The 72,089-nt window shown below is 35.4% G+C and overlaps 2 protein-coding genes across 2 annotated transcripts in view; one reads left to right on the top strand and one right to left on the bottom strand.

Moving 5' to 3' along the window:
* Nucleotides 1–3,240, bottom strand: part of tafa3a (TAFA chemokine like family member 3a) — a 200,797-nt gene extending 197,557 nt beyond the window's left edge. Inside the window, exon 1 of the mRNA XM_087258000.1 lies at nucleotides 2,792–3,240. The gene's annotated coding sequence lies outside the window, so the exon portion shown is untranslated. The remainder of the gene's footprint in view (nucleotides 1–2,791) is intronic.
* A 15,574-nt stretch (nucleotides 3,241–18,814) lies between these two features.
* Nucleotides 18,815–69,181, top strand: ppm1j (protein phosphatase, Mg2+/Mn2+ dependent, 1J). The gene is made up of 10 exons (XM_087257960.1): nucleotides 18,815–19,373; nucleotides 39,562–39,679; nucleotides 50,889–51,218; nucleotides 52,929–53,041; nucleotides 54,571–54,655; nucleotides 55,163–55,281; nucleotides 56,898–56,961; nucleotides 57,298–57,405; nucleotides 59,603–59,754; nucleotides 64,713–69,181. Exons 1-10 carry the CDS (start codon nucleotides 19,117–19,119, stop codon nucleotides 64,858–64,860), a joined length of 1,494 nt encoding a protein of 497 aa, XP_087114086.1. The 5' UTR covers nucleotides 18,815–19,116; the 3' UTR covers nucleotides 64,861–69,181.
* Nucleotides 69,182–72,089: the final 2,908 nt, after the last annotated feature.

The raw sequence follows: 72,089 nt of genomic DNA, 5'->3' as shown, positions 1-72,089 counted from the left end.
ATTAAAGGAAACACACACTATCTCCTATCTATGACTATTTATTAAACATCAACGTTGAACTGAAATTAAAACACATTGCCTCAAACAAACAGTCATGTTTTATTATTAAAAAAAGTGAAAATAAATAACTTCCACTTTTGGGAACTAATAATCAAAAATAGTTTTTTGTGCTTTTCATATTAAAAGTAGACAATAAGCAACATCTTTTCTAAATAAATTAGTTAATGCACATCCTGTAAATAATATTTTAAACTGGGCATTTCTTGCATCTTTTGTAAACAAATATTTTAATGTAAATAATAATTTTAATGTAATGGAAAATATGCATTTCTGACGCAGCTTCCAATCATCAAAAATGTAGTGCAAAGTAAGGCTCAAGAATGGGTCCAACGTCCTACTTGAACAGAGATCAGATGTGACTGCAAAGTGTGGCTAACAGAGCGGGGTCACGTGACCCCACACATGGTTGGGAAAGTAATTGAAAAAAATCAACCTGGAAAATAGATTGATTATAGGTTCTGAATGTCGATTTCGATTACTCTTCAATTAATCGCCCAGCCCTGGTAAATCGGGACTAAAAAGAATGGTGAGGGACTTTAATTGCAAATGTTATTTGGCTTTTTTTGGGTGTATTGCTACTAATGAATAATGTCTGGTAAGAATATTCATAGAGAAAAAAAACAGGGGAGAGACTTTATTTTGGACACTTTTTTTGGAATTTACTGTATTGTGAGTTTCTTAGAGAGAGGCGTTAAAGAATCTTTTATGGAATAAGGAAATATGGTAGATTCTGATCTATTCTGATCTGATATAGACATTCATCAAGAGGGAGGGGATTGTAGGGACTTCATTCATTTATTCATTTTCCTTCGGCTTAGTATCTATTTCAGAGGTCACCACAGCAAAATGAACCACCAACTGTTCCCCTATTCCATGTGTTTTACGCAGCGGATGCCCTTCCAGCCTCAACTCAGTAGTGGGAAACTCTTATTCACTCACATTCACACATTTACACTACAGCGCTTTTTTGTTTACCTAATTCACCTATACCGCATCTCTTTGGACTGTGGGGGAAAGGGGAGCACCAAGAGGATATCCATGCCAACAAGAGGAGAACATGCAAACTCCACACAGAAATGCCAACTGGTCCAGCTGGGACTTGAACCAGCAACCTTCTTGCTGTGAGGCGAAAGTGCTAACCACTGGGTGTTCGTATTGAGGCACGTACTTTTGGGAATTTATTGTAATGTAAAAAGTTATATCTTTTTGGTTATTAGATGGAGGAGTTAAGGAATGTCAATCAAAACATCAAAGACTTCCAACATGTAATAAATTCTTATATACAGATGCTACCTGATTATTATTCGTAGAGCGAAAAAAATGTATGGGAGGGAAATAATTTTGGGAATTGGGTATTGATTGAATTGATTGAAACATACGTCTATTTGGTTTCTATGGATGGAAGTAAGGAATGTCAATGGAAAATCAAGATTTCCAACATAAATTACAACAAACTGCTTGAAACTGATTTTCATTTTAAAAAATGTGTAAGGAGGGAATACATTTTGGGAATAGGGAACTGATTGGATTGAGGAAGTTATGTGGATTTTAGGAGGAAGGGTTAAGGCATGCCAGCCAAAAATTTGCCCAAATATTAGATCTCTAACATGGAATTTAAAAAAAAAGTAGACAAAGGAATTAATTTTGGGAATTCAGAATTGAATGGACTGCAAAATGTTACATCCAGAAGTTAAGGAATATCATTCAAAATATTATGCAAGCCTTGCATTCAGACATACATTCCTAGGGTATATGTATTTGCTAGATATTTATCAAGAAACAATAGAGAAAAGGATGGAAATCCATTTTGGGAACTGACTGGGTTTAGTTACAGTCAGCTGGTTTTAGGGGAAGAAGTTAAGGAATGGCCTGGAAATTTTGGAAAATGTGAGATAATAAGAAAAACAAAAGGAAGGGCCTAATTTGGAGAATAGGGAATTGATTGGACTGTGTAAAGTTAAGGGGGAGGAGTTAAAAAATGATAATCAAATGAACAAATGCCAATCAAAATTTAACCAAGCATTGTATTCCAACATGCATTGCATTTATGGATATTCATTGAGAAATAAGGTGTAGTGAGGGAATACAATTTTGGAATTAGGAAATGATTTGATTCTGAATGTCAAATGTCAATCAAAACTCTGCACGCACTCCAGTCCAAAAAGCATTCTCCCTAACAAATACTGTGAAAGAAGGCAGCATTTTAAAGATTTCTAGACACAATCTATTTGTAAAGGCTCACCAGAACTGTGGCCTGACAAATGCTGACTGACTATAATAATACATGTCTGGTAATTATAGGTAATCTGACATTGATCTGCAACCCCAACAACAATCACCAGTGATTCAGATCCAAACAAGATGATTTACCTGTCAGCACAGAGGATTTCACATTTCACGGCAATGTCCAACTTTAGTGATCACAATCATCTTTATAACCATCAGCAGTAGCAGCTTTTATATAAGCCCAATACCAACACCACCTTCATCTGCATAATACAAGCTCGATATCGCCCTTTTAAATACATTTTAGCCACAACTCAGATATGAATAACCAGTATATCTAGCCCCAGCACGCTTTAAATCAATATGAAACAAAAAGTCCTATTTGGAAATATAGGATGTGTCTAATTAAAATCCAATTTAAAATCGATGCTTTTATTTTTGCCCTTTTTCTTTACTTTATTCATTTACCAAGGCTATTTATTTGAAATGAAGCAATCCACCTTACCTGTCGTTGAGCTGTCAATAAAGGTGAAGTGATACTGCTCTCATTTGCTCTTCATTGTCAGAAGTAAAACCCCGGCAGTGGCAAAGCCTGATAATTTCCCTTCGCGCAAACACGATCCCAGGAAAAGCATCACCTACAGACTCAAACAAACGAGAATGCAAATGGTATTAAAGCGATTCCTGCTTCAGTTCAGAAAAGTCTCGATTGAGTCCTCTGAACTCCAGCTCTCCAAAGTTCCTTCAGATGCGTCTGAACTTTGCGCGCCGGAACGGATCTGAATACGCACGTAAAGACGAGACCCTTAATTGCGGGTATTATAACGAAGGTTTCAAATCGGCAATATCCCCTTATCCATGATGGACCGGTGGTGTTTTTGGCTGCTGTAGTATTGTGTTCAGGCTGCGTGGAGACTGAGAGCGGCGTTGAGGAGCTCGACTCGCCCCTCAAGTGTTCAGCACTTGAAGCGTCCGCGCGGAGCCCTTGGGAGATCCGTGTGAGCGCGCGCCGCTGCGGGAGACTGGCGCCCCCTGCTGGATGATAGTCAGATGTGCGTGAGCAATGACAACGTCGGTGTGATTACATTACGAGATGTCATACCTGTTTGATTAAAGCAGGGGTGCCCAAACTTTTTCTTGTGATTGCCGAAAACCAAACTTGATTGAAGTCTGTGGGTCGAAGGTAAATATACCAAACTGTATTACATTAAAATTGCCATGAGTAAATAATAATATTGAAAATGAACTAGAAAACACTGTTTTATATTAACTAATGCAGTATTTTATAACAAATTTATAACAGTAAAAACAAAAACAATCGCATCTTTAACAGAAAGGAGTTCAATTTTTGTTTTTGCCTTGATTTGCTGTCTCACTGATGTCTTCAGCATTGTTCTCAGTCCATAGGTTAACAGTATTTACAGTATATTCAAAAATCGGATTTATAACATTTAATTGAAACATTTCATTGTAGTTTGCATTTTTGCATAGCTCAGCAATAAAACAACAAAAAGCATATGTTGTATTAGATATGACAATATTAGTTAATGGCAGTTACCCCACTCTTCTCTGATTGGATGGTGTGCCAAATTAAACATTACCATGGGCCAACTTTGGCCTGCATGCCCTAGTTTGGGCATCTATGGTTTAGAGGTTCTGACTGTATTTTATAATCACCTATTGCAAATTTTCAAATTCCACATAATTTAGTATTACATATATCGAAGTAAACATACACTGTAAAAATGCTTCCACACAAAGTTCCACACTGTTCATTCATGATGTCATAACACAATTCGATTAGGTTTTTTTATTTTTTTTATTTTAACTACCTTCTGTTCTGCAGGTTGCAATGTCCTGAATTTTGGTTGCCAATCTTAAGCCAATTGTTACAGATTGTTTTGGTTCAATTGCAGAGCCCGGGGGACCAAAGTGAGTACTCCAACTTGGCCCCACAGCTGGTCCACAAATCGATTAAGTTAACTTAACAACTTAAATTGAATTGACATTAAAATAATTAGGTTAATAATTAAGTCCCAAAAAAATTTTAATTAAATCCACCCAAAAATTTGTGTCAGCTTATTTAAAGTAGTTTAAACAAGGAGCAAGTAAGTTTGTGTAAGCATAAAAAGAATGATAATTAAATATTATTATTATTATTAACGTTATACAAATCAAATAAAAACATACTTAATTATAAATATTTAATGTTTATATCTTAAAACAATTCAGGTTATTATCTTTGAGCTTCAATTAGAATAGTCCTACTGAAAAACATAAATATTCATTATTATTACTATCATTATTATAATTTTTTATTATTATTGTTGTTGTTGTTGTTATTATTATTAAATATTTAAAAATGAAAACATGCATTTTCAGTATATATACACACACACAGACAAACACATATTAGCTAGAATTTCTTTTGTGTGCATAATAACTTAATTAATAATAAATAATAATAAAAAACTAGTAAATCATTCAAAATTAAAGTAAGGATTGGTATGCATATTTAATATTTATATTTTGATATTTAATTTAAAAAATGCCTTTCTATCCTTCGGGCTACAATTTGGTTTGTCTTATGAAAAAAAATCATATAATATTTAAAGCTATTAAAACTATAACTTGAGGGAAACTTCAGATATCAACTAAAAGCCACACATTCACAATTCAAGCATTTCAAGTAATAAGTCATATTCATTTCAGTGCTGAGGAATTAAAATCCTCACAAAAAAAGTTTCACATCTGAAATGATTTGATTTGTTTGCTTTTGGACATAAAGCAATGACATTAAGACATGAGTTTAACATTTAAAATACATACTGAAATCCAGCGTAATTTAAAACACATTTGTTAATGAACTCTGAATTGCACAGAATTATGCATCGCTAATCATTCCTAATTCCGTTTGTTCAGTCAATTCCAACATGATTTGCTTTGAGAAGCTTTATTGCGACTCACTTTAACATTGCATGGATGAATCTGCTTTCCTCATCATCCTCAAAGAGAAACGCACATCTTTGCGCATGCATTTTTTGTTGCTGTTGTTGTTTGTTAAGAACATGGCCTCTACTGTTAATCTCTATTCATTTTTTCACTCATAAAGTGCTTCCATATGGTAATTCCAGTACTATGACTCCATCAGATTGCTCTGGTTTCCCACTTCCATAAGGAGCAGATGGGAAGAATAATCAATGAGGTCAGTGATTGCTTTGGCTCAGGGATGAAGTGCAGTACATTAGTGCTCACCTTTAATGACCAGACACACTCCAGCAGCATCATAAACAAACCCAGCTCTGATGGCACAAACAGATCAATGCTTTCTACTACTGACTGTACTGTCGGTCCATTTTAGGAATTTTTACCAATATAATTTTTTAATAGATAATTTATACAGATCATCTAACATCAACAGCATATAAACGAGCAATCTAATACATTTTTTTATCACTTTAATATGTTTTTTTTTTTTTTTTTTTTGCCGTACAGTAATGAGAATTGGTTATGAGATATGATTTATATTGAAATATAACCAAAGACATAATTTTTTTGTTTTGTTTTTGAGAGCACAATATCTATATAAAACTTAAATTAGCATGATATATTTTCAGTGAATAACATTATGGTTAAATTATATCCTTATATTGGCATTACAGGTAAAATACTGAAATGTTTAGATACTTCAATGCATGCAAGTACATATACTAGGGCTGCAAAATATAGCATTTCACATGCAATGTGCACATATACAATAGTCCCATTGCCAGGGGAAGGAAAGAAAGAAAGAAAGAAAGAGGAAAGGAAAGAAAGAAAGAAGAAAGGAAAGAAAGAAGAAAGGAAAGAAACAAAGAACGAATGAACAAAAAAAAGAAAGAAAGAAAGAAAGAAAGAAACGAATGGAAGGAAGGAAGGAATGAACGAAAGAAAGAAAGATGGAAGGAAGGAAGGAAGGAAAGAAAGAAAGAAAGAGGGAAGAAAAGAAAGAAGGAATGAAAGGAAGGAAGGAAGGAAGGAAGGAAGGAAGAACGGAAAGAAAGAAAGAAAGAAAGAAAGAAAGAAAGAAAGAGGAAAGGAAAGAAAGAAAGAAGAAAGGAAAGAAAGAGGAAAGGAAAGAAACAAAGAACGAATGAACAAAAACAAGAAAGAAAGAAAGAAAGAAAGAAAGAAAGAAAGAAAGAAAGAAAGAAAGAAAGAAACGGAAGGAACGAACGAACAAACGAAAGAAAGAAAGAAAGAAAGAAAGAAAGAAAGAAAGAAAGAAAGAAAGAAAGAAAGAAAGAAAGAAAGAAAGAAAGAAAATAGAAACGAATGGAAGGAAGGAAGGAATGAACGAAAGAAAGAAAGATGGAAGGAAGGAAAGAAAGAAAGAAAGAAAGAAAGAGGGAAGAAAAGAAAGAAGGAATGAAAGGAAGGAAGGAAGGAAGGAAGGAAGAACGGAAAGAAAGAAAGAAAGAAAGAAAGAAAGAAAGAAAGAAAGAAAGAAAGAAAGAAAGAAAGAAAGAAAGAAACGAACGAAGGGAACGAACGAACGATAGATAGATAGATAGATAGATAGATAGATAGATAGATAGATAGATAGATAGATAGATAGATAGATAGATAGATAGATAGATAGATAGATAGATAGATAGATAGATAGATAGATAGATAGAAGGAAGGAAGGAATGAAAAAAGAAAGAAAGAAAGAAAGAAAGAAAGAAAGAAAGAAAGAAAGAAAGAAAGAAAGAAAGAAAGAAAGAAAGAAAGAAAGAAAGAAAGAAAGAAAGAAAGGGAAGCAAGGAACGAACAAACGAAAGAAAGAAAGAAAGAAAGAAAGAAAGAAAGAAAGAAAGAAAGAAAGAAAGAAAGAAAGAAAGAAAGAAAGAAAGAAAGAAAGAAAGAAAGAAAGAAAGAAAGAAAGAAAGAAAGAAAGAAAATAGAAACGAATGGAAGGAAGGAAGGAATGAACGAAAGAAAGAGGGAAAGATGGAAGGAAGGAAGGAAGGAAGGAAGGAAAGAAAGAAAGAGGGAAGGAAAGAAAGAAGGAACGGAAGGAAGGAAGGAAGAACGGAAAGAAAGAAAGAAAGAAAGAAAGAATATTTTAGGTTTACATGCAGGTAATGTTCTTTTTTTACTGTTATGCAAAATGAGAATATATGGATGTGACACAGGTGTAACATAATGCACAAATCATAAACCTAAATATGCTCATATGCTTATATTTTCAAGTAAAACAACCAGGACAAGTTGAAGTTTTGCTACTGTTATATAGCGGTAATGACAATTCTTTTCATTGCGGTAATGAGTCCAGCAGCCCTCAATGCCCAGATGTACTGTACCTTCCCTATGTACAGTATGTGCAAAAGAAAATGAACAGACAAAAACAATCTGAGACTAAAAAGAACCAGAAAGCTTTCCCCAATATAGTGCTCCTCAGCTGTGCTGTTGTGGAAGATGAACAGCGTGAAGCAATAATCCGTCCTCATTACCAGTGATGGATGTGTGTCTGTGGACTGCCTTATATAACCTTTACACTGAAGGTGCTTCATCTTCACCGGCCCTCTAATATTACCAAACAATTGATGGCGGTGCATCAAAACAAAATTGAAGCAAGATGCTGCTATATTCAACAGATGTGAACGTATGCTATGCGATGGCGTGCATTGGGGTCATTTGCACATTCAGAGTTCAAAACGAGTTTGTAAATTGTTAGTGAAGGGCACATGAACACGAAAGTGACAAGCGGTGACTAAAGAAGCACATCTGTGTTATGGTGAGGATAAAGACTGCTCACATTTGTTCTTATTTATTTATTTAGAGACAAAGCTTCTGGTGCATATCTCGTTTACTCATCCGCTAAAGGGTGAAGCTTCAGTCTGTGAGATAAAATGTGATGTGTTTGCTGAGTTATTGTAGTTTCAGGGCCAGAGAGTCAATCTCACTGCCGCTGCTTTCTTAAAGGTTAAGACACACTTGGGTTTGGAGCAATTGTTCAGTGGATGCAATGGAGTTTTGAGTGTGCGGAAGTACATAGAGTGTATTTTAGGAAAAGGTTTGTTTTATATAGGAGCCTGTGTAAGCTTTACATGTACTGTATATACTTACAGATACATAGAACATTTTTGGCCATCTCTGGAGTGAGAAATGATTTATATTTTATTATTGAATAGAAAATGTGTATACTGTAGCAAGAAAATATCATTATTGTGCAGGAAAATCTATACATGTATACATTAAATACAATATTATTAATAATAATAATAATAATAACAACAATAACTATATATGTATATATCTCGGTCACTTTATTAGGTACACCTGTCCAACTGCTCGATAATGCAAATCTCTAATCAGGCATGGCAGCAACTCGTTTAAGCATGTAGACATGGTCAAGACGATCTGCTGCAGTTCAAACTGAGCAGAATGGGGAAGAAGGGTGATTTAAGTGACTTTGAACGTAGCATGGTTGTTGGTGCCAGATGGGCTGGTCTGAGTATTTCAGAAACTGTTTTTTTTTCATGCACAACCATCTCTAGGGTTTACAGAGAATAGTCAGAAAAAGAGAAAATATCCAGTGAGTTGCAGTTCTGTGGGTGCAAATACCTTGTTGATGTCAGAGGTCAGAGGAGAATGGCCAGACTGGTTCGAGCTGATAGAAAGGCAACAGTAATCCAGAGTTCAGACTGCATGATTTTAGCCCCACTTTTGACTTGCTGACAGGTTTGAGAAATCGCCAACAAATACCTTAAACTACAGGCAAATCAGTGCTCCTTCGTGTGAGAAACAATCACACAGTGTGAACTATCACAGACGCAATCTGAGAGAATCGCAGATGAGTCACTGACACCTGTGAGATATTTGGCATACTAAATATCTGGAGCTGTCTGCGATTCAAATCATGCTGTGTGAAATGAGTTTTGATTGAAAATAACATCGGAGATTACCTGCAGCCAATGAGAGAGCAGCATCCACTAGTATGAGTACCTGCAGGCCAGCAGGAGATTGGGAGAGTAGTTAAAAGTGCTACTTCTCAGTCTATTTTGGACCCAAGAAATAAAGGAAAAACTAGTGTAAATTTGGCAGGAGCACCAGTGTCATCTGAGCAATAAATTAATTAAATAAAATTAAAATAAATAAAAATTACTGCATGTAGTTTATTATATATATGCTATGATTTCTGGAGTGCATACATTGTGCTTGTCTCTTATTTAATGTATTTATGTGACTAACAAATATGCATATTAGCTGAAATTAAATTGAATTTACTTTGTCAAAATCATCCAGAACAATGAGATGACAATGCTATACACTGCCAAATGTAATCAGCTTTATTCTTATATTCCGGTACAAATATCTAAACATTCTTCTGTCCAGATAAATTTAATTGTAAATCTAAAATTTCCTGACAATAAAGTCTTTAAATAAAGCTAGTTAAAATAAGACTAAATATATGTATTTGTGTAAGAAAATATACTAATTAATTAATAATATTATTAATAATTAATAATAATATTAATACAAACCCACATATATTAGGCCATTTTGCTTTTAAATGTATCTTTTTTAAAAAGTGTGATATGTCTAGTGGTAAAAAAGAAAAGAAAAAACAAGACGAAAAGCAAGGAAATCTGTGTACAGTGTTCATATAATATTTATTTTTGACCTTCTGCGGCATGTGGTGAAGCACATTATCTTGAACATGCGGTTATGTTTAAGATAATTTGTTTCACCACATGCCTCAGAAGGTCGAAAATAAATATTATATATGCTTATATATTATATATCCTTGTACATTTCTCAGCATATACGAGTACACCCCTCACAAATCTTTAATTTAAATTAATATTTTCTATAGGAAGCTTTACAATATTATATTTGTGTATATACATTATTTGTCAGTACTGAAACCAAATCTGGAGCTAATCTAACAAAATATCTTACTATAATGGTCCAAAAACTAGTAATAATAATAATAATAATAATACCTTTTATTTATAGGCGCCTTTGAGAGCACTCAAGAACACCTTACAGTATGTCACAGGCACATAATAAAAAAAAGACAGAAGAGAAACATAATATTAATCTAGAAAGTCATTAAAAGCAAACCTGAACAGAAAGGTTTTAACTTGGGATTTAAAATTGGAGATAGAGTCCACCTGACGAATATCTAGTGGCAGGGAATTCTATAACTATGCAGCTAAAAGCCCTGCCACCAAATGATTTCATCCTAAAATTTGGAACTTCTGCGGCTGAACTGTAATCAGATCTCAGTGAGTACCGAGGAGTGTACCAGTGAAGAAAATCAGAGAGGTAATTGGGTGCCAGGTTGTTAGGAGCATTGTAAGTTAATAAAAGAATTTTATATTGTACATGATAAAGAACAGGACAATAATACACCCAAATTTATGTCATTAAAAATTAAATGCAAATTTAAAAAAGGGGGGAAAATCAAAAGAAGCAAAAAATATATAAAAAATTTGTTGAAATTTTGTAAGTTGTAATTTTTTCTCCAATATTTTGCTTGAATTTATTTATATTATCTTTCAATTTCTAGATATGTTTGGTGACTAAAATATTATTTTAATAAATATATCTGTTTAATTAATCTGTTTTGTTTAAATGCACCAAAATACATTGCCTATATTCACTGAGAAATGTATAAAAATATTCATTTTCAAAATGGCGTGTACTCAATTATGCTGCACTGTATGCTATAATAATGAAAATAATATCCTCGCTAATTTCATTTAGCACTCACCCCATTCTAGGAAAATGCTTTTAGAACCGGAAGAAAGTAAACAAATGAAAAAATAACCACTGAAGCCTTGTATCCAGGCAGACTGAAGTGTGATCTAGAGGAGTAGGGTACAACTACTGTATATTCAATGAGTCTAAAAGAAGACGACTCGAACAAAACCACAGTGTCCTTTGTTTGAACTCTGGACTGTAAATGTGATGAGAAGAGGCTGTCGTGTGCTTTTAAAAAACTGAAGTGAATGTGGAAGAGCGAGAGAGTATGGATGTAATGGTTTTGGAGGAAAGCAACAGTGAATCAATAATTCAGTGCGAGCTGTTATTGCCAACATAATAATGCAACAGGTTCATACACACAAGCTCTAAGACCATACGTACACAATACTATGTGCTTGTTTACACTATAATCAATACGTTCTCTCAATATAACCTCTTACCTGGAGCCGGACAGAGTTGATTCACTGCCTTGCCTTTGAAAATCCAAAGAGAAATAGGTTTCATAAGTTTTTTAACAGAACAGAAAAGACAAAATAATGTGTGATTATCAGTATAAGGCGTAAATCATTTAATGGCAATGGTTTACCTTTTAATTAAGGAAAGGTGCTGGATTATGGGTGGTAAGGTTTTTTGGAGTGTAGTTGCAATTTCCCCTTGAAGCCAGTAGATGTCCGCCTTTAGCTTGAAATGAGTCCTCAGTCGGTAGAAAATGATGGTATTTAGTTTACTTTTCTCCTTAAAGCCCATGCTTGCGTTTAAATATTCAGGATGAAGTTCGTATTTTTAAAAAAATGAAGTTTAAAATAGAGTGAAGTTATTGTTGTTTTTGTACTCCCTGACCAACATCTGTCACAAACATACTATGATGGGGTAAGCTCAGTGAAGGGCCGGTGTCCTGCAATGTTTGGTTCCAACTCCAATCAGACACACCTGGGCTAGCTAATCAAGTTCTTACTAGGCTTTCTAGAAACATCCGTGCAGGTGTGTTGAGGAAAGTTGGAGCTAAAATCTGCAGGACACCGGCCCTCCAGGACCGAGTTTGGAGACCCCTTATGCATTTGCATCTCAAAAAGGTGGTTATGGTGCGAAAAAACAACACGTTTTTTGTAAATAGATTAAGAATAGGTTTTTCTAGTCATGAGGCCTTTCGAAAATTAACTTGTAGTAAATTATGATTGTAATTGACAATAATAATAAAAATATATAAAAATGTAAAATAAAAAACAAGGTTAATTGGTTTCACTTAAATAAAAAATAGTGATTAATTTACATAAGAGTCCCTAAATGAGTTTCCTGATGAATGATCAAATGTTTCTCTACTGAAAAAAAACTGCTTAAACCAGCATAGGCTGGTTGGTTGGTTTTAGCTGGTCGATCAGGCTGGTTTTAGAGGGGTTTTGGCCATTTTCAGGCTGGTTTCCAGCCATTTCCAGCCTGGTCTTATCTGGTCAGGCTGGGAGATGACCAGCTAAGACCAGCTTGACCAGCCTAGCCTGGCTGGGAGCCCAGCCAAAACCAGCTATGTCCAGCTTAAACCAGGCTGGTAAAGCTGGTTTTAGCTAGATTTAGCTGTTCATTTTCCAGCCTGACCAGCTAAGACCAGGATGGAAATGGTCGGAAACCAGCCTGGAAATAGCCAAAACCCCTCTAAAACCAGGCTGGTGTAAGCTGGATTTTTCAGCAGGGTTATCACTTATTTTCTGCTCTTTTTATTAAAGTTTACACGTTATAGTTCAATGAAACTAGAACAATACAAAGAACTGTCTAGGTTAGGCATATAGTAAAGTCAAACACAATGTAAATCATGGTCACTACAAATTAACTATATAGCCACACTGCAGTAAAGCTATGATATTAGTAGTAAAACTGAATATAAAAATGGAAATAAAACTGTAGGTGCGGCACAGTGGGTAGCGCTGACGCTGCAGAGCAAGAAGGTCGCTGGTTCGAGCCTCAGTTGGGTCCGTTGGCATTTCTGTGTGGAGTCATGCTCTCCACGTCTTCGCGTGGGTTTTTTCTGGGCGCTCCAGTTTTCCCCAAAGTTCAATGACATGCCCTAAATGTGAATTGAGTAAGCTAAATTGTTTGTAGTGTATGGGTGTTTCTCAGTAATGGGTTGCAGCTGGAAGGGCATCCACTGTGTAAAACATAAACTGGATAAGTTGGTGGTTCATTCCCTTATAGCAGGGATGCCTAAACTTGGTCCTGGAGGGCCGGTGTTCTGCAAAATTTAGTTCAAACCCAATCAGACACACCTGGGCTAGCCAATCAAGCTCTTTCTATGCTTTCACATCCGTGCATGAATGTTGTGGCAAGTTGAAGCTAAAATATGCATGACACCGGTGCTCCAGGACCGAGTTTAGACACTCCTGAAAATGAATGAATGAAATCTGTCGAAAACCCTTAGTTTATAGTTTAGAATAAAAACTATTGTTCATTTTTGTAAGGGGACATTAGTTTCACAATGATGTGATTTTAAAATATTTGACTCTGAAACAAAATGCTTTCTACAGAATTATGTGCTTGCACGAACAAAAGCAAATTCAAAATCAAAGATGCATGAAATAGGTTGCTGATTAAATTGAAACCTGCAGGGTTTATTTACACCACATGACCTGGAAAGTGAGCTAGTCTTGTAAAACTCCCAAAAGGTTAACAACACAATAAAAACACCATAAAAGCAGTGTAATGTGTGCACGAATGAGAGGCTTGAATTGTAATTTAAAACTTCTGAAGTTTTTTAATGAAGAATATTATGTTAGCATTGTGTGAGGAACATTACTTGTTGTTCAGTTATTAGGGGCTGGCTTATCAAATATGTCTAGAACAGGGGTTCCTAAACTTTTTTTATTTGAAGGCCCAAAAACCTAATATCATCAATAGCCGTGGGTTACTTGGATAAATATTTCAAATCATTTTACATTAAAGTTGCCATGGGTAATTTCCTGATTTATTTGATAATATTAAAAAATAAATGTTATATTAACAACATAACTTGAACTGTATGAACTAATGCAGTATAATTAAAAAAAAACGTATTGCTGGTGATGCAGTGGCGCAGTAGGTAGTGCTGTCGCCTCAAAGCAAGAGGGTCACTGGTTCGAGCCTCAGCTGGGTCAGTTGACGTTTCTGTGTGGAGTTTGCATGTTCTCCCTACGTTCATGTGGGTTTCCACCCAGTGCTCCGGTTTCCCCCACAGTCCAAAGACATGTGGTACAGGAGAATTGGGTAGGCTAAATTGTCCATAGTGTATGAATGTGAATGAGTGTGTATGGATGTTGCAGCTGGAAGGGCATCCGCTGCGTAAAACATACTCTGGATAAGTTGGCAGTTCATTTGTTGCTGTGGCAACCCCAGATTAATAAAGGGACTAAGCCGAAAAGAAAATTAATGAATGAATGAATGATAATCCCTTGACCATTCTCAGATGGGATGACGGGTCAAATCAAAAGTTATCATGTGGTCCAAAGGGTACCTTGGGCTCTAATTTAGGCATCTCTGTGTACAATCTACCATCCATGAGGAAACAACACATTTCAGATGGAGAGATTTGTTTATTTAAAAAAATTACTAAGTAAAAAAAAAGAAAATCATTTGCCCATCTGATTCAATAGGTGTATTCAGTGTATTTACACTTCCAGATTTCATTTTAGCACCTTGATCTCAACTGTGACAAACTACTGTGACAAAAATAAAATTAAACAAAATGACCACGGTGGGCCATGTTAAATAAACTAGTTATTTTTAAATGGATATCATCATATGTTTTTTTTTCCAACATATTACTTCAAGCTATACTAAAAATAAGTTTGTTAAAAATTTTTAATATCAAAGTTGATGGAAGAGAGATCAAGGTCAATAAATGGACAGAAAACGCTCATTGATTATGAACTACGGCTAACTGTTTAATAGCAGATATTTTTTAACAGTCTGCAAAGTCCACATATTTTGCATTTTTTAAACTAATGAGATAGTGTACGATATGAAGAGGTGGTTGAGACACTTTGCATAGTCTGCTAGGCAACTAAATGTAAATTACTCTTATGGGCAATCATTGAAAATTCTAGTACTGATGATAACACTCAAACATTATTATTTTCAAGTAGCTGCTTCATTGTCTCAAAAACTGAGAGCAAAAGAAAAAAGAGAAGGGATGAAGACAAAGCAATAAGTCTCATTGAACAGCAGCAGAATCTTAGAAATAACATCATCATTCTCAGAGTGTTGTTGTTGTTTTATTGTTTTATTTGTTGTTACTGTTCTTTTAATGGGTTTATTAATATAGATTGCACAAAAACCACATTACCCATGATGCCACACAAAAAAACTACACTAGTCACAGTAAGCAAAACCTGCCAAGAGATCTTAAGCTCCGCCTATTCCAATGAATCACTGTGAATTACATAATTGAGGCTCAAAATACTTAGATTAGTTTATATTTAGCAAGAATCCTACACTGTAACATATAATGCAACATACAAGTTTAAATTATAGTTGTATTCTTCTCTGTCGTTTTTAAGTTGCAGTCCTTCATAGGATTGTAGCTCTTCCAATGTTAAACTGCCTTTTTTTTCTGATTTTTAAATCCATTCTTGCTTTAAATCAAAATTTATTTTGAGCTTTTCCATTTTGCAGATTCTTTGCTTGAACAAATTATTATTTTTTAAATGTCTATGGAAAAATTAAACACTGAAAACACTAGAAAAACACTGTCAATGCTGATGAAATGTGAGCAGACATTAACTAATTGACTAATACATTTAAATAAAACAAATCACCTTTGCTTTTAGTAGCACACATATTTTGCACCAAAATGTTTTATTTTAAATATATTTAAAAAAATGTTGTGGAATATTTGTAAACAGCAATTAAATGTGATTGTGTTTAAAATCTAACTCAGAGGACTTTGATTCAGTGCATAAAGTAGTTTGTCATGCAAGATAATAAAGAACTGAAGATAAACCGTCTTGATAGAGCTCTGCTGACAGGATGCTTGTGGTTTATGCCACAGTTTGGTTAACCCTGATCACAATTAGATAAAAAAAAAAATAGGTAAACCCTGACATGCTTTTGATGCAAGATAATGAAATGGTTACAGGGCAGATTTTGTGTTTATTTAATGAATGCTTCACGGTTTCAGAACAGAAGAAGCTTCTTCAGTTTAAGAAGAGCATCAGGAAATAACAGAGATCATCTGAAGACATCTTTAAATTAGTCTATTCCTTTTCCCACATGAAAATATGTTAAAGTGATTTATAGAAAATACTATAGTGAAGTACTTGAATTAAATTGTTACAGTTGTTGATACATTGAATATAGTAATAAAAACCAAATATTAATACTAATATAAACTAAAAACATAAACTTGCCTATTATATTATAGGCCTATTATAGGCCTACTACAATACAGGAAAACTAGAGTATACTACATATACTACACTTCTAAAGTACACAACACTATATGTAAAAACTAAAGCATACTACAGTACTAATTACAGTTTATCAGTTCACTACAGTCAATACTACAGTATGCTGTAGTATTCACTAACAAAGTTATGTAAATAATATACAATATAATACACTTTTTAGTACCCTTAATGTCTAAATTATGTTTCTATGTTTTTTATTAATCACTGTATGTGTGACACTGTGTTTTTGAAATGGTTACAGGGCACTTTTTGTGTTTGTTTGATGGGCTTCTTCAGTTTTAAGAAGAGCATCAGAAGTCTGAGAGAACAGAGATCATCTGAAGACATCCTTGATTTAATCTATTCCTTTTCCAACATGAAAATATGCTTAAGTTATTTATAGTAAATACTATAGTAAAGTACTTTAATTAATTGATATAATTTTGTAGTAACAGTTGTTGGTAATACATCGACTATGGTAACATAAACCAAATATTAACAGTAACATAAAACAAAACATAAACTTACCCAATACGGTTCTCTAAAGGATATATAATAGGCCTACAAAAATACACCAAAGCTAAAGTATACTACATACTACACTAAAGTTTACTACGTTCTATGTAAAAACCAAAGTACAGTTGAAGTCAGAATTATTAGCCCCCCTGAATTTTTAGACCGCTTGTTTATTTTTTTCCCAATTTCTGTTTAGCAAATTTTTTCAACAAATTTTTAAATATAATAGTTTTAATAACTCATCTCTAATAACTGATTTATTGTATCTTTGCCATGATGACAGTACAGAATATTTAACTAGATATTTTTCAAGACACTTCTATACAGCTTAAAGTGACATTTAAAGGCTTAACTAGGTTAATTAGGTTACCTAGGCAGGTTAGTGTAATTAGGCAAGTTATTGTATAACAGTGGTTTGTTTTGTAGATTATCAAGAAAAAATATAGCTTAAAGGGGGTAATAATTTTGTCCCTAAAATTGTGTTTAAAAAATGTAAAACTGCTTTTATTCTGGCCGAAATAAAACAAATAAGACTTTCTCCAGAAGAAAACTCCAGAAGAAAACAGATGAAAATTTCCTTGCTCTGTTAAACACTATTTGGAAAATATTTTAAAAAGAAGAATAAAAATTGAAGGGGGCTAATAATTCTGACTTCAACTGTATATATATATATATATATATATATATATATACGTATTCATTCATTCATTTTCTTGTCGGCTTAGTCCCTTTATTAATCTGGGGTCGCCAGAGTGGAATGAACCACCAACTTATCCAGCAAGTTTTTACGCAGCGGATGCCCTTCCAGCCGCAACCCATCTCTGGGAAACATACACACATACAAACACACACACACTACCGATAATTTAGCCTACCCAATTCACCTGTACTGCATGTCTTTGGACTGTGGGGGAAACCGGAGCACCTGGAGGAAATCCACGCGAACGCAGGGAGAACATGCAAACTCCACACAGAAACGCCAACTGAGCCGAGGATCGAACCATCGACCCAGCAACCTTCTTGCTGTGAGGCGAACGTGCTACCCACTATATATATATATATATATATATATATATATATATATATATATATATATATATATATATATATATATATAAAATATGAATGTGTTTGTGAAATGGTTAAGAAATACTTATATAATATAATAATACAATATAGTCAGAATTAATAGCCCCGTTTGATTTTTCTTTCTTTCTTTCTTTTTTATATTTCCCAAATGATGTTTATCAGAGCAAAGAAATTTTCACAGTATGCCTGATAATATTTTTTCTTCTCGAGAAGGTCTTATTTGTTTTATTTCAGCTAGAATAAAAGCAGTTATTAATTTTTTTAGGTCAAAATTATTAGCCCCTTAAGCTATATATTTTTTTAATAGTCTACAGAACAAACTATACAATATCTTGCCTAATTACCCTTACCTGCCTAGTTAACCTGGTTAACAAAGGGCTAATAAATCAGGGGCGCAAATAATTCTGAATTCAACTGTATGTATGTATGTATGTATGTATGTATGTGTGTGTGTGTGTGTGTGTGTGTGTGTGTGTGTGTGTGTGTGTGTGTGTGTGTGTGTGTGTGTGTGTGTGTGTGTGTGTGTGTGCGTATAAATATATATATAGTTATAGTTAATAACAAATAATGTTAACTTATTGTTATTATTATAACTTGTAGTTATTAAATTATTATATTTATTATAAAATAATTAATATTAATATAAAATTTATATCATTATTGTTGCTATAACTATTATTATTATAAATATTACTATTATTATTATTATTATTATTATTATTATTATTTATGTCGTAGACGAGATGGAAAGCCCTCTAAAAGCCATTGTGTACTGGGACGCTGTGTACATTCACTGGCTGGTCGGCTGAGAGTGCTATAGCATAGAGCGGCGCTTCAGCACTGACATCTTCCGTGCTATAGGCGGATATATAAGCCTCTCGGGTGATGATACACACTCTGCAGGGAGAGGATTTTTTCGACGAGGAAAACATTCTCTTTCAAATCGTCACATGGGGTCAATCGCTTCCTGCATCGCGACTGAACTGCTGTGCGCTTTTGTGCGTTTCGTTTCTGCCTCTTGACTCGTGTAGGTTTCTGTCGTTGCGATTACCGTGCCGCTGATGTCACAAATTTTACAGCGATGATAAGCAAAGTTAAAAATGCCATGTCCTCGCTGGTGGGCGGAATTATCCCGCACGGTCACCACCACCATCAGCAGCAGCACGGCTCGGCGCAGAACGGCGGAACGGACGGACTCCCGCCGCGCTTCCCCTACAGCAGACCCGAGTTTCTGGACCTGACACCGGAGCTGCTGCAGTACTCCACCGAGCACGCGTCCAGACCGGTCATCACGCTCAAGAGGGACAGTAGACTGCCCTGGAGGACGGGATACGCCGAGTGAGTGATGTTTTTGTATCGACAGTGTGCCATAATGTGTCAATTATTGCTTTAAAGAGATAAGCAGTTACGTCATTGCGAAGGAAGGTTATATGTCACGCCTGACCAAGGGCAATGGCTCATCATCATCATCATCATCCTCCTAGAGTCAGCTGGAAGGGTTTCACTGGAATGCGTTTTTATACCTGCACTGATGACGTAGCTTACATTTTTAATGAATATATGAGTGCATTTAAACATCAAAATGCTCCCTATGTCAGGGTATACACTAATATCAACGAATGCATGTTTACCATAGTACATTGTACTGTTTAGTCAGTGCAATGCATGTGCAATTTTTACTGCCTGCAATGTCTGCCTAGTTTTAGGCCTCGTCATTATGATTACTAATCATTAAAGATTTGTGCATGTGTTTAGTTATGCTTTGTTTAATGTAGGAATATTATGTCAGCTCTGGTGAGGCCCTATATCAAGTCATGTCTAAATGATGGTGTTTAAGAGTTAAGCACCTGACCTAAAGTTGTAATTTCCTTAGGGAATCTAAGGACTTTCCCGGCTGAAGTTGTTAATTTAAACAAAAAGAAAGAAGAAACCAAACTAATGTTGATTAAAAAAAAATTGTAATCTTGAATTCTACCTTTGTGCTGTGCACCTTTATGGGATATTAGGTAACAAAAAAATACATTTACTCAACATTTACACTACAGCACACAAAAGAGATACTTTAAAGAATGTTTAAAAAATGGAAATGAAAATGAATCAATGAATGAACATTACTAATATAATAATAATTATTATAAATAATAAAATAAAATATTCATAATATGTTTAATAAATGAATATTTTTTTTTTTTAGTATTTATGTTCATTTTATGGGGGGGATCACCTTTAATAGATAGGAAAGTGTAGAGTATTGACAGGAAAATGTGGGGAACAGAGTGGAAGGATCAGCATAGGACCGCGAGGCGGGATTCGAACTCGGATCGCCATAAGCACTCAAGTGCATGTGTCGATGCACTAACAAATATGTATTTATTAACTATTATTATTATTATATACTAACTTTCGGCGTCACGGTGGTGCAGTGGGTAACACGATTGCCTCACAGCAAGAAGTTTGCTGATTCGAGCCTCGGCAGGGTCAGTTGGCATTTCTGAGTGAAGTTTGCTTGTTCTCCCCGACCCGTGTTCGTGTGGGTTTCCTATAGGTGCTCCGGTTTCCCCCACAAGTCCAAAGACATTTGCTATAGGTGAATTGGGTAAGGTAAATTATCTGTAGTGTATATGTATGAATGAGTGTTTCCCAGGGATAGGTTGCGGCTGGAAGGGCATCTGCTGCATAAAACATATGCTGGATAAGTTGGTTCATTCCGCTGTGGGGACCCCAGATTGATAAAAGGGACTAAGCCAAAAAGAAAATGAAAGAATGATACTTGCTTACTGCCAGGGCCGTTTATATCAATGTTGATATTTAGCCGCACCATGTTGGTGTTTCATAACATCTAGTTTTTATGAGGTTAGCTGTTAGCTCAATGCTCAACCACCAACCTGGAGGATCAGAACATACACACATATGCTGCAGACAAATTAGCTTACCCAATATCCACTGCGTCACCATGCCACCCATTATTATATATATAATAATTATAAATAACAATCTATTCATAATTTATTGGATGTATTTTAGCAGCTAAATCATGTTTAATTTTGCTTCATTAATCTTCATCTGAAGTGCAGTAATTACACGCAACTGAAAAGTCAAGATCAGTGGTCAACAGGGATGAAAACCCAGACTTTCATCAGGCTTGGTCTGTCGGGTGAAGATCAAGGCCAGACTTGCACACAGTCCCGAGATCAAAGCCAGTATGATGATGATGCAGTCTTGAATCATACCATCATAATAATGAATATAATTTTAGGTGATTTGCAAAATTATAATATTTACGTGACACAGACCTTCTCTGCACCCAGTTTGAAGAATAGGTAGTCGAAGGAATAGGAGACAAGAAGGAACAGGCACTGATGCTCAAATAAGCTCAGTTAGCCCCTGGTTATTTCATCTATTATTAACTACAGTACAAGAAGAGAACTTTGTTTGTGGTCATGTGATGACAGCATTTGAAACTGAGTGCGTTCTTTCAAGTGCGTACCCTCAAAACAAACAGACTTTGTAGCTGTTAGCTTTAGCATATGCTCACATACAGTGCACACACGCTAACAAACAAAGGCTTTAGCTCTCACTGATAGACCTTCAATTCAAGCAACAAGTTCAAATGAGCATGAAACTCTTTACAAACTATTTGATTTTTAATTTTGTTTTTAATTTTAAAACAAAGATTCTTTGGATTTATAGTTGTCATAATAAGTCGAAATAAGTGAATATAACATAATTGCTCTTACATTAAACTGATAAAATATTAAATAATTACTGTTTCTGACATATTGTCTGTCTTGTGTCTTTGTTATTAAAGATTTGAGACCCAAAAAACTGTATGCAGCACAAAATAAGATTTAATTGAAATGCTTTGGCATCCTTTTGGAGTCTTACTGTCTTAAAGACTCTTAACAAGCTCTTAAAGGTCTTGTGAAATTAAAATACATATTTTTAGATGTTAGTATTTCTATGTATTTATAAGCTAGTGTGCTCCAAAACAGTGACAATTATGCACTTAGAAAATATAAACATATCCGGCAGCTAGCTCTCTGCAAATTGGTCACATGGTCACCCTCTAAAACTACAGTAAGCAGGGCTGTGCCCGATCAGTATCTGTATTGGAGACCACATGGGAAAGCTAGGTTGCTGTCGGAAGTTGTGTTAGTGAGACCAGCAGGTGTCGCTCAACCTGTAGTTTGTGTGGGTCCTATTGCCCTAGTATATTGATGGGGACTCTACTGCTCAGTGAGCACTGTATTTTGCATGAGATGTTCCACTAAGGTCCTGACTTTCTCTTTTCGTTAAGAATCCCAGGATGTCCTTCGAAAAAGAGTAGGGGTTAACCCCAGTATTCTGGTCAGATTTGCCCACTGGCCTCTGTCCATCATGGACTTCTAACCATCCCCCATATCATAATTGGCTTCATCACTCTCTCCACCAATCAGCTGGTGTGGGGTGTGCGATCTGGTACAATATGGCTGCCGATGTGTCATCCAGGTAGATGCTGCTTTGGTGGATGAGGAGATCCCCCAAAAATGTGTAAAGCTTTTTGAATGTCCAGAAAAGTGTTTATAATTGCAAGGAATTATTATTATTATTATTATTATTATTTTAATTATTATTATTATTATTATTATTATTATTATTATAAAAACACTACAAAAAATATTAAATTTTTACTAGTTTTATTTTTTGTCTAATTATCAATATAGTCAGAATATCTAACAATTCTCAAAACAAGAAGCATTTTCTAGACAAGCAAAACATATTGTCTTGTTTTCAGAAATAATATGTCAAAAATAAGCAAGTTTTTCCTTTAAAACAAGACAAAATAACCTGCCAAAGGGGTAAGTAAAATAATCTTAATTCAAAGTGAAAACAATACTATTTTGCTTACCTCATTGGCAGATTATTTTGCATGTTTTAAAGAAAAACTCTAATTTTTGACATATTATTTCTGAAACAATAATTTCTGCATGTCTAGGAAATGCTTCTTGATTTAAGAGTTTTTAGATATTTGGGCAAGAAACAAGACAAATGACTTCACTTTCTCATCAAATCTTGACCAATCAAATGCTCTCAAGTATATGACATGCCCCGCCCCCTTCAGGACGTTTCTCATTTGTTTTTCATATGATAATCTTGGGCTCAACCACTCTGAACGACAGAGCTGTGGTAAAACAAAACATGGCTGTTTTTTAAAGGGGAGGAGCTACTCGATGTCCCAACCTCTCTTAATGTTTTAGCTGAGATTACGTCAAACATCGCATAGAAATCCACTTTTCAAAGCACTTCACGGGACCTTCAAAGAGTCTACATTCTTTGTAATTGCTTGATCAGCTAAGAGTTTTGAACAATATGAATTTTGGATGAACAGTCTCTTTAAAACTCTTACAGCCTCTAAGTGACACATACTGGGCTGTAGATTTATGGCGGCCCTGTATCTTTTTCAGATTCCCCAGCTCCCATTTTTTAACACTTAAACACACACACTCATTCTGTAAGATATTGCTGAGTCATCTAGTGTGGTTCAAGGAGATTGGCTTCCTATGAACATGGTGTTGCCAAGCTAGCAAATGCGAACAGATCCAGCAATCACCCACACCACAATAGATAAATATCTGTGAGTGCATCAACAATTGCAAGGGAATTATTGTAAGCTTTGGTTCTCATGCAGGGATGGGTTGATGATACTAATTATTTAGTCACCTAATAGGTCAATTAGTGAGACTAGTTCATCTGGATTTTGCCCCTTTTTATATTTCTGTTTTGATATATTGAGTGAGGGCACTTATAAGTAATGTGCTGAATAGGTCTGATGCAATATGATGATATATATACTGACCGGCCACGTTATTAGGTACACCCTACTAGTACTAGATTGGACCCCATTTTACCTTCAGGACTGCCTTAATCCTTCATGCCATAGATTCAACAAGGTACTGGAAATATTCCTCAGAAATTTGTACGGGTGTTTCCCAGTACTGGGTTGTGGCTGGTAGGGTATCCGCTGTGTAAAACACATGCTGGAATAGTTAATGGTTCATTCCGCCATGGCGACCTCTGAAATAGAGACTAGGCCGAAGGAAAATGATTGAATTGATTGAATTTATAGAAATGGTACTATCTATCGGGATATATGCCGTTATCAGGATATGAGATTACGGCCCGATCCCAATTCTATTTTTGTAGCCCTTCCCCTTTGTTATTAGTTTTTATTTTGGTGTTTTTTTAAAGCATGATGGTAAAATACAAACGCCAATATGAATATATTAAAACATATGCCTTTTTGTTGTAAAAATTTGTAATAATGACAAAAAAAATCAACCCAGGCTCATTCTAAAAACTTAGTCCCGCAGACGTTTCTGTAAACCGTGAATTATGTAGCCAGAGATATGTATGGCTGCATTTAATTTTTTAAGCGAACGCTACAGGGCGGTATGATGCCGTTCTTTTGGCGCTTATTGGCTGACCGCTTACCTCCATGTGGAGGGCTTTCCCGCTGCAACCAGTTTGTCCAGTTAGCTCATCGTGTAAATCAGCGGACTTAAGACGCAGAGAGGAGTTGACCACAATGACGATGACTGTGTTTGAGTCCGGAGAAGAGCGATTCCAGAAAAGCAAGTAAGACAAAAACAGAATCCCAAAAAATTATATGAACGAGTAAACAACAGGGTGAGAATGTGGTAAAATCTGAAAACGAAAATCAGACGAGGGCTTTTCTTTTTCTGGCTTTTGTAAACCGTCGGTTGGGTTTAGGGAAGTAAGTGGGTGGGTGGGTCAATCGACAAAAATGGTTGGGGAAGGAGTTGTGTGGTGAAGGTGGGTCAGTCGATTGGCCGGTCACCCAGTCAATCAATCAGTCATTCAGTCAGTCGACAGCAGCATCTGGTGGGTTTATGCGGGAACAGCATGGGCGAGAACAGCACTTGCGTGAGACATTTGAGATGCGAAAAAGCACACACAGCAGCCTCTTGCAGATTCGCGAAAACACAACTGCAAAAATACATGACTCCCGGTGCGTATTTTCCAGTCTTCAGAAATGTTCACGGGACTATGTTTTCAGAGTGAGCCTGGGTTGCAAAAAATACTAATTTGTGCATCTCTTGACTTCCTATGTGCAGTCATGCTGCCATTGTAGATAGTGTTTTCTTGGAAATTTTCATATCCCTTGGTTTCGAAAACCCTTGGTTTCGAGTGTGGTCCTGGAAAAGCTATATAGCCCTTCCCCTTAGTCCTTAGCTAAAGAAAATCAAGACACCCCTACCCCTTCACGTGAATGCGCAAAATGAGGGGTAGAGGTGTCTTGATTTTCTTTAGCTTGAAAGCTAGGGCAAGGGTGAGGGCCAAGGGGGAAAATTGGGATTGGGCCTACTTATATTGGAATATCCTAGGCCAAGTGCTGAATTCTGAGTTGGTTTAATAAATATCAGGGTTCCCACAGGTCATCATACAATTTCTAGAATATCATGGAATTTTTAAAGGTCTATTCCAGATATTGAAATGCAGGGATTTTTGATCCCTGATGATATATCAGAGATTTTTGTTTGTCACTTTCAATTTTAGTTTCTATTTATCCAAATGTATATTTTCTCTTGTTTCAGGCTTGCTGTTATGGTTGGGCTATTTTAAGCTTCATTTGATTCCTTTTATGCTTATCAACTGGCAATCTCTTAAGTCAAATGAAGTACTTGTTAACTAAAATATACATTTGAAGAGCTTGGGCTTTAAAATGACCACTTTAGAGATTGAGAATTAAAAAGTCTTTGACAGAAAAGTTAAATGTAAAGTTTGTAAAGGAGATGGAGTTTTTCATAGCCAGGTTAATAGTAGGTAAATTAAACTGTTTTTACAAAAGCTGAGGTAAATGATAATTTTTTTTTCATATAGTGACCATTAAAGTCATGAAAAATTATATTCATCCTAAAATCATTTTAATATTTTGCAACGCAGCCTGTTTTTCTGTTCATTACATGTCATGGAAATTCATTCATTCATACATTTTCCTTCGGCTTAGTCCCTTTAGTCATCCAGGGTTGCCACTGTAGAATAAAACGCCAACTTATCCAGCTTATGTTTTACACAGCGGATGCTCTCGAACTGCAGCCCAGTACTGGGAAACACCCAGACACACTCATAGACTATGGCCAATTTAGTTTATTCAATTTACCTCATGTCTTTGGCCTGTTCGGGAAACCCAGAGGGAACCCACACGAACACAGGGAGAATATGCAAATTCCACACAGAAATGCCAACTGGCCCTGCTGGGACTTGAACCAGAGACCTTCATGCTGTGAGGTGACAGTGCTATCCACTGAGCCCCCGTGTCACCCCATGTCATGGAAATTCCGATTTTTAATCAGTGAAAGTCAAGGAAAAGTCAGGGATTTTGAGATTTGGCTTAGAGTGTGAACCCTGAAATAAGCATTTTCGATGGATCTAAGCAGTGTGTGACTTTTTATTGTATCCATAGCAAAGGATTGGTCAGTGCAAACAATGCTAATCCATCAAATATAATGTTCTTTTACTGCCTTTCTATTCACATTGCATAATCTACTTGACAACTGACTAAATCAGGAGGCGCGATTCAAGATACACAGTGCCATAAAAAGGAACTCATTTATTCCTCTATTCTTAAGCACTGTGGGTGGAGGTGAAGAATTGCTCATCAGGTTTTTCGAGTTATATTGAAGCTGCATCCCTATTCCTGAGCTCACAGCAATGCTGACACACAAGTACACATTTATAGAAAGCAGAAAGCAATTGTCTTTCAAAAAGTCTTTGGATATGATTATGGGTTTGATTTAAGAATACTCAACAGTCACCTTTTTGCATGAGGAAAGATTTTTGCTGTGATCACATTTCCTGTCAGTGTGTAAAAAGATTATAGTTACTCAAAAAATAGGGCTCCAAAAGCGAAAGTGTTAATATTCATTTTACTTAGTCTAGTTTAGCATTTTACTCTATTAATGGTTTCAGATCAATGGCATGAAACTTTATATTGTTCTCATTTGGAGTTAAGCTTTCGCTGGCAAAACATTTACTAACATTGCATAATGTTTCTTGGAAATGTTTCACTTTTCAATAGCCATTAGAGTCACGCAAATTCCTATAGAATGGTGTAGTTCTGTCATTTCACCAGCAGGGAATAATAAGTTCATGTGTACTTCAAAGTCTCTGCTATGGCATTTACACTTCATGGTTTTACTGCCTTTTTATGGTTTGTTTCTACTGTGTAACACAGGTCAGTACAAAACTTATTCATTTCCGTTTCCACTCTCAAAAGTACCAAAATAATGAACTGCACCACGTATTTGGGACTCTTTACTGTTACCTATCGCAATGCCTAAAGTACTAAAGGGTGGAACTAGATTAAATGCGGAATGCTGATTGGTTTAAAAAGAATTGTCACTTGCATGTTTAACACCACACAACAAGTGCTCATTGGGAAAATGTGCCCAGGGATACATGTTGGTGAACTGAGAAATACTTGTGGGTAAAGCTGTAATCGGGCCATAAAAGTTAGGTTTTATGTTTTATGTTTTAAGTTAAGTTTATATGTTTTAACATAATTTATTTGTAAGAAACATAAGATATAGGCTTGTAAGTGTAAGAACATACACTTAGCCTTTAAATTAGCCAACACACCAATGAAAACAAGTCTTTCTTAACAAATTAAATTAAAATAAATTCTAAATATTGACGGGTAATTGGCAATAACGAAATTAAGATAAAGGCTCTGGGGGATTTGTTCTCTTCACAATCTGGCCTTAAGGTGACGCTGAAGCTGAATGTTTTAAATGAATAGCCTAATGTCAACATTAGCCTATATACTCTGTCTTCATTATGCATTTATGGTTTAATTAATATGTATTTTTAATTTAAAAACCCTTTACTCACCAAGATTAGGCTACGTGTTTTTGTGGAGAAACATTATTGAATCAACTGTAAATGGCTTTAGCGCAGTCCTGTGCTCACTGATGGTGCGTCCAGCAGCACTAAACACCCTTTGACTGCTGCTGCTACAGGCCGAGATGCAGAGTTCTGATGTGGCTAATTTAGCAAGTTTTGGGTAGGATTGTTTCTTCATCTTCTACCAGCCAAGAACATCCATTTAATTTTCCATGACAGCAGTTTGAATGTAGCGAGTGAACTCGTCATCTTCCCTGTCAGCTCGCTGTACATTGTTGTTTAGCACTTTACCATAATATGCAGTGTATGAGTGACCGCCGAAATACCTTGGTGGCTAGAATGACCGTTCTTTCTGAACTAGCAGCTGGCCTGACCTCAGTCAAAATTAGCTGTCTTTGACTTCTCTGTCATCTTTTGTTTCACCTTTGCAGGGATGGATTTTATTGTTGTAATAAACGATTTGAATACTTTCTCGCGCTAATCGAAATGCATCACATGACTGTTTATTTACTGCGCAAGCCAAGCACGGTCCGACCCAACCCAGTCTAAAATGATAGAAATTAAGCCAGAACCCACCCAAACCTGTTGGGTCCCACCGGGTCCCGTCGGGTTCGGGCAAAGATCTTGAGCTCTACTTGTGGGGGATATATATGGTTGCATTTTGTACATGAAACCAAAGACTATATAATACACATCACATGTCAATCGTATAGTTTTGAGTGGGGAAAAGTGTAATGGTAAATATGGCGAATGAAGCCCCGCCTACTAGTACAGAAGCCAATCATAGATAGCTATAGACTGACGTTTCTCTGGGGGAGAAGCTCAGCCCAGACATGTCCTTTTACGACAGTTTTTGTGGTCAACAAACACACTGGAATCTCAGCGAACACTTGCTTCACAGACATAAGAAATATATCCACACAAAGCTTGAAATCTCTACTTTTAAATGCGATTTGTAGTCTTTCCTGTCAAACGCACATCACATGACAGCAACTACTCAAACGCCCACAAACTTGTAAACAAAGAGTAGCTGTCATTTCTGGAGGAGATTCGCCATCAAGACCAATAGTGAATTACTTCAGAAGACCAGTGCCATCAGGCAAAGCATTATTCAGAGGATGACATTGTGTAAAACGGCCATAAATGAGGTTGGTGTCGTGACCTTGTTCTTTTTGAGTGCTCTTTAGCTCGAGCAACTTGGAACAATGCTGATTTTATTTGCTTCGAACGTTTAAAAATGAAACTGTGTGTATGAGACTGTTGTTGTTTAGTTTTATTGGTGATTCCAAATATGTAATGTAATCATTAGCTAGGCAAACAGTTTTGGAGGATTTGATGTTTCCGCATTCAGACAGACTGTCCGAGCATAGTGCCTGAGAGGCATTTCCAAGATGGCTGAAATTGCCTTAAAGGGACTTTGGTAAAACAAACGCTATAAGGTGGTACCAACGACTGTAAAAAAATATGGACGACGCGTCAGCGCCTTTTTCCATTGAATGCTTTGAAGGCAAAACGCCTTGTGACGGGCACTAACTGTCGCAAAAGACTGCTGAAATTGGAGCCTGGACATGCGCAGAAGGACTGCCTGATGGAGCCAGAGGCAGAGCTACGGAATCAAGCTTTTAACCAAACGCTTTTAAATTAAATCAACCACGCCTAGAGGCGAGTGTTGCAGTGTGAGAAAGATCAAGAGACTATACTATTATAGTATCTCTCGTAAGATGTCTGATGTGAAAAAGGGGGGGGGGGGGGGTGTTCGAAAGAGTGCGAGCAACGTGTCTGAAGAGCGATCCGAGGGTGAGAAGGGTGCGCGACTTATTTGAGGACCGGAAGGGAGACGAGCGATTTCCGGGAGATTATCACTCGTTTGCTGGCATTATGAGTCCGGCAAATGCATAGAGACTCCCGGACCTTTCGGTAGACATGGGATGTCTGAATATCACGTTTAACAACTAGTGAGAGGCGATCCAGGGGTACATCTTTGATAAACTGTCTGACGTTTACTGCTATCTGCCTGAAGCTCAGAGGAGCGCATGACAGTGTGGCTGTGTGTGTGGCTGTGTGTGTGGTCACGTGATATGCATTTTTAGCAGTCGGAGGGCTGTTCAGAAATGCTAGTTAAAATCGTGTGGATGTGGATAACTTTCTTTTTAAAATGCAGTTTTAACACTAAGACATATTAGTGTAAACGGGGCAAAGTGTGTATTTTTGCAAGCGGGTTTGCGACGAAGGCGGGGTGGAGGATCGGCGATGCCGGTTCAGCATCGTATTGTCTATTGCCCATTGGCGATGGAAGATGGCATCGTCTATCAGCCCAACTCTAATGGGACCATTTAAAAAATAATAATTTTTTTTTTGTTGATGTGACATCCTAGTCAGCCGAATTCCATGTGTGTTACGTTATGTCTAATGTTATCTTATCAAAACAACTTTGTTATTACTGTCAGATGACATTCGGTGAGACAGTTGTGAAATTAAAGTGATTAACTTCTGAGAAACTATCGGTCCTGTCAGACGTGGCGCGCACTCTCATTCCTATACAGCAGAGTGTGGCTGTGTGGAACTCCACCGTGTGTGATTCAGTGAACAGAAATTTGTAAACGTGCGTCCATGTAGAGACAGAAAGCAGGAAACCAGTGAAAATATGAGCCTGATCTGAGTGACCAGTACTAAACCATACCGTATTGAATACACTGAGTGAAAAAAAGGCGTTAGTACATCACAGTTAAGGTTTCAAGCAAGTACTATTGATACTAAAATGCGACACGAGACATCAAACAAACTGTAGGACCATGTATCATGGATAGCAGACAAGGTGAATATGATCTTGTTGGTAGCCGAGGAGCAGATTCATGGATGGGGCGACCCAGAATGATCACACAACTTTAGCAGCGGCAGAACATTACACAAGAAATCTATAATTATAATACAGGGAAATTTTATTTTCAAGGAAACCGACTGAGCCTGGTGGGTAGTTCCTATAACTGAGTTCCTAATAACTACCCAGTGCAAAAGCCCCTTATGTCAAGGCCTTAAACAGCCAAACCTGGACACTTTGATTGTGGCAGATTCACAAATCTCCATATTGAAATAAGATGCTCAAGCTGAAGATTTCAAAACTTCCTTAACTAATGCTGTAATGAGAATTGGGATAAAGAGTAAAATTGAAAAAAGGGAGATGATATAAAGAATACTCACTGCTCTCTCTCTCTCTCTCTCTCTCTCTCTCTCTCTCTCTCTCTCTATCTTGTGAAAACAATTTTCAGTTAACCACAGTCACCCAAAACAGGAAATGCTAGTGGCTTGTTTTGTTTGTAAGAATAATTTGGCTAATATGGTAGTCGTAAGTTTTGTTGCTTCAGCTTATTGTCCAACTTTGTATTTTCCACAGATGATGACATTCGTTCTGTTTCCTTTACAGTGCTGAGACTAAAGTTGTGCTTCTCTTAAAAGTGACATTTTTTTCTTTTAAAAAAATTACACTATGCTGAAACTTAATGTGGCAGAAATGAAGAAATTGTGTCTTCAGATTAAGGAACTTGCTGTAAGGAGACACTTCCTCTTTTGAGAGGAGTCTACAGTGGGGTTTGTCAGCTGAATCTGAACATAAAAGCACAGCAAAATGGAATGTATTCAAATTTACATTCTATTCTGATGGTTTGTCAACTTTCATCACCAAAGTTCTATTTTTATGGTTATCTTTTATCTTAAATGTGCATGTGCATGTTTATTTAGAGTTTGATTTGGTATATGTAGTTGTAAACAAGACAGAAATCACTTCTCCTACATTACAGTTTTAGTTTTTAGTTTTTTCATAGTTTTTTTGCTTTTAGAGCTAAAAAGTAATCAAATATCTTGAAAGTTTTAGTGATCCATGTGTAAAAAAAAACAGAATATTAATCATAGATATCTTGATATTTTTGTAATTAATTTTTGTATGAAGATAATGTGGGATTTTTTGTAATGACTTTTTTTTTCTGCTGTGTGTGTGTGCGTGCGTGCATGCGTGCATGCGTGCGTGCGTGTGTGTGTTTGTGTGTGTGTGTGTGTGTGTGTGTGCTGCCACTTTGGCTGCTTTAATCCTGTCCTGGATGCATAAATATGACTCTAAACAAGGTATCACCAAACTTGTTCCTTGAGGTCCGGTGTCCTGCAGATTTTAGCTCCAACCCTAATGAAACACACCTAAACAAGCTAATCAAGGTCTCAAGCTGCGGTCACACTGGGATTTTCGTCTCATGGACTTCCATTCATACGTACTCGAATGCGTCAGACCGGAAACTCAAGGTCATGCGTCAAGTTTCGCAGGTTGCTGCGTTGCAAAGTTGAAGCTTGGTGAACTCTGACCTGGGAAATCGCATCACGTGAGACCAATCAAAGATCAAAACATGACATCTCTGGACAAAAATTTAAAACATGCAGCAATCGCTTGCGTTTTTAAATGTCTTATAAGCTTGTTTAATCCCACCCCTTTTCGCAGCGCCCTACGACAGATAATCGCATGCTCAAACTCTAATGTGACCGCAGCTTTACTAGGTATATTTGAAAAACCCAGGCAGGTGTGTTGAGGCAAGTTGGTGCTAAACCCTGCAGGGCACCGGACCTCCAGGAACAAGATTGGTGATCCCTGCTCTAAAGGATAAACTGTCAGTAGGTGGTAACATGTGGGTAGTAATATGATGGAGCCTATCATACAGGGCACAATAAAGCACAAGATTTGGCATGATGTGTTGCTAATTTCAGACCAACACAACCATGTTATTATTAGTAGTATTATTTATTACATGCATATTAATATTTGAAGAGATCAGATGCAAAAACATCTAAATGCCGTCTGAAAACTTTTCCTAAAATGAGCATTTTTCTCATCTTCCTATGTTTATGTTCAAGTATTTCACTTTAAAGGCAATGAAAATAACTTATTCGTCCTAAAAGTAACATTTCTGAGCCTACACATGAGAGTCAGTGAAAAAGACTAATTTTAGAAGAAAATATCAAATGACATTTAGAGGTTTTTGCATCTAAACTCTTTATTTGTTTTAATAAAAACAAGCTTAGATTTGTCCACCTGTTGAGTTTTGGAGACGTATGTATTATCATATGGGGCATAGCAATTGGACGTGTTTGGATATAACTCAGTTGTTTGACCACACTTTGTTGTTAATATTGTTCATTTATTCGTTTGCTGGAAATTAAAAGTGAATTTAGAAATAGTTTTGAAACAAATCTTTGCGCTTAACAAACAAAAAAAATTGTAGGCTAATGGATGTCTTCAGTGGAGTGCGTACAGCACCGTTGTTTCCTTATCCATGAACGTAAAGGAGTTTACTTTAGTAAAGAGTAAAAGTAAAGTAAAGAGAAAGTTAAGAGGCTGAATGGAGGAGGTTCGTTCTTTATCCTTGTGTTGCAGATGGTATGTTGAACTGTTTTCTCACTAGTTTGTCCACTTACAAAGTCCGCCATGTAAATAGCAAATGCGCCATGGCGCAACGTAACTGACTCTTAAAGGGAATGAAGGATGAGACTCAAAACACACTCATAACTCATTAAGAGAATAAGCCCAATCCTGTTAGACCATGCACCGCGGCGAAGAGCCTATATTTCTGTCCTTCAAATAGCACAAGTGGATTCAGACATGCCCTTAATGCTTTTACACCATGTGCTTTAGACTTTGCGCCTAGATTGTTAAAGTAAAGCCTTTAGTCTGAAAAAACAATACATTGAATCATTCATTCAAATGATTTGTTCAAACAGTTAGTTCATTTACATACAAAGCAGTGTGTTTGTGCATGAATCACTAAATTGTTGATTCATTTAAAACAATAGAACAAACAGCAAAGTTCCCCAGAGATGTTCCCCTCTGGGTTTTTTAAAAGTATTTTAAACATGTACACTATATTTAATGCTATCAGACGATTTTTATTTGGAGAGATTTTAACGGAAACTTTTTAAATTCTGAATTCTTCTAAAAATGGTAGAATTTTTTATCAAAAGTAACTGTTTTAGATTTTTCATCTTATGTTTTATTTATTGCTGTTGATGTCATTTTATTGTTGTAATTTAATATTTTAATAATTATTATAGAAAATAGTGTAGAATGCCTTTTATTGTCATTGTACACATATACAATGTACATTTTATACATGTGCAATGAGATTAAGTGCATCTCACTACTCATGTAAATATATTCTTACAAAACAAATCACAGTAAACAAGTCTCAATAAAAATAACAAGACGATAAACAGTAGTGCAAAAATGGGGGATGAGAAGGGAAATTACAACTTTGATAGAACTAAATCATTCATTCATTTATTTTCCTTTGACATAGTTCCTTATTTTATCAGGGGTTGCCACAGCGGAATGAACCCCCAACTATTCCCTTCCAGCATCTACCCAGCACTGAGAAACGCCCATACTCTCTCGCATTCACACACACACTCATACACTATAATCAGTTTTGTTTACCCAATTCACCTATAGCACATGTCTTTGGACTGCGGGAGAAACCGGAGCACCTGGAGGAAACCCACACCAACATAGGGAGAACATGCAAACTCCACATAGAAATACCAACTAGCCCATCCGAGACTCGAACCAGTGACCTTCTAGCTGTGAGGTGACAATGCTTACCACTGAGCCATTGTTTCATGCCTTAACTGTTCACCTTATTCTTCGCTGATGAGCGGGCGCTGCCATCTGAATCTTTTTGGCTCGAGACTTCCGGTCTCATTCACTTCCATTCATTTTTAGACATTAAAAACTGCTTGTTTCGCTGTTTGATGTTGCAAACTGATACTTCCTTATTATATTCTTCTACTTGGTCTATATAGTCATGCAAACATTTGTTCGTAGAGCAAGTAGTTTGACCGTTTTATGCCGTTTGTTATTCCTTGTCATTTCTCCCATAGACGACTGAATCGGAAAAATCGCGAAAAATCGCGAAAACAGGCGCACTTCCGCATTTTAGAATAAGGTCAATATCATATATTTTGTATGATAAATTACTAAATATTTTTTTCGGGTTGTTTTATAATTGAATTATAAGGTCATTTGAACTGTATTATAATAGGCTTCATTACAACGTATTTGGACTATCAGGAGTGATTCTGGAATGTAGCTAAATATCGTGGAATACTTCAATAGTCACAAACTTTAAATGTTAGTAAAAATCTCATGTGATCTGCTGGGTCATGACTGTGTCCTCTGAAGCATCTTATTGCTCTCAGCAGATTAGGAAGAGAATGGCTTTTTATAATCCAGATTTAAAATAATGGCTTTATGGTTCTGTTCATGTTAGAATGCCTTCTTACCAGGAATGATATTCAGCAGAATAATAAGTCTTCTCCTTTCTGAAAGTCATTATTTTAAATGAACACAATTAGTTGCACCTGGGAAAAGAAAGGGCGTTGTTGTAGTCAGTCACATTTATTTAACAGTTCTGCATTAAATTTGTCCTGCTGACAAGTCAAGACAAGCACAGAGACATTCATTCGGTCATTTTCCTTCGGCTTAGTCCCTTTATTCATCAGGGGTCGCCACAGCGGAATGAACCGCCAACTTATCCAGCATATGTTGTACACAGCGGATGCCCTTCCAGCTGCAACCCAGTACTGGGAAACACACTCATTCACACTCATACACTATGGCCAATTTAGTTTATTCAATTCACCTATAGCGCATGTCTTTGGACTTGTGGGGGACAACGGAGAACCCGAAGGAAACCCACGACAACACAGGGAGAACATTAAAACTCCGGACAGAAATGCCAACTGACTCAGCCGGTACTCAAGCCAGCGACCTTCTTGCTGTGAGGCGACAGTCCTAACCACTGAGCCACTGTGTCGCCCAGCACAGAGACAAAAATATCGAAACAAACTAGAATTAAAAATCTTTATAATAAAATTAGAGATTCTTAATCCTAAAGGAAAAGTTAACCCAAAAATAATATTCTGCCATTATTTATTCATCTTTCCAAACCTATTTTGAGTTTCTTTTTCTTTATGTTGAACACAAAAGAAGATATTTTGAAGATTGCAGGTTGCTGGCACCCATTGACTTCCATAGTTTTTTTGTTCTACTGTGGAAATCTCAGCGACCATAATTATTTTGTGTTCAACATTAAAAAAAACTATTAAAAGATTAAATCAACATCAGGAAGAGTAAATAATTAGATCATTTTTATTTTTGGGTGAATAATCCGTCTAGTAATGAAAATATGCAATATCCTCCATTATGAAAATGTATAATATTACTGAAAACTTAACAGTTCAACATAAAAAAGTAACTCAAAAAGATTTAAATCAACATTAGGGAGAGTAAATAATGAGGTAAATGTTATTTTTGGGTGAACAATCCCTCCAATAATGAACATTTGAAATATCCGTTACATTTTTACCCATGAATCATCTTTTGAACTGAGGAAGACCTATAGTACACCGCATGAACCCAATATTCTCACAGAAATCAATCAAGTTTGGTGAAGGAAAAATCATGGTTTGGGACTGCATTCAGTATGGGGGTGTGCAAAAGATCTGCAGAGTTGATGGCAACATCAACAGCCTGAGGTATCAAGACATTTGTGCTGCCCATTACGTTACAAACCACAGGAGAGGGAAAATTCTCCAGCAGTACAGCGCTCCTTATACTTCAGCCTCCACATCAAAGATTCTGAAAGCAAAGAAGGTCAAGGTGCTCCAGGATTGGCCAGCCCAGTCACCAGACATGAACATTATTAAACATGTCTGGTGTTAAAATGAAGGAGGAGGCATTGAAGATGAATCCAAAGAATCTTGATGAACATCTTGGAGTCCTGCAAGAACGCTTTCTTTGCCATCCCAGATGACTTTATTAATAAGTAGTTTGAGTCATTGCAAAGATGTATGGATGCAGTCCTCCAAGCTAATGGAAATCATACACAATATTCATTCTGTTTCCACTGCACCATGACTTTATATTCTATACTGTACATTATTTCTGATAAGTGACAATACTTTTGTTTAAGCAAAGTCAGACCTTACTCTCTCAATTAAATATAAAAAAAGGCATGATCATATTTTATTTTGTTAAAATAAGCGTAATCTAGAAGCCTTTACCTTTCATATAAGCCACCTCTGAAACCAAATGATCAACTAGAAGTCAAGTTCTTATTTGTTGTTCCTAAAACTTGAATAGGCGACAAGACTTTTGTCAGGTAGTATATATTAATCATACACATTATTATCAGTAAATATAAATTATGAAAATACATGAGTGTTCCTGTTAGAGTGGATGTATTTAGATGTTTATTTTTGAAGCATGGTTGCGGCAAGCAGCAGTCACAAGGTCATTGTGTCGCTCAAAGCATCTTATATTAGCTGGTGTGAATCCATTTATAAAAACTTCATGTTTTGCTATATAGACAATATATATCGTGCAGAAATACAGCATAGCATTGTTCATGCATCCTGACATCATTTGTTCTTTTATGTTGTAGTATCAAATCCATTAATCTCTCACTCAATGCTTTCATATATGGATCAGGTTTGTAAGCCCAGACCCAGCTCTGCCTGCACGGGTCAGATTACTGTGTCATTCTGGGATTCTCTTTCCCCTCTCTTTTGTGGCAAATTGAAATCCTTGACATTTTAAAGCTTATAACAGAAGCAGCGTTCAAACTGTGTAAGACTATATTTCAACTTGATATACGTGAAATTAATGTGCAGCTGAAGATAAAATTATAATATTTTATTCTTTTGTCAAATGTTTCACACGTTTAACTTAGAACATTTTTAAACATAATAATCATAAAAATGCATTTGTGTAAACAGTATATAATATTTTACTAGTTATTTTGCAAGATACTATTAATCAACATAAGGTGCAATTTAAAGTGCAATTTAAAGGCTTAATTAAGCTTAATAAACCAAGCAATTTATGTTAATTAGGCAAGTCATTAGAGAGCATTGATTTGTTCTGTAGCCAATCAAAAAATCTATATATTTCTTAAGGGGTCTAATAATATTGATAATTGATAAAAAATCATGTTTAAAAACTAAAAACTGCTTTTATTCTAGCAAAACTAAAAGAAATAAGACTTTCTTCAGAAGGAAAAAATATATTAGGAAACACTGTAAAAATATCCTTGCTCTGTTAGACATCACTTGGGAAATATTTGAAGAAATGTGATTAAATTAAATCATTTTACCTTCAACTGTATATTTTTATGTATGTACGGGGAAAGATTACTTGATTGGGGATTTCTGGTATGTTAAAAATCAATATAAATATGTTAAATACTTTTGAAATCCTTTGAACATCAAAAAACAGGGAAAAATACACAATGGTTAATAATAATAATAATAATATTAATAATAAAAAAGTTGCAACTTTCCCTATTTGACTGACGCTGAAGGCTGGAGAAGTTGTGCAATGGAGAAATAAATAGAATTTTAGAAATATGCGGTAATTGGTAAAACTAGTTTAGGTCATAATTCATGCTATTAAGTACTGGCTTATTACTTGCCTATTATTAAGGTATTATTAAGATATGATCCTTATCCCTAATCCTGCAAAGGATTGTTAATACCGTGAATTGTGACTAAAACTAAGTTGTTACCATACATAGCAATATCACATACCTGTATATCGGCACTGGTTGGAGGCCTGCATTGTCTTAGTATTCCACCAGTGACGATATACCGTTATATCGCACTGTTACGAGTGTGATATTGCTTTTTTACAACAGTTCGACGGCATAATCATGTATATAAAAAAGAAAATCAGAGAGTCTCAAAACTCTTTGTATGAGGAACTACTTTCTTCTGCCATTCCTTCACATCTGCTGTTGATGGTCTGAACGTCACCTTAGAGCTAGTGTTTGAATGATTCTCGAGCGTAATATCTAAAGTGAAGACAAAACAGGTGATTTTGCTCACATTTTAAGATTATAAAGCTGAGCGACATGAAATTCCATCAGTCTACAGAGTTTTTCCAGTATTTTTCTGTTGCAATCAGGAGATCACAATATTACTATGGTATAACTACAGCACTACAACTACAACATACAAAAGAGAGGGATTGACTTAGAAAGTTATTTATTTGTTTTTTAATGATTTGATCAGCTGTAGCTTGAAATTGCGCTGTTTTTCTCTTATTATGTGCTCTCTGTCTCCATCTTATGGACGAACATCATTAACAGTCTTTGCTTTGCTTTCACAGGCTAATGGCCGCTGATGCACTGTCTCACAGAAATTATAAATATTTTAAAATATGCACTATCCTTATAAATAAACTGCATAGTTGCAATCTAAACTACTACATTCTTGACTAAAAAAGCCTCAAAAGTACATTATGTTGTCCAACAGCTGCAATATTTATCTTTAGCTTGTTGGTGTATGTGGGCGGAGTAATACACAAGGGTGAAGAGGCTGGACAAGTGCTGTTATTTGCAGAATATCACATGCCAACAGCCAAATTCTAGAACCAGACATAACTGTTGTATAAAGTCTACTAGAAAAAGTGTTTTTAAGATGTAATTTTCCATGTTTTGAATCAAATAAATGCAGTACTAATTTACATTTTTATATTTCGAATTACTTTTTGTAAAATTGATATATTACAGCAGTTTTTTTGTGTCTCTTTCAGGGTGATAAATGCCGGGAAGAGCATGCTGAATGAAGACCAGGCAGCCTGCGAGGTGCTGTACGTGAGGAAGATGAGCAGCAAACAACAGCGCTGCTCCATGTTACTGGAGGAAAGCGGGGTAAGACAGTCTATGTTTTGTAAAAAGTTTTGTAACTGTCGTTAATTTAGTTTGTCTCAGAATTGTGAACTCTGCAACAACACCAAACTTTTGAAATCAATAGTTCTTGAGATCAATATTTATGAACTCGGTGCAACCGATCTATATATGCATTTTAATATAACTGTAGTGGGTCAATTGCACTGGGCACAACTGGTCTCAGGTAAGATTATAAAAGATTTAGCTTGCAGAGGGAGCTGACCCAGGAGATCCCAGACTCAGACATCTGTTGCGGGAGAGCAGTAATTTAAAATCTAATCTATATTTAAAGGAAATCCAGATATAATTTACAGGACTGCCATTTTAAAAAACCCTAACCCTAAAGATCAGGACTATGGGCCGGTATAAGATTCTAACAGTATGATGACCCTGGATAAAAATATCAGGGTGTTGTGATTACTGCATAAGCCATCAAATGAAATCAGGGACATGTAATGTAGAGAACTGAAAACATGGATTAATAAATACAGGCTACATTTTCAATCAGTAGCTTAAGTTTATCACACAAGATGCCAGCACTCTGTCGTTCTGTCGATTTGCCCTACCTTGTCAGATTGTCTTACTTCCTACTCAAAAAGTAGGTAGCACATTTTGATGACACAATAGGCTAGCCATCAGATTTTGCTACTAGTGTAAATTTTAATATGGAGTAGTGTGATATGAAGCTGTAACATCATTCTAACTAACCCCTAACCCCAACCTCAGAACCATTCAAATACAGTGTTGGTAGCATAATCTGATGGGCAGGATAAAATGTCAGGACACCGGACCATTGTTTGTTTCACATTTGGAGAGATTTATCAACAACAGTACTACTGAAGACGTCAATAGTGTTGACGTATTGTGGTGATAAGAATGTGTATAAGAGATATAATGGATGATATGACTCTTAAGTTTGATATACTGTAAAATTTGTATAAAAAGGTGTCTGGCACAAGCCTCTCCACAGCTACAGAGAAGGCTCGGCTGAGCGAAAAAAATACTTCACTGCATCACTATTTTTGTTAAATAGATTTTTGTACCTTAATTGGGTTCCAGATGCAGTTTATAAACTTGTAGCGTAGTTGAAGCGGAGTTTGATCGGCATATTCCATTACGCTGCATTTTTGACGTTTGCAATCGGGTGCTCTCTGTTTACGCAACGTTAGCTCTGTTAGCGCGGTAATTTAGACAATAGACTGTTGACAGAGTAACGTTAACGTTCGTTTATAAAGGTGAAAACGATGCTTGTGCAGTTGTGTCAAATAGTATGCACTTATGGGAGTTATATGGTACGTCTAAATTACTGTCTTTTGCAGACAGCAAGATATATGCTATAGGCTAGTTAACCTTAGCATAGCTTCCCCTCACTTTTTATTAACTTGAAACTCCTCAAATACATTTGGGCACCCAGAAAAAGAGTGAAAAAGAGTGAGACTGCTGCTAAGCCATTTCTTGGTCCTCCACCAGTCAAAAAAAAATATCTTCAGGTTCTGTGTGGAAGCATTTTACAGTCAGTGGTGCTGCAGATAAAACAAAGTGACACTGTATGTAATGTGTGCAAAAGTGAAATCAGCAGAGTCAGAGATAATAAACATCTGTCAACATCTTCTGTGCATAATCATTCATTTCTTTTCGGCTAAATCCCTTTATTAATCTGGGGTTGCCACAGTGGAATGAACCACCAATTTATCCAGCATATGTTTTACGCAGTGGCTGCCCTTCCAGCTGCTACCCAGCACTGGGAAACATCCATACACTCAATTTCACACATACAATAGGGACAATTTAGCTTACCCAATTTACCTGTATTGCATGTGTTTGGACTGTGGGGGAAACCGGAGCACCCGGAGGAAACCCATGCCAACATGGGGAGAACCCAGTCGAGGCTCGAACCAGCAACCTTCTTGCTGTGAGGCGACAGTGCTACTCACTGTGCCACCGCGCAACCTTCTATGTAATGTATTATCACATGCACTAAAAGCATCCTCTCCTGATACTGTCTGTGAACCTCCCACAAGCATCAATCCCCTCAATCAGCACAGCTATGCCCTGCTAAATCCTCCACAAGCGCCAAACCATCAACACAGCCACATTCTGCCCCAGCAAGTCAGTTTCAAACATAAAAAATGTAAAAAAAAAACAAACAAACTTTGTGTCTGTTTTGTGGCAGGCAGATGACAATAGCAGGACTGTATCTTTTAGTATTATATAGAATACTTTTGTTCTGCCAGATCTCCCAGGCAGGGTTTTATTTCAATTTATTTTAGTTTTTGGAATTCTGTGCATTGGATAGAAGTTCTTTCAGAAGAAGAACAGTTTTTTGAAGTATTATTTGTTTTTATTCTGTCTATTCAGTGTCAAGAACGGTGGTGGTGGGGTTCATAAAATTCACAGTGGTATTTTATTAGTTGTTGGTTTAACCATGGATGAGATAATGGCTTCTATGTTATTTTCTTTTCAATGACATTTCTTGTCACATGTTCAAAAACAACAACCAATATTGCATGTCTATAATTTATATAATGGGTATAATTAAACAATACTTTAACTATAACGTAAATTAGAAATGTAATAGAAAAAATATATATTTTTGCACCATTTTGAATTTTTACTCGAATACAAATACAAATACAAATACAAATACTTTTCCCCCCTCAACAAATACAAATACAAATACCGGCTGCTCCGCACATCCCTAATATATATATATATATATATATATATATATATATATATATATATATATATATATATATATATATATATATATATATATATAGTGATACAGTAGGATATAGCGCTTGAACTCTGAAGCCGCAAAGCATGATGTTACACTTAACAAGCAGATAGATCTTACAAGTGGATAGTTCTGGTTCCTGTTCTAGATGTGGATTGGCTATTAAAGGTTGTAGCTTTATAGTGAAGCAGTTATTCAAAACTGAATCCAATATACAACAGCCTTAGTGCGCAGATCTAGAGTGAAATACTGTTGAATCTGAAATATTAGCCCTCCTGAATTATTACCCCCCCTGTATATTATTTCCCCAATTTCTGTTTAACGGAAAGAAGATTTTTTTTCAACACATTTCTAAACATAATAGTTTTAATAACTAATTTCAACAAAGGCTCATTCTGAAAACATACTCCTATATACATTTCTGTAGATTGCGAATTATGTAGCCCGAAGTACATACCATATGGCTACATTTCGTTTTTAAAATGGATGTTATGGGGCAATATAACGCTGTTCCTTTTTCGCACTTACCAGCTGACTGCTTACCTCCGCATGGACGGCTTTCTCACTGTTACCAGTTTGATCAGTGGCTCGCAATGTACGTCGGTTGACTTGAGACTCAAAGAGAGGAGTTGATCATGTCGAAGGGGTTCGAGTCCAGTGAAGAAAGTTTCCAGAAAACAGAATCCAAAAAATAAAATAAAGAAGTAAGATGAGAACGTGGTAAACTGAAAACATGGTAAAAATCAGACGAGGGCTTTTTTTTTTCTGGATTGCTTTTTTAAATTGTCTGTTGGGTTTAGGGACACGGGTCGGCAGGTCAATCTGTGCTTTTGAAAACACTATTGGTTGGGTTATGGAAAGAGGAGGGTGGGTCAGTCGATCGGCCAGTCAGTCATTCAGTCAGTTGACACCGGCCTCTGGTGGATTTATGTGAGAACAGCATGCAAGAATGGCACTCACGAGAAATATTTGAGATCTCAAAAAACATCTGGTTGGATTCTCCAGAAATGTATATAGGGGTACGTTTTCAGAATGAGCCTGGGTTGACTAATTTCTAATTTATTTTGTCTTTGCTATGATGACATAATATTTTTCTAAACATATTTTTTTTAAGATACTAGTATTCACCTGTAAGTACAATTTTAAAAAGTACAATAGGCAAGTTAGATTAATTAGGTAAGTCGTTGTATAACAGGTTTGTTCTGTAGGCAATCGAAAAACATATTGCCAGGGGAGCTAATAATATTCACCTTAAAAATATTTTTTTAAATAATAAAAACTGCTTTTATTCTAGCCAAAATAAAACAAATAAGACTTTCTCCAGAAGACAAAATATTGTAGGAAATACTGTGAGAAATTCCTTGCTCTGTTAAACATCATTTAGGAAATATTTCAAAACAAACAAACAAAACAAAAACTCTCAGGAGGGTCAATTAATTTGCCTTCAACTCTAAATAAAGCAAGTTTCCAGCACAAGCTGCCTTTTGGGTCTTGGTGAAGTGAATGCTGAAGTGAAACTGTGCGAGTTTTGATCATGTGGTCCAGTGAGTGCTATAGTGATTTCACCTATTCTGACCTTTAAAGTGTCTGTTTGTACATACATGGGCAGTGGGCTACAGTGGTCTGATCTGCAGTCTGAGCCTTGTATCCTATTCATCTTACCCCAAAATGACACGTGTAATCCAAAGTGGAAAGCTGTTCAGGTCTGATTGATTAAAGCGTCTCCTCCAGTAACATTGCATCGACAACTAAATAAGTAGGATTGTGGCATCTGTTCAAAGGGAGGCTTTAGTATTGTGTGGTCGGATGTTATTCTGTATTTATCCTTCATTTACATTGACCTCTCGCTGCCCTTCTCACTGATCTTCAAGCATCACATATGTTTCTCTTAAAGTGGGATTGGACAAATGAACAACAGAAACAAATAAGACAGAAGAATTTTTAAAAATAAAAGGTATAGAACTAGATTTGTACAGGGTGTTTTAGAAGAAAATGTTTGTGGGAGGTTGCCAGGGTGTTGCTATGCAGTTGTCATGGTTTTCAGAGTTTATTTTAGCAAGTTGTGTTCTAAACTGCTGTGCTTACCAAATTATTGCACTGCGTTTGTTATAATGTTGTGCACAGTTGCCAGGGTGTTGCCATGCAGTAAATAAGGTGTTGTAAATGTTTAAGCAATTTCTGTGGTTGCCAGGGGTTGCTTTGCAGTTACTAAGGTGTTGTGTTATTTTTAGTATTATGTTCTGTGGTTGCCAGGGTGTTGCTATGCAGTTACTAAGGTGTTGTTTGTAGCATGGTGTTCTGTGGTTGTCAGGGTTTTGCTATGCAGTTACTAAGGTGTTGTTTTTAGCATGGTGTTCTGTGGTTGCCAGGGTTTTGCTATGCAGTTACTAAGGTGTTGTTTTTAGCATGGTGTTCTGTGGTTGCCAGGGTTTTGCTATGCAGTTACTAAGGTGTTGTTTTTAGCATGGTGTTCTGTGGTTGCCAGGGTTTTGCTATGCAGTTACTAAGGTGTTGTTTTTAGCATGGTGTTCTGTGGTTGCCAGGGTTTTGCTATGCAGTTACTAAGGTGTTGTTGTTAGCATGGTGTTCTGTGGTTGCCAGGGTGTTGCTATGCAGTTACTAAGGTGTTGTTTTTAGCATGGTGTTCGGTGGTTCCCAGGGTGTTGCTATGCAGTTACTAAGGTGTTGTTTTTAGCATGGTGTTCTGTGGTTGCCAGGGTGCTGCTATGCAGTTACTAAGGTGTTGTGTTTTTTAGCTTGGTGTTCTGAGGTTGCCAGGGTGTTGCAATGGTGTTACTAAGGTGTTGTATTTTTTGGAATGGTGTACTGTGGTTGTCAAGATGTTGCTATGCTGTTACCCAGAAGTTTAAAGTATTTTAGTGTGGTGTTCTGTGGTTGCCAGGTTGTTGCCATGCAGTTGCTAAGGTGTTGTAGTTTTTAGCATTTAGCATTTTGTTTTTTGGCATGGTGTTCTGTGGCTGCCAGGCCCAGGGTGTTGCTATGTAGTTGCTAAGATGTTGTGTTTTTAGCATGGTGTTCTGTGACTGTCAGGGTGTTGCTATGGTAGTTGTTAAGGTGGTGTGTTTTTTTGCATGGTGTTCTGTGGTTGCCAGGGTATTGCTATGGAGTTGCTAAGGTGTTGTGTTTTTTAGCATGGTGTTCTGTGACTGCCAGGGTGTTCCTATGCAGTTGCTAATGTGTTGTGTTTTAGCATGGTGTTCTGTGGTTGCCAGGGTGTTGCTATGGTAGTTGCAAAGGTGTTGGTTTTTGCATGGTGTTTTGTGGCTGCAGGGGTGTTGCTATGGTGTTGCTAAGTTGTTATTGTTTTTATAGTATGATGTTCTTTGGGTGCCAGGGTGTTGTTATGCAGTTGCTAGAGTGCTGTGGTATTTTTGCATGGTGTTCAGTGGCTGCCAGGGTGTTGCTATGCAGTTACTTAGGTGTTGTTATTTTTTTTGCATGTTGTTCTGTGGCTGTCAGGGTGTTGCTATGCAGTTACTAAGGTGTTGTTGTTTTTTAGCATGATGATCTGTGGTTGCCATGGTGTTGCCATAGTAGTTGCTAAGGTGTTGGTTTTTAGCATGGTGTTCTGTGGTTTGCCAGGATGTTGCAATGGATTTTGTTAGAGGTTTTTAGTATTTTATTTTTCAGCATTATGTTTTGTGGCTGTCAGGGTGTTGCTATGCAGTTACTAAGGTTGTTGTTGTTTTTAGCATAGTGTTCTGTGGTTGCCAGGGTGTTGCTATGCAGTTGCTAGAGTGCTGTGTTATTTATTGCATGATGTTGTGTGGCTGCCAGGGTGTTGCTATGCAGTTACTAAGGTGTTGTTGTTTTTTAGCATGATGTTCTGTAGTTGCCAGGGTGTTGCTATGGTAGTTGCTAAGGTATGTGTTTTTTGCATGGTGTTCTGTGGCTGCCAGGGTGTTGCTATTCAGTTGCTAAGGTGTTGTGTTTTTTTAGCATGGTGTTTTTTGGTTGCCAGGGTGTTACTATGCAGTTGCTAAGGTGTTGTTGTTTTTAGCATGATGTTCTGTGGCTGCCAGGGTGTTGCTATGCTGTTGCTAAGGTGTTGTTGTTGTTTTTTTGCATGGTGTTTTGTGGTTGCCAGGGTGTTGCTATGCGGTTGCTGAGAGCTCTCTGCAGCATGATGGTCTGTGGTTGTTAGGATGTTTTTTATGGTTGTCAGGGAGTCACTATGCAGTTTAAAGTGTTTTTTAACAAGTCGATATATGGTTGCTAAGGTGTTGTTATACAGTTGCTAATGTTTAGTGAAACATTGCAATGTATGTTTTTTGGTTTCTCAGGACTCTTGTATGGTTGTCAGGGTGATGCTATGCAGTTGCACTGGCGTTGTGAGTATTTTTTTACAGCTTGATGGTCTGTGGTTAATGGGGTGTTGCGAGTAGTTGCCAGGGTGTTACTTTGTAGTAGCTCATGAGTTTTAAGTATTTTTTGAAGCATGACGCTCTGTGGTTGCTAGGGTGTTCTGTACAGTATGTATGCCGATGTGTTACTATGCAGTTTATTGTTGCTGTATGGTCACTAAGGTGTTATTAAATGTGATGTGCATGTTGCTAATGTGATGTGTATGTTTCTCAGGCTATTGCTATTCACATTTTTTGTCAGTGTTCTAACGTGTTGTTATGTGGTTGCTAATATGATTTGCATGTTTGCCAGTTCCTTGCTAGTCACAATTGGGGGTTTTTTGGCAGTGTTTTTAACATGTTGCAATATGATTGCTAGGAAATGATATTGTCAATTTCATCTCACTCATTTGTTTGACACCATGCGTATTCATCAGTCATATCTTAATTGTCATTTCCTTTGAGTATGTATTTACAAACACCCTGAAATGGACTGGTAATCTCCAGCAGTGTTTACTCACGAGAGGTTGTTAACCAGGACAGCGACTTCTGTCTCGTTTTGCTTTGCATGCATCACGTGACACTGCCCTCCCCCCTCTTAATACCCTCTCTCAACTCTAAATCAATTACATCATCCCATCATCTGCTGCTCGGCCGCTCTGACAGAGTCTGCATACACACAAACAGCAGATAAAAAGATAGCAAGGCCACGTATTCACTTGACTCAGACCTCTTGGTCTTCAGACACCAAATTCAGCAACAAACAACTGCGTCTGTCACAGGCCTTCCCGGCCGACTGTTGATCTCACATGATTGAGCGAGCGAGTGTAAGCTCTCAGAGTTAATCTTGTCAACAGGTAATGACAGGAAATTTAGATTGGAGAGTATTTCTAGATCTGTGGAAAAGGTCCAGATGCCACCCTGTGGTTTTGAAAAGGCTTTGCATGCTATTGCGCCAACTTCAAATATGTGATACTGATTGGTCCGTTGTTGCATACTGGAGGCTCTTTTTCTACATTTTACACATTTTATGAATGACTTTTGTTTAAGATATTAAAATCATCTCTAATAGGTTTACTCAGAACCACAACTGTTCCCTGTGGTCAGTTGTTAAAGGTTAAAGAAACCCTCGAGTGCTTTTGTCTTTTGAGATTTTGACTGATTTGTGTGTGTTGAGCATTTGTTAAGACGATGTTAGCACCTGTTAGCTTTTATTGTGGAGAAAACTGGATAGTTTTGAGCTTTTGTCGGCTAATTACAGCTTCCGGCTTTAAAATGATTATTGGTGCAGGATTAAAATCGGTGATGTAGCGCAAAAACTGCAGGTGGAGTGATGTCACAGCGACAGTTTTTCATTATTATTCATAGCGGAGACCTTGTTTCTTATTTATTCATGACTGCTAGAGCTGTGAACCTACTCTGGTCTCACGGTTCGGTTCGGTTACGATTATCATGCCATCGATTCAGTTCAATTTGATATCTCGGTGCATCACTGTGCATTGACGGTGCTTTTCATACACAGTTTTATATTTTCTTCCCAGCAGCAATTCTTGTATTAAAATGTATGAATATATTAATATTTATATACTATTTGTAATACAATTTTGTCCTTTAATACAAACAGTCATTAATATAAACTGTACCTTTAAACAACACAAGCATTTATAGCAATTAATATAAACAAATATACATATCTGATCCGTGTCTAGTTCTCTTACACCCCTTTTGATTGGTCACACCCTCAACAAAACGGTGGCGATTGGCTCTTGCGGGCTGCGCTCTTCACAGATGAGTGACCCTGAAAAGCGGCAGGCGGCTGCGGCGATCACATCGGTCCATGATAGTGGAGAAAACCCTGCAAAAACTCACTTTTTGTTTCCATGATCCACAAGGTTTGTTGCATGTGTTTCCCTGCGGTGCTGTCAGGGCCGATACAGCAAAGCTGTTTGTGTGCAGCAAGCATTTTTTGTTGGGAGAGCTGTACGAGAATGGCAGACTTTGTGTTTTATCAGTTGAGTTCTTTCACATTAAGTCTTGGGCTGCAGGGTGATATGGCTGTGGCTGAGAAGAGAAGACAATTCTATACAGCTTAAAGTGACATGTAATGGCTTAACTAGGTTATTGAGGCTAACTAGGCAGGTTAGGGTTATTAGGCAAGCTATTGTATAACGATGGTTTGTTCTGTAGACTTGAAAAAAATACATAGTTTAAAGGGGCTAATAATTTTTTACCTTAAAGAGGTATTTAAAAAATTAAAAACTGCTTTTTTTTCTGGACAAAATAAAACAAATAAGACCTTCTCCAGAAGAAAAAATATTACCAGACATACTGTGAAATTTCCTTGCTCTGTTATACATCAGTTGAGAAATATTTAAAAAAGAAAAAGAAATCAAGGGGGGCTAATAATTCTGACTTCAACTATACTTAAAAATTATTTTTGCTAAATTGTTGCAGGCAGTTTTTATGTGCTGAATTTAAACAAATTAAATTTAGTAAACTTTAACTTAATATGTTTGTTTAAATTCAACCCAAATAATTTGTTTTCAACCACTTAAAAAAAGTAAATCCAGTGAATCATTATTTTCTGTGTACTTTTTCCCTATAACCTGTTATGGTTGGTAGTTTGATTATAAAAAAACACAGTTGAATCGTATCCAACATTTCAAAGTTCAGCTAGTTGGCGAAAGGGGTCTGGATGCAGACCTGGTGCAGTTCAATCTGGGCTGCATCCAATGCTTTTTAATGGGCTCACCTAAACCCACCCTTAACCCTACCCCTCACAGTGACTACACTAGCTCCATTTGAGTGCATTGTATCTGACATTGCATCGCTGAGTGATGCAATCTCAGCTTGCATCACAAAGGCTGCATCCAGATACTATTGTAGTTGGCTAGATCAATTCACCCCTGCTGGTAGAATATGTAACTGCAACATCATTAGGATTCTTAAAATCTTTTTGAAATTAGTTAGTTGAAAAATATACAAACAATTATAAATAATAATAGTGATGTATGTAGTAGGAGTGTTATTAATAATAATTGCTATAATAATAGTTATACTACTACTTCTGTTACTATAATAGTAACATGGAAATATATTAATTTAAAACACACGAGTAAAAAAACATAAAATATTATTGAATTATTATATATTTTATAAGAATGTATTATTTATTAATAATTGTAAACATTAATAAATATAAAAATATTAAGTAAGATCAAATAATTTTAAACATTAATAAATGAATACATTTTAAACATTATTACATATAAGCAATCATTAAATAAGATCAAATTAATTGATTAATCAATCCACAAACGCATTAGAATAAATAAATAAATAAATGTAAAAATACAAAATGTATTAATATGTTTATATTAAAATTACTTTAAAACAAATAAATACAAGTGTGATTAAAAAGAATAAATAACCGATCAAAGACGATAAGTAGATCAATTAATACAATATAGTAATACAATAATATTTAAAGATATTATAATGGAATAATATTTTTATTTTAAATTTTAATTCTTTAATTTAATAACATTTTTATTGTTTTTTATTGTAAATAAAAAATACACTTGTCATAGCATTTACAGTATATACTGCAAATTACTGACGATTTGAAGTGCTTATTTTATCCTCACTTATAAGTCACTTTGGAAGAAAGTCATCTGCTAAATGACTAAATAAAAAATATTTTAGATCACAATTCATGCTATCAACTACCGGCTTATTACCTGCCTATTATTAAGATATTACCTGTTCATAAGTAGTTATAAAGTATCTTATTTTATATCCCTACCCAAAACCTAAACCCAACTTCTACCTTGCTAACTATTATTAAACAGCTAATTAGTAGTTTAATAAGCTAGTAGTGTTAGTTAATGGTTTGTTAATATCATGAATTGTCACCAACACAAAAGTGTTATCAAAATATCAAAGTGCTGCAACAAGTTATTTCTGCCTCAACCAATGGCATGAGTTCGGGGCGGAGCTACCTAATTATCAGTGCAAAGAGTTAGGCTAACAGAAAAAGTAGTTTGCAGCACTCGATTGACAAATGACAGCTGTTCTCCTTCTGCAGGACACCACAGGAATCCCCATGCACTTTTGGGGAGTGTTTGATGGTCACGCCGGCTCTGGTGCTGCTCTCATGGCCTCCAAACTCCTCCAGAGGATCATTCGGGACCGGCTCTGTGACGTCGCTCATCTCCTGGAAAACCACAACAGTCCTCCGCCGATCTGCCTGGCCAAAAATGGGAGCCCGTTCCAGGCGGAGGGCAAGAAAGGAGCCTGTCTGGACGGAGAAGAGCAGGATGCAGGGCTGCCGGACGAGCCGCGCTTCCACATGGAGAAGGACATCAGTGTGGAGAGTCTGGTCATGGGCATCATAGAGACAGCGTTCAGACAGATGGTGAGCACTGTGTGGGATTAGATTAATGTGTAATGTATAGAGATTTGTTTTCTTTTTCTTTTTAATATTTTTGGAGTTGCTACTAGTTTGGGTTTGATGTTGTGCTAGTATAGAGGTGTTTATACTGTCAAAAAAAAATTTTTTTTTTTGCTCGTTCAAACTACTTATTTGTATAATAAGCTGAATCAACACAATTTTTGAGATTTCATTTGGACAACTTATTTTTTATGTTCAATCCACATACAGTTTTTAAAAGTTTTTAGTTAGCTATATCGATTTATGTTGAGACAGCATGTTATGAATTGTGTGGAACCCTGCATTTTTTACAGTGTATGACTAATTTGTACAAATAAAATTGTTAAGTAATAACTGCAATAATAAATGATTAATAAATAAAGCTAAAAAGAAACATTTATAATCACAGCTTAATAATTTTATATAATAAAGACTGTTAATTATAATGCTTTTGCTTACAAAAATTAAACAGGAACTGATTTGAATAAATAAACATAAAATATTACAAATTTAAGAAGAATCAATAAAAATGAAATAACACTAAATTAGTAAATAATAAATAAATGTAAAAAACATAAGATAAAATCCAAAACAACTTAATATCCAATATTTTTATGTTATTTTAGGCCAATTCAAAATGTAAAATTTTTGTAGTAAATTAAACCAGATTAAATTAAAATGAATGAATCTATGATTGAATGAAAGCAGTCAAACACAAATTAGATTCAAATAAGTAATGCAATTAGATGAAAAAAAAAGTAAAATGTAAAAAATATATAATAAACAGAAAAAAGTAATAATGCCAACTTAATACCAAATAATTGTTTAAATAATATTTTAAATCATCTCATAATTCTACAATTTTGCAGTATTTGTTTTTACCAAGAACTAGCATATTGCATATTTTGGGGTCAGTGGAAAATGAAATTTTATGTATATTAAATGTATATATGTATTATATCTGTATTCATTGACACTTTTTAAGCAGTTTTTTTTTAAATACAGTTTCTGAAATAAAAATGTCATATTATTATGTATTATTACTTTAATTTATAAATTTATTCTGGGATATATATATATATATATATATATATATATATATATATATATATATATATATATATATATATATATATATATATTAAAGTTTATAATTTATTATATTTATTATTTTATTATTTTATTTTTTAAATTCATTAAAAAATTGATACATTTTTTGTTAGTTTGTGTTTATGAAAATTATACGATTTGTATTGATCGTTATTGTTTAACCGTTAAGATATTGAATTTTTATTATAAATCCAATATTGAACAAAAAGTGCTTCAGTTAATGCGTCACTGCTCTTTAGATAAGGGATACATAAAGATAAACCACAAAATCAAAAACCATTTTTTAATTTTTATTTTTTATTATTTTAAACTGAAATGGACTGGAGAGTGAAGAGTATTGACAGGAAATTTTAGGGAGCAAAGAGAGAGGGGAAGGATTGGGAAAGGACTGCAAGCTAGGAATTTAACACAATTCACAGTGAGCATCTCTGTGTTAACCTTTGCACTTAATCTCTACGCTATTGGCACCGACAAACATGGAATTTTTAGCCATAGAATCCAAATGCTTTTGTGATTTAGCTGACTGCTGTGCAGACACATGCAAACATCTTGCGAATCCTGAGTCTGTGTTGTTCATCTCTACAGGATGACCTAATAGAGAAGGAGAAAGAGTCTTACAGCATCTCCGGTGGCTGTTGTGCCTTGGTTGCAATCCACTTGATGGGGAAACTCTACGTAGCAAATGCTGGAGACAGCAGGTAAGAGCCTTTAAAAGATTACAATTCATGAAGACGTCACAATTTGGGCCTGCTTTTATGTTTCAGATAACAATAAAACCACTAAATATTGATGAAACAAAGTTCTAATAGTGTAATGGATATACAGTAGTTCATGTCAAAGTAAAGCTTAAAAGTCTTATTGACATATATACAAGATCTATCCAATTTATCCATTCTAAATTATTTAAAATGTCTTGCTGCCAAATGGGTAAATCCCATAATGGTTGGATAGATGGTGGCAAAGTAAAATAAAAATATTGACATTAATATCTTGGGGCTGCACTGTGATCTTTAATTTGAGTTTTTTAATAATAGTCATCAAATGATTCTTCAATTCACCTTTATTTCTATAGCACTTTTACAATGTAGATTGTGTCAAAGCAGCTTCACATAGAAGATTATAGTCAATTCAAACAGTGTCAGTCCAGTTTTCAGAGTTTAAGTTCAGTCCAGTTCAGTTTAGTTTAGCTCAGTTCAGTGTGGTTTAATATTCACTGCTGAAAGTCCACACTGAATAGCAAATCCATCAATGCGCAGCTCTACAGATCCCGAACCATGCAACGTAGTTTGGGATCTGCAGCGGCGAGGAAAAAAATTCACCAGTTGGCCAAAGTGAAGAATTAAAAAACCTTGAGAGAAACCAGGCTCAGTTGGGCATGATCATTTCTCCTATGGCCAAACGTCTTGTGCAGAGCTGCAGTCTATGCGTCGGAGGCTTGAGAAGCTCAACGTCAGCGAGACTCGTCTGTCCCTGGAGCGTCACAGAAGTCAGTCTAATGCTCTCCACTTCTCCAAGACCACCACAGCAGCTGCTCAGGATACGGCCTGGTCCAGGATTATGGAAACCCTGGGATCATCTCGTTGCTGGTCTTGAATCACATCAGTGGCACTGCATAGTCTCTGGGGGTCTTGGAATGAGTATCCTCAGGTGGAAATAGAGAATAAAGAGAATGATTAGCGTAGCTGCTGTTCATAGTGTATATAAACGACATGCAAATTCTGCGTAGAGCACATTTATGCGTCATACCGTTATGTGATGCACTGAGTGTATGCTTTACTAAAAAGAATCTAGTTTTGAACTACGAGAGTGTGTCTGAGCCTCGAACATTATCAGGAAGGCTATTCCAGAGTTTAGGAGCCATAAATAAGCCTTTACTCGACTTTGCTATTCTAGGTACTACCAGAAGTCCTGAGATTTGGGATCTTAAAGAGCGGTTTTAAGTTTCGAGTTTTGAGATCTTAAAGTTGGATTGTAGTGAGACAGAAGCTTGGTTAGATAAACAGGAGCTAGATTATTTAAAGCTTTTTTAGGTAAGAAGCAATATTTTAAAATCAATACGAAACTTAACAGGCAGCCAGTGTAAGGAGGATAAAATTGGGGTGATATGATTATATTTTTTAGACCTGATTCTTGTTCTAAATATACCGGACAAGATTTTATGCTGTATTTACATTGTTTCACAATTGATTCCCAAATTAGTTCTATTCACATTGATCTTTCCACACAGAGCCATAATTGTCCGCAACAGTGAGGTCATCCCCATGTCCACTGAATTCACTCCAGAAAGCGAAAGACAGCGACTGCAGTACCTGGTGAGTCACTTTAGGTTATTATTACCACAGTATCATTCCCATTGGGCAGCATGGTGGCTCAGTGGTTTGAGTCCCAACTGCTTTGAGTCCTGACCGGGCTAGTTGACGTTTCTATGTGGAGTTTGCATGTTCTCCCCATGTTTGTGTGGGTTTCCTCCGGGTGCTCCGGTTTCCCCACAGTCCAAAGACATGTGCTATGGTGAATTGAATAAACAAAATAATCTGTAGTGTATGAGTGTGTGTGTGAATGTGAGAGTGTATGGGTGTTTCCCAGTACTGGAAGGGCATCCGCTGCGTAAAAAATATGCTGGATTGGTTGCCGATTCGTTTTGAGGTGACAACCCCTGAAATATAAGGGACTAAGCCGAAGGAAAATGAATGAATGATTCCTGTTCTATTTTTTGTAGCTTCATTGGATGCTCTGTTTATTCAATTATCATCTCAAATTTCTGTTATTGGTCTTCAACTCTGTAACATTTCCCTCATATTTGTGCTGTTTTTGTCTAGGGCTTCCTCAAACCAGAGCTGCTTGGGAATGAGTTTACACATATTGAATTCCCCAGACGAATCCAACACAAGGAACTCGGCAAGAAGATGCTCTTCAGAGACCACACCATGACTGGCTGGTGATTATTACGTTATTTTATGTTTCGATTATTTATTATTATTTTATGTTATGATAAGTTTCTGTCACTGGTTGCATTTAAATGTATATTTAGATTCACTCACTGGCCACTTTATTAGGTACACCTGTCCAACTGCCCTTTAATGCAAATTTCTAATCAGCCAATCTCATGGCAGCAACTCAATACATTTAGGCATGTAGACATGGTCAAGATGATCTGCTGCAGTTTAAACCGAGCATCAGAATGGAGAAGAAAAGGGATTAAAGTGAAATTTGAATGTGTCATGGCTGTTGGTGCCAGATGGGCTGGTCTGAGTATTTCAGAAAAATCTACTGGGATCTACTGAGATTTTCACGCACAACCATTTCTAGTGTTTACAGAGATTGATCTGAAAATAGAAAATATCCAGTGAGTGGCAGTTCTGTGAATGGCCAGACTGGTTGGAGCTGATAAAAAAGGCAGCAATAACTCAAATAACCACTCATTATACAACCAAGTTATGCAGAAGAGCATCTCTGAACACACAACATGTACAACCTTGAGGCAGATGTGCTACAGCAGCAGAAGACCACACCGGCTGCCACTCCTGTCAGCTTGAACAGGAAACTGAGGCTAAAATTCGTACAGGCTCACCAAAATTTGACAATAAAACATTTGAAAAATGTTGCCTGGTCTGATGAGTCTCCATTTCTGCTATGACATTCTGATGGTAGGGTCAGAATTTGGCATCAACAACATGAAAGCATGGGTCCATCCTGCCTTATATCACTAGTTCAGGCTGGTGGTAGTGTAATGGTGGTGGGGGATATTTTCTTGGCACACTGTGGACCTATTAATACCAATTGAGCATCGTGTCAACGCCACAGCCTACCTGAGTATTGTTGCTGACCATGTCCATCCCTTTATGACCACAGTGTTCTCATTTTCTGATGGCTACTTCCAGCAGGATAACATGCCATATAAAATAACACGAATCATCTCAGACTGGTTTCTTGAACATGACGATAAGTTCACTGTACTCAAATGGCCTCCACAGTCCCCAGTTCTCAATAAAATAAAGCACATTTGGGATGTGGTGGAATCGGAGATTCGCATCATGAATGTGCAGTCAACAAATCTGCAGCAATATAAATCAAAATCTCTGAGAAAATTTGCAGTACCTTGTTAAATCTATGCCACGAAGGATAAAGGCAGTTATTTAGGAAAAACGGGGTCCAAGCCGGTACTAGTCAGGTGTACCTAATAAAGTGTCCGGTGAGTGTTTATTTACAATTTATTTGATTCCTTCAAGCAACTAATTCATGCAGCAATGATCTAAACAGCACTTCAACTGATTCATTCATCACAGATTCATTCAGGATAAAAAAATATCACGTTTGCACTTGTGGTACAAATATTTAGTGCAACCCATTCATTAAATTAAATTGCCACCCTAAAATCTAAAATGCCACCCTGATTTAAGAGCCGGCGGCTCGAAACGTTACACGGTCTGAGTCAGCCTTTTTAATTTAATTTAATAAATTTGTATTTATGGAGCCTTGGTGTTGCCGCCTTTGATTTACATTTAATTGTCACCCTAATATCTGAAACATAACCATTGTATATTATCATTTCAGGGCATATAAGACAATTATAGAAGACGACCTCAAGTTCCCGTTGATTTATGGGGAAGGGAAAAAGGTAAGTGAATGTTTCTGCTTATTTATATCCAACTGTTTCACTTCAAAAGGTCTAGGCTCTGTGGAAGGATTTTATTTTAAGCTGCGTAGCAAACATTTGTTACAGACCACACATATAATTTAATGAAGATGTCTGGTTTTCTCCATTTTCACAGCTATTTATTACAAAGCCGAAATAGTCAGGTGTTGCAAATGGGAATTGCTCAAATGTTCTGCCAGTTGTAGGGCTGAATAATGTCTCGTTTTATAAAGGTTGAATGAATAAAATAAAAAACGATGGCTGTATTGGTACATTAAGCTCTGGCTATGAGTGTGTTTGTGTGCATTTGTGTTTTAGGCTCGTGTCATGGCTACTATTGGAGTGACGCGTGGTTTAGGAGATCACGACCTGAAAGTGTACAACTCCAACATTTATATCAAACCCTTCCTGTCCTGCTGTCCAGAAGTGAGTATAGTGATCAACATTTATTAGAGATGGAACAGTACACAGGAAAAAATTATGGATTGAGACATACAGTGGGGGAAACATGTCATGTTTTTATCTAGAAAAACTATTCTAAAGGAGCTGTTGAGATTAAATTAAACCAGATTTTGGTAAAAACTCAAACAATACAAACATAAAAATACAACAAAACAAAAAATTGGGAAAAATTTGTCATCTGTAATATCAATGAAATGACACCAAGAGAAAGATAAACGACTTCTTTGTTGATGGCAGCTTAATGTCGCCTCTCATATGGAGAATGAAGTCACATGCATTGCTCAGGTGTTTTTTTTAGACTTCAACAGTGTAAAAATCTTAATGGTTCTGTGGGTTTTGTCTATCAAATCTAAGCTTTATTTTGTATTTTCTGTTTATGATAAATGGCTGAACAATTCTACAGCTTTTTTTATTGAGAGATTTTCTTTAAATTATTTGAGTGTTTCCTTGGCTGTGTTTTGGATCACTGTCTTGCTGAAATGTCCACCCTGGTTTCATCTTCATCATCCTGCTAATGTAGATGTTGAACTGAAGCAGCTGATATTAATTTACACTGATGAAGGGCAGAGAGTTGCTGAAGAACTGCTGAGAGATTTAAGCTGCTGTCTGGGCTTTCACTGCCGAACTACACCTCCCTTTCTTCATGTGTTCATTACTTTTTCCCCGTGTCATTTCATTTTATTAAGCATAACTTTATTTGTAAGCTTATTAATATTGTTTTCTTTGCATATATGGATTTCTTTTGTTGTTTTTAGCATCTGGTCAATTTCAAGCCAAGTCATGAGCACCTTTAGATATATGTTTTCTGAGAAAAGTGGTGATGTGTTCGATACTTATTTCCCCCGAAAAACAAAGAATAAAAATGCTGATTTTTAATTATTAAAAATGTGGTGTACTGAATAAATTGTGGTCCTGTGTTTAAATAAATGTATTTATAAACTGTAATAAATATCAGTAATTGAGCAGTTTTCCGTATTCTGATTCAAGTTTTTATTTTTTTATTTTTCCTCGATTATTTATGCTTTTTAATTATATTACATATTTTTTATTATAATTATATTTAATTATATTATGGGACTTTATTAGTTTAAAATGATATACTGTCTGAGTTAGAGTTATAAATTATAGTACAAAAACCTTTTTCTGTTATTTTTCAGACTTATTTCTCTATAAATTATTTCTTATCAATTATATTATTTCAAACTACTAAAATGTCAATAAAAGTTACTCTGTTAAACTGTATAGTATTTAATTATAACATCAAAAGAGGACAGAACATAGATCGACACCCCTTAATGCAATTCACAACCACTTGTGAATTACAAAATACAGAAACTGTTAACAGATATTTTTACAGTGTATTTTATAAGTTATATTTTAGTTAAGTTAAATTTAAGTATAGTTAAGTTATATTGAGTATAATTTATATAATTTACATTTTTTCTAAGGGTAAATAAAGGTGTAAAAACCAAAAACCAAGGCTATAATTAAAGAAATGTACTATTAAAGCCTAAAATTAATTCAATAAAAAAAGCAAAGGCAATGTTTTGTGATTATTTAATATCAACACTATCAAATAATTCTTAAGCAAATGTATAATTGCACATAAGGCATTAGGCTAGTGTCTAAATCTAATAATAAAAAATATGATTCTACTCTAATTCATGTTTGAAATATAACAATATACTGAGTGGATTTCATAACAGTGCTCAACATATACATGAATGAGTACAGCCCATTTTGAAAATAATTATTTCTATTTTAAAAATATAAATATATTTTGGTGCATTTAAACAAAACTGATTTATTAAACATATATATTTATCAAAATAATATTTTAGTCACTGAACATCTTTAGAAATTGTAAGATAATACAATTAAAATCATGCAAAATATTGGGAAAAAAATTACAAACTACAAAATTTCAACTAAATGTAAGCATTTTTTGTTTCTCTTGATTTTTCCTCTTTTTTAAAAATTTGTATTTAATATTTTTCTATAACATAAATTTGAGTGTACTAGTTTTTGGATAGTTATGGCAAGTTATTTTGTGAGATTAGCTCCAGATTTGGCTTCAGTACTGACTAATCTAGTGTACATGCACAAATATAATTTACACTCATGAAAATGTTATATCTGTATCATGCTCTTATCCTTCTAGGTTAAGGTGTACAACATCTCTGAGCACAAACACGGGTCTGATGATGTCCTGGTCATGGGTAGTGATGGGCTGTGGGACGTTACAGCTGATAGAGATGTTGCTGACGCAGTATCAACTTTCCTGTCCAGCCGTGAGCCCAATGATCCTTTAAGGTAAACACTTACTTTGTTATTGCATTATTAAAACAAAAAAAAAGCAGTTTTGTATTGTTGAACAAATGTGATTTATTCCTGTGATATCAGCGATAAGCTTTCAGAATCAATAATCCATTCATCAGCGTCACATGATCTTGGAAATCATTAGTATATTCAGTTCAGTTCAGTTCATCATTATTTCTATACCGTTTTTTTTTTTTACTATCTATATTTTGTCATAGCAGCTTAATCGATGAAGATGTTGTAAAGTGACTTCAGTTTTCACAGCTGAATTTCAGTTTAGTTTTGTTCAGTGTAATGTAAATATCACTTCTGAAAGTCAAAACACTGAAAAGCAACTCCATCAATGCGCAGCTCAACCAGTCTCAGGTTGTATTATCTGATTTGATTTGACAATTTCTGGTTATTATCATTCATAAATTACCATTCAAAAATACCATTAAAATAACTGTTAACCATTTTTTTTTTTGCTATAAAAAACTGTATAATATAATATAGCTTCATTTTCATATATTTTTATTACATCTATAATGTAAAAAAAAACATTACATTTTTTCAAAAATCTTTAAAAGTAAAATATGAATTTTCTGCAGCAAAGTGTGAATCAGCACAATCATTTTCAACATTTATAAGAATGATGAATACTAATAGAGTATTAATATGTAATAATAATAAATCATAAGAAAAGTTGGTAACACTTTACAATAAGGTTCATTAGTTAATGCATTTACTAACATGAACTAATCATGAACAACACATGTAGAGCATTTATTAATCATATTTGAACATTTACTAATGCATTATTAACGTCCAAGTCCATGCTTGTTAACATTAGTTAATGCACCATGAGTTAACATGAACTAACAATGAACAACTGTATTTTCATTAACTAACGTTAACTAACATGAACAAATACAGTAGTAAATGTATTGTTCATTGTTTGTTCATGTTAGTAAATGCATTAATTAACATTAACTAATGAATCTTATTGTAAAGTGTGACCGAAAAGTTATAGGAACACATGGAAATATTTCTGAAGGATCATGTCATACTTTTTCAAAACTCATTAAAATAGTAATTATGAAAATTCAGCTTTGAGTTTGTTATATACAGTTAAAGTCAGAATTATTAGCCCCATTGAATTATTAGTGCCTCTGTTTATTTGTTCCCTTATTTCTGTTTAACAGAGAGCAGATTTTTCAACACATTTCTAAACATAATAGTTTTAATAACTCATCTCTAATAACTGATTTATTTTATCTTTGTCATGATGACAGTAAATAACATTTTACTAGATATTTTTTAACAATTCTATAAAGCCTAAAGGGATATTTAAAGGCTTAACTAGGTTAATTAGGTTAGCAAGGCAGGTTAGGGTAATTAGGCAAGTTATTGTATAATGGTGGTTTGTTCTGTAGACTATCGAAAAACAAATCAGCCTAAAGGGGCTAATAATTTTGACCTTAATATGGTGTTTAAAAAATTTAAAGCCGATTTTATTTTAGCCAAAATAAAACAAATAAGACTTTGTCCAGAAGAAAAAATATTTTAGGAAAGTTAAACATAATTTGGCAAATATTTATCAATATTTATAAATATTTGATTTATTTGGGAAATAAATCAAAGGGGGGCTAATAGTTCTGACTTCAACTGTATATATTCATATACTATAAATTTGTTAAAATCATCCGTGTTGAATACAGCTGTACAGCATAATATTTTTATAAAAACGAAAGATTTTTCAGTAATCTAATGAAATGAATATTCAAAACAACAGTTATCTAAACATACTGTAGCTATCACCAGAAGCTGTAGGAAATTTCTTTGACCTGTCTTGGCATTGATTATAAGTCTGCTATTTATCTTTAACTGTGCACTCTGCGATATAGTAATACTGTTTTGAATCAGACCACACTGCTGGGTTTTTTTCTCTGTATTTTTTCTTCTTTTTTTGTGTGTTTTCCTCCTTAAATACTGTAAATTGTTTATGTTTTACTTATTACTTTGTATGCAACTCATTACTTTGTATTTTTCATTCTGAAAAAAAAATCCAAGTAAAAAAAGAAAAGAAAAGAAAACATAGCTGTCACTTTAGGTCAATTTAATGCATGTTTCCTCAATAAAAGCAATAATTCATTTCAAAATGTAAACAATGAGGACAGTTCTGAAAGATAAAAAGCAGATTATTCTGGTGTTAAATCAGGTGTGCTTTAGCACTCTCACCAGCAGATGTCACTACACAGTTTATCAACACAACATCATGTAGGATTTTAATACTATTGTTTATATTACCTGTATATATATCTTTTGTTTTACTCAAAAAATAAGATTTGCTGTTTGTTCAAACTACTTAAATAAAATATCACACAATTCTTGAGTTTTTTTGGGGATGGGAGACTTAATTGTTTTTATTCACTAAAATTTGTAGAAACTAATACGTTTTCTTCATAAGTATTAGCACCACTTGATTAAATCCAAGATCTGTGAGGAGATGATGCCAACCATTGAAGACTTTGAGGACAAAACACATACACTTAATACACAAATACACTTTATTAAACACATACACAAAGACTTCACCTATATATTACATAACCGCAGGTTAACTACGTTTATAGGGTTCAGAATTCAGAATTATTAGCCCTTCTGAATTATTAACCCCTCTCCATATTTTTTCCCCAAATTTATGTTTACCAGAAAGAAGACATTACTAAACACAATACTTTTAATAACTCATTGTACTTTGTACTCATTGTAAAACAGTGGTTTGTTCTGTAGACAATCGAAAACAAATATAGCTTAAGGGGCCTAATAATATTGACCTTAAAATGCTTTCTAAAAAATTCAAAACTGCTATTATCTTAGCCGAAATACAACCAATAAGACTTTCTCCAGAAGAAAAAATATTATAGGGAATACTTTGAAAAATTCCTTGTTCCATTAAACATCATTTGGTAAATATTTAAAAAAAAACTTTTGCAGGAGTGCTAATAATTTTTACTTCAACTTTATATATCAACTTTAACTTAAGTTCATTAGCTAAAGTGATTAGTAACTAACAAATTTAGGCTAACTAATAACCTCAACTTTTCTGAGTTAGATTGTGTTGTATATATACCTGTCAACCCTCTCCTTTTTCCCTGGATTCTCCTGTATTTTACAATTCTATCCTGCTATCATCCCGTAAAGGTATCTTCCTATATTTCTCCCGTATTTTCATTCAAGGAGTGGAAATAAACATTAGAGAGCCAATTCTCCCTTTACGCAACCCTTACCGCCGAAGGGGCCGCCCCTCGCTCTTAAACCTGAATTTGTTCATTTTATTTAGGCATAAAAACACTTTGAAATAAATATAAAAACTATGCAATCCTCCAAACAATTCATGTAAGCCATGCATGACTGTCAAACAAAATCCATATTGATAAATAGACGCTGTTTCCCCAAACGGATTCTCTACATGCGATTAGAAGCGGAGCAAAAGAGAAAACTCTGGGTTTGGGTGCGTGTTTGAACAGACATATAAACATAATAATTTAATCAGGGGCGTAGGAACTGGGGGAGATGGGGGGATACGTCCCCCTCACTTTTAGAGACAGATCATTTAGGTTCAGGAGATTTATCAAGTGATTAATAATTTCACACAGCCACCCCCACCTCCATCTCCTCAAACAACACTCTTAAAATGTCTTTTACGCCTCTGAATGTAATCATGTTGATCTTGGTGGGTTATCTTTTAAACACAACAAATGTAGTCCTCAATTAGCATAAACAGTTAGGAAAGCAATTGATTTCATTAAATTTTACATTTTACCCAGCACAAATTTTGTTTAGAAATTGCCAAAAAAATAAACATACTATTTTACTGTTTTTCGCCACTGTTAACAAAAAAGTGTCTAGACTCATGAAATGATTATTTCAGGATAACAAGACTATTTTAGGTGTAGGTTATGAGTAGGTTAAAATATTAATACATTTGAGCCATCATACTTTGATGCATAACTTATTTCTCCAGACTCTGCATCATTCATTGCATTTTGTGTTTTTATAACTCTACAAATCTCCTTCTTTTAGTCACTGTGACTTTATTAATTTAATTCAGATTTATAGATTTATTTATAATTTATAGATTAATTCAGTGAGTAAAAACTGGCAGTAAAAGATGAGTAATTTCAAACATAAGAGGTGCATAAATAAAAGCGTTTTTTATAGTGGGTAAATTTGACCGACCCACACTGGCGCTTATTGGTATAAATGTCCCACTTTTTATTCTAATTTTATCTAAACAGTTTTTAAATCTGGGAATTGTAAATAAGCCAATTTTAGTAAAAGCCAATGACTGGGAGGCTTGAATGTTTTATTGAAGGTCTGTTACGTACATTTCAATAGCAGTGATGGGTAAAATTGACCCCTATGGCGGTTCTAGTGTTAAAGTGACGCCTCTGTTATTTAATGTGATCAAATGAAAAATCTAAATAAGAGATTCATTCGCTGCTCTTTAATCAAAATGTTTAAATTATACAGTGAGGAAAAGTTTAATAAGAATTGATTGCTTGATTGAATTTCTGTATACTAGCTCTTAATTTGAATAGGCTAAACTGTTAAATTAAATAGCAGCTTTTTCTAATGTACACTATTTATTATATCCTTTGTAAATAATAATAATAATAATTAAACATATTACTGATCTTTTCAACAATTTATTTACAACGAAACAGCTCCAGACAAACATATTTAGTAATATGGGGAATTTTTTATTTATTTTTTTGGTGGGGTTGGGGGGTGGTGTTATCCCTTATTTTTTGCAACCCATTGTTCACAGGTATGGTTGTAATAATGTGAACCTTTTGTAAAGCAGCTTTGAAACAATAACTATTTCGAAAAGTGCTATACAAATAAACTTGTAGTGAATTGAAGTATGGTAATTTTCAGTATTTTTGCATTGACTGTTTTTAAAGGTACACTCTAGCAGCACAAGACCTTCTGATGCGCTCGCGGGGCGTGCTGAAGGAGCGAGGCTGGCGGCTGCCCAATGAGAGACTCGGCTCAGGCGATGACATCACCGTGTTTGTCATCCCATTGGCCGGCCCAGAGTTAGAAACATGACCAGGTCGGTCCGCCTTCACTGGACAAGCACACCAGGACACGTCCCTGGCTCCATCCCAGAGAAAGGGCTAGGAAAAACCAAGAAAAATACATCTTCAATCCGTCAGAAAACTCGGGACACGAGAGAGACTTTAAACGCAAACTTCCCCTCGTCCTCCTTACTTCTCCTCCGAGTAAATATCATCAAGATGTGAGGTGACATTATCAAAGTGCCATTCCACTCGCTCTCCATCTCCTTTCTGATTTGTCGAACGCAGCCTCTGCAAAGTCAGTACGGGACGGGAGGGAAACGTTTGAGTATTCTTTAACATCCGTGGGCCGTTTGAATCTGAATCTCAGTGTGGCACTGGAATACTGCTTAATAAAAATAAAATCATAGCCCTGACGGCGAGGGAAATAAAAACCGAAGCACTTTATATGTAGCAGAATTCATCGGAGCTGTAATTTAAACCGCTAATTATATTTCTGAACTGTTTTGTGAGGGACTGTCCAAAGAAGGTTTAAGGTTTTCTATAGCAAAATGCAATCAGAAACAATGATGGGCATTTGCTGTGAATGCAAAGGGGTTTTATTTGTTCTTTTCAGCTGTTTTGGTTCTATGGAAGCAATGCAAATGCCGATATTCTTGGACTGTACAATATATAAAACTACTCATTTTTCTCTACATCTCCAGGAAGACATGTTTTCACTCTGAATAAAATGGGTTGGGTAAAGTTGAGTAAAATATGGACAAATTGAGTGGCTGGATTTTTACATTTCATTAAAAAGAATAACCCGGCTATTTAGTTTGTTCATATTTTACACATTGTTTTGGAGTGTACAAATAACCTATATTATATTTCCAATTTGTTCTGACCGTTCAAGCAATGTTTCCATTGGTTTTCTTAACAACAGTAACATGACATGATAATCATTTGCTGTGAATGCAGTTTTTTTGTTTGTTAATTTCAGCTGTTTTGGTTCTATTGAAGCAATGCAAATGTCGATATTCTTGAAATATACAATATATAAAACTACTCCTTTTTCTCTTCTCCTCAAGAAAACCGTTTTCACTCTGAAAAAAATGGGTTGTGTAAAAAATATGCACAAACCCAATGGTTGGATTTAAATTTTTCATTTAAAAGATGAACCCATCTACAGAGTTTGTTCATATTTGACACATTTGTTTTTGGACTGTATAAATAACTTAAGACATGTACACTCCAAAAATGCTGTTAAAACAACCCAGGCTCATTTTGGATACATACCCTGTTATACATTTTTTGAGAGCGCAAAATATGTCCCAGGAGGTACTTTTTTGCAGTTTTTTTCCCCACTAATCCACCAGAGGCCCCTGTTAACTTGGTGACTGACTGACCAAACAAATGAACCCCATCCTTAAACCCAACTGATAGTGTTTTCAAAAGCACTGACTGACCCGCTCACCCCTTTTCCTAAACTGACAGTGTTTTCTAAAGCAGTCTAGAAAGAGGCAAGTCCTCATTTTTACCATGTTTTTTGATTTTTACTACGTTCTCACCCTGTTATTTACTTGTTTATTTAATTTTTTTTATTATTTTTTTTTTTTTACCTGCTTTCTGGAACTGTTCTTCCCCGCAAACAAACCCCATAATTACGGTCACTCCACTCTGCATCTCAAATCCTCAGACGAACGCGGCGAGCCACTGGGGAAACTGGTAACAGTGTCCACCTTGAGGTGAACAATCAGCTGATAGGACTTAAAGGAACAGAAGCCGTCAGCGGCATCATACCGCCCCGAAGCGTTCATTTTAAAGATGAAATGTTGCCATACGTACTTTTAGCTATATAATTTGCTCTCTCCAGAAATGTATACAGGGGTACATATTCACAATGAGCTTGTGTTGCAACCAAAAAAAGCTAAAACAACACAATTCTTGGTTTTTTGGGGTGGACAACTTAATTGTTTTAATCCACATAGATTTGTAAAAACTAATAATTTTACATAATTCCCTGATGTTGTCCCAACACAAATCCATTGTGTGGAACCCAGCATTTTTACAGTGTGGTACAGTGTAAGTCATTGACATTTCAAGGTTTTCAATACCCAACCATACTGACAGTTGTAGATGCTAACCGTAGCTGTTTATTTTGCTGTATATAAAATTGAATATGGTCTGAAATTTGTCGTTAAACAATCTCAAATCCAACAACCAGTTAGATCCTATATTATAATTCTAAAAATATTATGTTAGATATTAAAGAATATGTCTATTGACAGTTTTTAAGCTTCTTCTCCAAATTGCAGTGAACAAACAGCAACATGAAATGATTTAAGATTTTTTTGTTGTTGTTTTTGTTAATTTCAGCAGTTTTGCTTTGATGAAAGCAATGCATTGGTCTATATTCTTAAACTGTACAATATATAACTATTTATTTCTCCTACACCTCCAGAAAGCCATGTAGATTGTACAAAAAGTAGGTTGGGTAAAATATGAATGATTTTTATTTTTTAAAATTACAGGCTCATTCTGATTATGTACCCCTATTTAAATTTCTGGAGAGGGCCAAATATGTCTCTAGAGTTATGCTAGAGATATGCTTTGTTTTGTTTGTTTTTTGTTTTGTTTTTTTTGCAGTTTTTGTTTTCAGGAATCCGCCAGAGGCCACTGTGTACTCTTGAGATTTCAAATTTCTCTTCCAAGTGCCATTTGCGCGTGCTGTTCTCACGTAAATCCACCAGAGGCCGCTGTTGACTGACTGAATGACTTAATGATCTACCGATACCCCAGCCCCTCCCCTAAACCCAACCAATTCTGTTTTAAAAAGCAGTCCAAAAAGGAAAAGCCCTCGCAGCAGCCTGATCTTTACCACTTTTTCAAATTTTACCGTATTCTCACCCTTTTATTTACTTCTTTGTTTTATTTTTTGCCTTTTGTTTTCATCTCACCTGCTTTCCAGATAAGACTCGAACCCCATCATCACGGTCAACCCCATCATCTCTGCATCTCAAATCCTCCAACATACGCAATGAGCCACTGGACAAACTGGTAATATTGGAAAAGCGTGAAAAAGGAACAGCATCCAATCGCCACAAATCATTCGTTTTAAAGATGAAATGCAGCCGTGCGTTCCTCTGGCTACATAATTTGTGATCTCTAAAAGTGTATATAGGGCTACATTTTCAGAATGAGCCTATGCTGTTTATTTTGCTGAAGAGAAAACTACATTTGTGTGGGTAAAGAATCTCAAATCCAACAACCAGATAGATCCTATATCTCTCAACTACCCTCGCAGTGCAAAGAATGTTTCAGTTCTTTCAGTTTAAGGTTTTCTATAGCTAATGGCAATCAATAACAACAACAACAACAAACAAATAATGGGCATTTGCTGTGAATGCAGAGCTTTTTTTGTTAGTTCATTTCAGTGGTTTTGCTCTCAAACCTGCGTTCTTTTACATGAAAGCAATGCAAATGTTTAAATTCTGGAATTATACCATGTAGAACTACTCATTTTTGTATCCATACGCCTCCAGAAAGCCATGTACAAATAACCTAAATCATCAACTACAGTGTAAGTCATCGACATTCACCAGGCTTTCAACACCCAACTGAACTGATTGCTTGAGCTGCTGTTGATAAAACTAGATTGGGTCTGAAATATTTGGTTAAAGAATCTCAAATCCAACAACCAGTTAGATCCTATTCTCTCAATTACCCTGATAGTCCAAAGATCGTTTCAGTTTGCGGAGTTTAAGGTGTTCTTTAGCTAATTGCAATCAACAAGAAACAAATGATGGGCATTTGCTGTGAATGCAGATATTTATTTGCTTGTTCGTTTTATCGGTTTGGGTCTCAAACCTGCTTTATTTTACATGAAAGCAATGCAAATGTTTATATTCTGGAATTATATCATGTAGAACTACTCAATTTCCATCCATACGCCTCCAGAAAGCCATGTACAAATAAACCTAAATCATCTAGTACAGTGTAAGTCATTGACATTCACCAGGCTTTCAACGGCCAACCGAACTGATTGCTTGAGCTGCTGTAGATTTGTAACCGTAGCTGTTTATTTTGCTGTAGATAAAACCCAATTTGGTCTGAATCCTTGTGGGTAAAGAATCTCGACATCCATTTAGATTCAAACCTGGGCTTAGTTTCATCGGTTGTCAATCTCTCTTTTTTTTTGTACACCTTGAATGTACCTTATTTCCTTTACTTGATGTCAGTATTGTGTCAGTGTCGTATATAGTACATATAAATATATTGATTTCTGCCTTTCGAATGATTATTCATTGTCAAAGGATTACTCTTTGGAGACGATGTGACTAATTCTAAATAAATATATCCTTTTTATAGTAGTTGTGTTGTGTTATTTTTGTTCTATGTTAAAGGTCACGTGAAGTGCTTTGGAATAAGTATTTTTATTCAATGTTTGATGAAATCTCAACCGAGACACGAAGAGAGGGTGGGTCATAGTTCCCATTTTTAAAACAGCCAATGGTGTTTTGTTTTATCACAGCTCTGCCAGTGAGAGTCGTTGAGCTCAAAGGCATCTTCGTTCACAATTACTCCCCGTACAAAGTGAAGCTATTAAACAATAAGCATCTTAGTAATGAATAAATCTTTTATTAATTTTTTTTTTATAAGAATTGGCATGAAAAGATATTATCACCATGATTTTCTTGATCCACAAGGGAACTTCTATTCATACGGGGATTTCATTTTCAAATATAATTTCCCTGTTATTTATAAAAAAAATTCATACTGTGATTAGGGCCATACCTAATGGCCTTGCTCATTTAATGAAGTGCCACCTCATTTGTAGTGATATTTAAAAAAGAATCAAAGTTTTTAGTTGAAGACAAATGCATTTACAGTACGACATAATAAAAATATAAGAAATGTGTTTCAGTCAAAAAGAAGGGTCACTCCGAGGGGGAAATTTCTTTGGAATTCTCTAATAGATAAAATTAATTTGGAAAAAAGCTTGGGTCTTTCCTTACAAATTTTGTGTTCCCAACAAACTTAAAGAATTACATTTAAAAGTGTTACACATTATTTACCCCACAAATGAGATTGTATATAAATTCGGAAATCCTTATTCAAATTGTGTCTTCTGTAACTCAAGCATTGATTCCATTGATCATCTTTTCGTCAAATGCCCTCATGTTAAAGTGTTTTGGTCTGATTTATCCGTCTTTTTTACATCAAAATGTACGTTTAACATCCATTTTTCCATATGTGATAAAATTTGTTACTTTGCTCTTGACAAACAACATGGAATTTATAGGCAATTTATTTATTTTATTGGGTAAATATTATATTCACAAATGTACATTTTCTTCATCATCACCTAAGTTGCAGAATTTTCTTTGTGACTTAAATTGTTTAACAAAATGTTTACAGCAAAACAAAATTCATAAAGACTTTGTAAATATTATTATTTGATACTATAATACTTCTATTATTTGATAGTTTATTTTTGTACCCTCTTCTTTTATTATCTTCTTTTATTATGTTTTATTATTATTATAAATTTTTCTTGTTTAATACTTGATATCATCAATTGTTATGGTTAAAATGATTGTGTTGTTAAAACAGAATTAAAAAATGTAAAAATAAAATAAAAAAAAGAGTTCAAGGGCATCAACTGAAATCCAAATAGGAAGCATCTTAAAGGGGGCGGGGCTTGTCAGATACTTGAGATCATTTGATTGGTTGTGATTTGATAAGAAACTGAAGTATGAGGTGGCGTGAATAAAACAGTTGAAACATTTAGGTGGCAAACTACAGGCTTTACATGTTTACATCAGCTTTATTTCTTCCAAACACGAATTTTGTCACTGTTTTGGAGCACACTAGCTTTTAGATATCTTAAAAGCTAACAATACTGAGACTAAAATCTAAAAGGCTTATTTTAATTTAATGAGACCTTTAATTTGCTCTATTGTGCATGAGAAATGAGCTGGTTTATGATGCTTTTGTGCTACAACAGAAGCCTGCTGTTTAAAGCAATTATAGTAATTAACATTATAACGACTAAGGATTATAATATGTTGTTCTATATAAATAACTGCTAGTATAGTCGGTCAAACAACAACAATGACAAGACATAATAATTTAAAAAACAGCAAATATTTGTAGGTTTTTGTATTCATCATATAAATATAGATAAAAAATAGATATTTGTTTGCTGTGAAACATAATGGAAGTTAAAATGCTGTATTGCTTTTTGAATTGTCAGCTTTATGTCATTTTGGAGATTTTTTTTTACATTTTAGCAATTATACTATAGACTACACCATTTAAAAGTTAAGTAAAAGTTGATTTTTTTTTTTTTTTTGAAAAGCTATATTTTTGTAACCCCCATTTATTATTATACTTTAAATATGTATTTTTTCTATTATTTTTAACATCAGTTATTTTCATATGCTGATTTATTTTTGTGGAAAGCATTAAATGTAATATTAATGTATGTATTTGTTTATTTATAAATTTATTCTGCTAGTTTTGGTCAATAGAAAGTTTAGAATAATATAAATCTTTTGCATCATAACAAAAAAAAACCTTTATATATTATTGGTTAATTAATCAATTCAACATGCCCTGGCTAAATAAGTGTTTTAATTTATTTTTTAAAAGTCTTATTTACCCAATATTTTTCAGTTGACAGTGGCAGATAATAGATTTTTTTCCACACATATTAGCCAGCATTAAAACATTTATAAAACAATTTTTTCCAATTATTTTTTAATTTTCCTTCATCTCTTTCCCTTTATTCATCAGGGGTCACCACAGCGGAATGAACCGCCAACTTATCCAGCAAATTTTTTACACAACGGATGCCCTTCCAGCTGCAACCGAGTACTGGAAAACATGCATACTCATTCACACACTCATACTAAGGCCAATTTAGTTTATTCAATTCACCTATAGCCCTTGTCTTTGGACTGTGGAGGAAACCCACACCAACACGAGGAGAACATGCTAGCTTCACATAGAAATGTCAACTGACCCAGCCGGGACTTAAACAGTGACCTTCTTGATGTGAGGCGATCGTGCTAACCACTGAGCCACCATGTCGCCCTTTATACAATTATAAATATTAAAATAGATAAATCCCATTTTAATAAATGACAACTTTCCTATTTTTTATTAAAAAATATCCTTATTCTGAGAACTACACTGTTCAAAATTTGCATTCAAACCTAATTATAGGCTATTATTCTCTTCTGAATAGACATGTGAGTGTGGTTTGATCAAGTC

This window comes from Danio rerio, chromosome 6 (genome assembly GCF_052040795.2).
Source record: "Danio rerio strain M-AB ecotype USA chromosome 6, GRCz13ab, whole genome shotgun sequence".
NCBI classification, from domain to species: domain Eukaryota; kingdom Metazoa; phylum Chordata; class Actinopteri; order Cypriniformes; family Danionidae; genus Danio; species Danio rerio.
The sequence above is the reverse complement of the archived record's forward strand: the minus strand, read 5'-3'. Positions and strand labels throughout refer to the sequence as shown.

Bases quoted from the DNA above. Each gene is read 5' to 3' on its own strand.
- ppm1j (XM_087257960.1), top strand. From the start codon at position 19,117: ATGATAAGCAAAGTTAAAAATGCCATGTCCTCGCTGGTGGGCGGAATT. The intron at 57,406-59,602 runs GTGAGTATAGTG...TTATCCTTCTAG, and splicing joins TCCTGTCCTGCTGTCCAGAA to GTTAAGGTGTACAACATCTC. The intron at 59,755-64,712 runs GTAAACACTTAC...CTGTTTTTAAAG, and splicing joins GAGCCCAATGATCCTTTAAG to GTACACTCTAGCAGCACAAG.